Here is a 72,089-nt window from a genome sequence, read left to right as displayed (position 1 = left end):
TTATTATAACCCTAACCCTCTAACCCTGGCCCTAACCCTCTAACCCTAACCCGAACCCTAACCCTAACCCTAACCAAATAACTCTAAATTAAGTCTTTGTTACTTAGAATATGTTCCCCTAGTGTCCAAAAAACTCTAAATGAAGTATTTGTTACTTAGAATATGTTCCCCATACTAAAGTGTTAACCAAAAACATATAATAATAACTTTGTCTTGAATTTGGAAAAAAAGGAGGGTTCGGTGAATGCGCATATGAGAGCCCCCCTAAAATGTTCTTAAGCCCCCCTAAATAATTTGGTGTTAAAAAAAAATAAAAAAAATAAAATGTATTTATTTATTTATTTTTTTACAAATACATCCTGACATATTCATTATAAAGTGGCCCGAATATGAGTTTATATAAATAATCATATAACCTGTCATTATTCACTCAGTTTCCCCTCACTTCATAGCGTAAGGTAGAGAGCCCTTTTAGTGCGTCGGTATCCAATCCATTCCACTTGTTCATATAGAAAATGCCCACATCACTCAAAATCCAGTCCGCATTTTCTATGCGACCTTGCTTGCGGTCCTGCAGGTGTACGAATCACATTAGCACACAGCACTGCAGAACAAGAACCTTGTGTCTGCAATTGTAAATAATTTAGTTTTTAAGTAGTGTGTTTCTTGTAGAATCTATATAAAAGAATCTATGTAAAGTAATATACATTAGCCTGTTGTTAAAATAATGAAAAAAACATAATTAAATATATTTGTTTTATTGTATTGTTACATTAATAGCTGTTGTATTATTATAGGATGGCTTGTTAAACATTTCATAGGATTTTCAGAGGGTGGAAAAACATTTAATATAAAATGTAAAATGAATAAATACATAAAAAGAAAAAGAAAAAAAATGGTTAAAAGCCATCGTCCCGGGGAGCATTTCATTTCGTCCCGTGCATTTTTTTTTACCATCCCCGGGACGACGGGACTACGTTAATCTCAAGCCCTGGAAGTTACATTTTATTGTTTGCATTATTTGTTTCAGCATTGCACTTTGAAGATGGTCCCTCAGCTTTTTGACAGCTTTGGCTCTTTTTCAGATCAGGACTCTAAGTCGTTCTTATTTACAGTATATATAAAAGTTTCTCATTTCTATTCAGACTTCCATATATATTTAATTTCCTTAACAGCTTGCCATAATATATATATATATATATATATATATATATATATATATATATATATATATATATATATATATATATATATATATATATATATATAGACTACCGTTCAAAAGTTTGGGGTCACCCAAACAATTTTGTGGAATAGCCTTCATTTCTAAGAACAAGAATAGACTGTCGAGTTTCAGATGAAAGTTCTCTTTTTCTGGCCATTTTGAGCATTTAACTGACCCCACAAATGTGATGCTCCAGAAACTCAATCTGCTCAAAGGAAGGTCAGTTTTGTAGCTTCTGTAACGAGCTAAACTGTTTTCAGATGTGTGAACATGATTGCACAAGGGTTTTCTAATCATCAATTAGCCTTCTGAGCCAATGAGCAAACACATTGTACCATTAGAACACTGGAGTGATAGTTGCTGAAAATGGGCGTCTATACACCTATGTAGATATTGCACCAAAAACCAGACATTTGCAGCTAGAAAAGTCATTTACCACATTAGCAATGTATAGAGTGTATTTCTTTAAAGTTAAGACTAGTTTAAAGTTATCTTCATTGAAAAGTACAGTGCTTTTCCTTCAAAAATAAGGACATTTTAATGTGACCCCAAACTTTTGAACGGTAGTGTATATATATATATGTAAATATATATATATATATATATATACATATATATATATATATATAAATAAATATATTATATACAAGCCAAATTATCCCGATCCAGATATTACTTTAATTCAAGTAATTAAGTAATATTTCCAGGGCTTGAATTTACATCCATTTTAGTCACATATGTGCCCAGAATGTAATCTGTGCAACTTCAAAATATTTGGGAACAAACAATTATTGTATTGTGAGCTAAAGTGGTGGCAATAGCCTCTATGTTGTGAATTAATAATATAGAGGCCAATGCCATGACTTTCATTGTGTTTCAGTGTATCGTGCGGAGTTCCCCAGGGTTCGGTTCTTGGCCCTGCACTCTTTAGTATTTACATGCTGCCGCTGGGTGACATCATACGCAAGTACGGTGTTAGCTTTCACTGTTATGCTGATACATGCCCCTAAAGCTGACCAACACGCCGGATTGTAGTCAGCTGGAGGCGTGTCTTAATGAAATTAAACAATGGATGTCCGCTAACTTTTTGCAACTCAACGCTAAGAAAACGGAAATGCTGATTATCGGTCCTGCTAGACACCGACATCTATTTAATAATACCACCTTAACATTTGACAACCAAACAATTACACAAGGCAACTCGGTAAAGAATCTGGGTATTATCTTCGACCCAACTCTCTCGTTTGAGTCACACATTAAGAGTGTTACTAAAACGGCCTTCTTTCATCTCCGTAATATCGCTAAAATTCGTTCCATCTTGTCCACTAGCGACGCTGAGATCATTATTCATGCGTTCGTTACGTCTCGTCTCGATTACTGTAACGTATTATTTTCGGGTCTCCCTATGTCTAGCATTAAAAGATTACAGTCGGTACAAAATGCGGCTGCAAGACTTCTGATAAAAACAAGAAAGTTTGATCATTTTACGCCTATACTGGCTCACCTGCACTGGCTTCCTGTGCACTTAAGATGCGACTTTAAGGTTTTACTACTTACGTATAAAATACTACACGGTTTAGCTCCAGCCTATCTCGCCGATTGTATTGTACCATATGTCCTGACAAGAAATCTGCGTTCAAAGAACTCCGGCTTATTAGTGATTCCCAGAGCCAAAAAAAAGTCTGCGGGCTATAGAGCGTTTTCTATTCGGGCTCCAGTACTCTGGAATGCCCTCCCGGTAACAGTTAGAGATGCTACCTCAGTAGAAGCATTTAAGTCCCATCTTAAAACTCATTTGTATAATCTAGCCTTTCAATAGACCCCCCTTTTTTAGACCAGTTGATCTGCCGTTTCTTTTCTTCTCTCCTCTTCTCCCCTGTCCCTTGCGAGGGGGAGTTGCATAGGTCCGGTGGCCATGGATGAAGTGCTGGCTGTCCAGAGTCGGGACCCCGGGTGGACCACTAGCCTGTGCATCGGTTGGGGACATCTCTGCGCTGCTGACCCGTCTCCGCTCGGGATGGTTTCCTGCTGGCCCCACTATGGACTGGACTCTCGCTGATGTGTTGGATCCACTGTGGACTGGACTTTCACAATATTATGTCAGACCCACTCAACATCCATTGCTTTCGGTCTCCCCTAGAGGGGGGGGGTGGGGGGGGTGGGGGGGGGGGGTTACCCACATATGCGGTCCTCTCTAAGGTTTCTCATAGTCATTCACCGACGTCCCACTGGGGTGAGTTTTTCCTTGCCCGTATGTGGGCTCTGTACCGAGGATGTCGTTGTGGCTTGTGCAGCCCTTTGAGACACTTGTGATTTAGGGCTGTATAAATAAACATTGATTGATTGATTGATTGATCTTGAAGGATCATGCAAGTAATTGTTTCTTGTTGATGCTGTAAACAAAATGTCACTGTGCAAACCCATGTTTGTTGTTGTACTGAACACAGATTGAAAATAAACCCACTGAAATAATAATAATAACAATGATTAATTTCTAAGTCTTTGTTAGCCGTTTGTGAGGTTTTGTGCTCGTGCGCTACATTCGCTCGCATCCCGTGCATCTCCTGGGGGCTAAGCCCCCCCTGTCCTTAAAAGCTAGTGACGCCCCTGTTGGCCACCCTCCTCAGATGTTAGCTCCTATGAAAACTTTGATACATTTATGAAAATAATTACCAAAAATAAATAATGTAATAGGAGATTTTAACGATCTCAGTGCTATTAAAAAATTATAACTGATAAATATGATTTTGTGCAAGTAACTAAAAGACCAACTAGAATAACCGCCACAACCAGTATCCAAATCGATCTAATATTCACAAAGACAGGATCACTAAATCGAACAATATGATTACTGGGCTTTCTGACAACAACCTCAAACTGGTGGCCAGGAAGCTAAATAACAAAAGATTCCACCCTCATATTAGACATAGACTCATTTGGCATTCCAAAACACCTGTATGAGCACGTTAAAACTGCAGTTTAGGACATAGATTAATTGGGACCACATTCTTGTTTATGAAACAGACTGTGAAAAAAACAGTAACTTATTACCAGTGACGTGCAGTGAGGTTTGAGGTTGGGGAGGCACTGACCCACCAGTCAGATTTACAAACATACAGTATGATGTTAAGTCACTGACTCACAAGTCAGATTGACAAACATACAGAATGATGCTAAGTCACTGACCCACTAGTCAGATTTACAAACATACAGTATGATGCTAAGTCACTGACTCACAAGTCAGATTGACAAACATACAGAATGATGCTAAGTCACTGACTCACTAGTCAGATTTACAAACATACAGTATGATGTTAAGTCACTGACTCACAAGTCAGATTGACAAACATACAGAATGATGCTAAGTCACTGACCCACTAGTCAGATTTACAAACATACAGTATGATGCTAAGTCACTGACTCACAAGTCAGATTTACAAACATACAGTATGATGCTAAGTCACCCAACACTGCAGCGCGAGCGCAATGATGTCACGTTATCGATAATAATTAAACACTTTTAAACTTGGGACTTCCCGCGGGCCGTATTTTGAACGCTGGCGGGCCGTAGTTCGGGGACCCCTGCACTAGACAGTATGTCTTACCTTTACTTGTAAATGAAGTCCATTCGCCTTTCCTTCTGGATGAAGATCTCTATGACTTTGTTGTAGAAGTCCTCTTTTTTCTCTTTTTCTCTGAGTTTTAAAAGTCTCTCTTTCTCAATTGAGATAATTGCCACGGAATGTAGCACAGCCACAAAGCCATTCTTTTCCAGAATACCAATCCTTTTGAAATGAACAAGTTATTTTCTGTCCTCAAACCACACACGTTTGAATCAAATCTGGCAGCTCTGGTGTTGGTCTCCTACTAACTTCTTGCTTTTATTGAAAGTCCAGTCTTGAAAACTTCCTTATTTTAGAAATCAGATCCTCCATTTTTAGGGCGAAAAAGCATCACAGCTTGCAGGAAGCGTAGCAGTTGTCTGTTGTTTTCTTCTTCTACTTCTTAAGGGTTAACCGGTGTTGGCAGTTCATTAACTGCAAGTTGACAATATATCGCTCCCTACTGTGAAGCAGAGGTACTTGCTGCCTCATGGCCTGCCTTTTCCCCATGGCAACAAGCACGCTCCCCCTCACACGCACACGCTCAATACACTTTGTGTGTAGCCGTGGAGGCACCACCTGCCTTACTTCTCATCTGCCGCTTTATTTTCATCAAGAAACACGGAATTTCCGCGTTTTTGACCATGAAAATTATCAAAATATACAGGAACCACACCAAAATCACATAGAAAGCATAGACCAAAAGAGAAATATTAAAACGTATTTTATTTTATTACTTCTTTTTTGAACATACCAGGACAACAAAGGAATAATGATAAAGGACTTGAAAGTAAGATATATGGATAACTCATTGTTATTTAGCACACAGTTTCAATGAAAATGTCATCGAATCAGAAGCCGCTATTGCACAATGTTTCAAATCTGGCAAAACCATGAAAAGAGTCAAATACTGTCACTGAAATTATACAAGTTAAATCATCTAGAACCAATGATATTTTTGGAATGGACACTCTTATGCTAAAGGATCTCACTTCCTCAATTAACCAAAACCTTGAAAAAAATGTTAAAAATCTGTCATTCTGCCAAGGCATACTCTCAAAGAATTGGAAGTCAGCAGCAGTCATCCCAAATTTAAGAGTAGAGATCCACATATTATTAACAATTACAGACCCATATCATTCCAACACTATCAAAAGTAGCAGCAAACCGGATAATTTCACACCCTAACACAACTGAATCTGGCTTTCATCCAATGTACTTTGGATTAGACACCAATACTCCACCGAGACGGCCAACAGTTTTTTTTGTTGAGAACTTACAATTCTTATTAGATAGGGGATGAGTAATGGGGGCATATTTTCTTGACTTTAAAAAATATTTTGATACTGATACATAAACTACCTTCCAGAAGTCTCCTAACACCCACACTCAACTTTATGCAGACGATACGGTAATATACACACATGGCACCAGCCCTGCACAGGAGGCAAAAGTTCTCACACAGTCTATGTGGTTTATGTCTTAACTTGGTTGAATCAGTCATGCTTACAACTTAAAGGCGTTGTTTGCAAGTTGCTCACAGCAACATTTTTCCAAAGCAAAAAAATATAACGAGAATCCCACCTGCTAACTTATGTTACCATTAGTGGTTTAACAGAATACATTTGTTTGACAAATATATATTTTTTTCACAATTAAAAAGTTTATATAATAAAAAAATGTATTGGTCTGAATAAAATGCATTTTTTTCACCTTAGAAAACACTTGGTACCACACCAAGTACCACACTAATGACCAACATTTAATTACAACAGCATAGTAGGCCTAAATATTAATTAAAACAAGGCAGATTTTTTTACAGTATGTAACATGTATATTTAATATTGGCCACTGTATCATTACATACAGTTTGAACCGTAACACTGTGTTTGAATATTTAATTAGGTGATTCTTTGGGTTACCCCTAGATGGAGCTCGCGTACCACCAGTGGTCGGCGTACCACAGTTTGAGAATCACTGTTCTAGATCATTTGAGCGTACGCTTGCAGTTAGTACCAGCATCTCCTAGAGCACACCTTCAGCGTGCTAAAAGAGTGGGCTCCAATGTAAATACATAGCAGGACTGCTTATAAAACACACATGAATAAAATAACTGCATTATTCTGTCAGTTGCAAGGTTAAAAGTGTCACACATTTGAATTATGCTGCATGACATGCAATATTTGTGTGTAAGTAGTTTGCATGTGTATTGTCATACAGTCAGCAAAAACAACTCGTCACTCAGCTGACAGCCTTATTGTTGTTGCCATGACAACCTTAACAGAGGCCGTCTTCCTGTGCTATTTATTGATGTCATGACCATCGTCGTGGGAAAGAAGCTTACTGTAACGTCATTAATTGTCGTTACTACTTTCTGTCGGCCTGATCCATGCGCTTTACTTCACCCATTTTGTACAAGAAAGACATATAGGTGAATAAAGCAGGAAGTGTTGTACAAGGAGCTCTACACACCAAATGTTACCTTTGGTCAACACTAAATTCAAATCTCTTCACCTGATTTGTCTTGGGGACGTCTTAGCATCAAATTTGTCCTCATTTCCAAATGTTAGTTTGTGCCTCGGTTTAAATGTTCGCCACACATCAATTGTTTCATTGTAACATGCATCTCAGTTGTAGTTTTGAGTACAGAATTTGGAGATGTTAAAAATCGCCTAGTAAAATCGCTAATGCTAATCAGTAGATCATATTTTCCGGACTATAGAGATTCACCGGGATATAAGCCACGCCCACTATTTTTATTTTATTTGTTCCATATAATAACTGCAATGGACTATAAGTCACAGGTATATACGTTGTGAAATGAGTTATTTACACAGAACGATTCTGTAAATGTTTATTTACATACCTTAATTGTTTCCAAACGGTGTCTTCAAGACGGCAGTAAAACGGCTGATCAAACAAAACAGATGTCATGGATCTACTAGCTGCAGAAGCAAGCTCTACAATCAACTAAACAGACTCAATAAGTCCACGGTGATGTTTTGGTCAATTTACGAAACTGAAACAATACAAAAAGAATGACATTGTAAGTCAAAAATTCTAACAAAGACATTTGTAAATGTGATAGCATAGTAGCTAATACTAACGGCACTAGCTTGATTGCATTACGATAGCACATTCAAATATGCATGAAAACACTTTTACAGACATCACACATGGGACGGTATAGTAAGTATAAACAACTTTAGTTATACTGTAAAACTTACAAACGTTGTTTGATATGATAAATGAAGAATCCATTTGAGTACAAACGGCAATTGTACTTCCTGTTGAAAGAACTAGTCAAAACAGAAAGGCAATGCAGCGCTCCACTACCTGCAGTGAGTGAACTTGTCCAAAAGATGGCGCCATTGTACAAACTATAACACATTTAGTCAGTGTATTTGCTTTTTTTTGTTTGTTTACTTTTTGCATTATGGCTGTGAGTGAAGAAAAATACATAAATTAGCTGCACGGTTTTAAACACAGGAAAAAGTAGCAGCTTGAAGTCCAGAATTTACGGTAGCATCAATCTAGCACATTTGTTTTAATATACAGTGGTACTTCAACTTACAAGTCTTTTGAGATACAAGCTGTTTCTTGGCTTTTTGTTCTGCTTTAAATTGCGAGCATATTTTAAGTCACAAGCCTGCCAGGCCGCCGGTTGAAGTAGTGATTGTCCACTAGCCCAGAGGCAGAGATCCACACAATCATGTCCTTCAACCACTGAGAAATTTAGAGCGAGTTAGTGTTGGTTCCGATTGTTCCATGATGGAAAAGCCGTCCACTGGGGATGCCACATTAGTCCTGTCCCCACGGTAAATGCTGAACTATATTATTACATTATTTCATAACACCACTAAAATTGTTTGTAGTATATACTATTGTATTCATCCATCCCTCCATCCATTTTCTACTGCTTGTCCCTTTTTGGGGTCGCGGGGGGTGTTGAGCTGTGAGAACCACTAAATATTTTACACTTTGGTACGTGTACCAGTACTGGTACGCAGGCTCTATCTAGTGGTACGCCAGATAATCACTTGATTAAAGTACAGTGTTTTATTTTCCTATATTCAAACACAGTGTTACTGTTCAAACTGTGTGTAATGTTACAGTGGCCAAAAATATAACACATACTTGTTAAATAAAACCTCTGCCTTGTTTTTAATGAATAACTAGGCCTATTACACTACTGTATTTTATAATGTCGGTCTTTATGATGGTACTTGGTGAGCCAAGTTTTTTCTGAAGTCGTACTTGATGGAAAAAAGTTTGAGAACCACTGGTTTGCACCATTCTTTACCAGGAGGTAAAATCTAATTATCCGCAAAAGAGACTTGTTTTTTGCATTTCACAGCTGAATATTCCGTTTTACTACAGAAAGTGACGAGCGCCGCACTGCCTTTGCCGCACAAACAGACAAATCCATCAAAACAATCAGTACATTGAAATTTGATGACATCATCCAACATCAGTGCTCATGTTCGCTCGCTTAGTGTCTATTTTGCCGTGATTGTAAATAAATTAAAGCGTCAATAATGACGAACTTTGATGAAATCAGTGAGTGTGTGGTGCCCTCGCCTACTAAGAGCAAAAAGAGACGATGTCCTAAAAAATCTGAGTGGTCTGTGAGCAAGAAAGGTCAACACACCAGTCTATTGCCTGTGTACATAATGTACAAGATACATGTGCACTGCAAAAAGTCAGTGTTCAAAAACAAGAATAAAAAATACAAAAATGAGGGATATTTTACTTGAACTAAGCAAAATTATCTGCCAATAGAACAAGAAAATTTGGCTTGTCAAGACTTTTCAAAACAAGTAAAATTAGCTAACCTAAATGAACCCAAAAATACCTTAAAATAAGTATATTCTCACTGATAACAACTGTACTACTATATGAGTACGTATTTTCTATTGTTTCATTGAAAATAAAACAGAAAAGTCCATTTGGCTGTCATCTGTTTTAATATGAGACACAATTGTGTCAAAGTCATGATTTTTTATTTCATGCTTGAAATACGAAATTATTACTTTAAAAAAGTAGTTTTATACTTGTGAGTGTTGATGACACAGCTTTGCAACACTTGATATTCTAGTTTCAAGCATGTTTTACTCAATAAAGGTCATAAAATCTCAGCAACAAGCTGTAAATATCTTACTGAGATCATTTAGGACCAAAACCCTTAAAACAAGTAAAACACTAACATAAAATCTGCTTAGTGAGAAGAATTATCTTATCAGACAGAAAATAAGCAAATATCACCCTTATTTGAGATATTTCTAAGGCTGAAACGACGCGTCGACGTAGTCGACGTCATCGGTTACGTAAATACGTCGACGCCGTTTTTGTGCGTCGACGCGTCGCATATTTACGTCACACTACCGTCATGGCGGACCGCAAAGCAGACGATCAAAGCAGACGATGCGAGCGGTGCGAGCGAGGGGGGAAAAGCATGCCAAAAGTGGTCAAAAGTGTGGGAGTATTTCAATAAACGGCCTAATAATGTTGTTGTATGCACACTGTGTCGAGCGGAAATGGCCTATCATAGCAGCACAACGGCTATGAACGAACATTTGAAAAGAAAACCATCAACTAGTCAATCGTCCGCGCGAGCATACGTTGTCATCATTACACAAAAACATGAATGTGTCATTTGTATCTGCTAGGGGTGTAACGGTACGTGTTTTGTATTGAACCGTTTCGGTACGGGGCTTTCGGTTCGGCACGGGGGTGTACCGAACGAGTTTCTAAGCTAAAGCTAACTTTAGCTGCTAAAGTCTTAACAAGCTGCTTCGCTCCTTCTGCCTCTGTCTCAGCACGCAGCATTGTCCCACCCACACAACCATCTGATTGGTACACACGAAGCATTATCAGCCAATCAGCAGTGCGTATTCAGAGCGCATGTAGTCAGCGCTTCAGGGTGGAGCAGATAGGTGTTTAGCAGGTGAGCATCAGGCAGCGGACTCTCCCCAAATGATAATAAACACCTCCCAGTCAACTACTAGTAACATCACTATGAGCCCGTTGACCTTCTAGAAATATAAACTGCAGCTCAGCTCACTCGCAGTCCTGGCTTGAGGTGAAGGCTAATTACCTCTCAGTTCCAGCCACATCGACCCCTTCTGAGCGCCTATTTTCAGCTGCTGGGAATATTGTAAACAAGAAAAGAACCAAACATGTACACATGCTAACCTTTCTTCATTACAACTGTTAGTCACTCACTGGAATGAGTAGAATTGGTTATTGTGTACTGTGTTGGACTGGATGTTTATTTTGCACATTTTAAAAGCAATACTTAATGTTTACAGTGCTCCAGAATATTTAGATTGGCACTTTTTTGTATTGGATGTTTATCTTTATTTTTGCACATTTTAGCAAATAAGCAATACTTTCACTTTTGTTGAAATGTTTACACTGTTGTTACAGAATATTTTGTTTTGCACTTTTTTTGTACTGGATGTTTATCTTTATTTTTGCACATTTTAAAGTAAAATAAGCAATACTTTTACTTTTGAAATGCTTATACTATTGCAGAATATTAAGATTTGCACTGGATGTTGACTTTTATATTTGCACATTAAAAAGCAAATAAGCTACTTTTAATTTTGTTAAATGTTAAAAGTTTTAAATGTTTACATTGTTACAGAATATTTAGTCATGTTGTTGTCAATGTTGACTGAGTGGCCATACTTCTTTTTTTTGTAAATAAAAGCCATGCCTTTTGAAAAAACGGGCCTACATTTATTTTTTCATCTTCATTTTGAATAAAAAAATAATCGGTAAAAGGAAAAATAATCTATAGATTAATCGAAAAAATAATCTATAGATTAACCGATTAATCGAAAAAATAATCTATAGATTAATCGATAGAAAAATAATCGTTAGCTGCAGCCTTAGATATTTCATCTTACTTAGATTTCAGTTTTTGCAGTGTGTAGAAACTACTCTCTCCAATGACAAACTGAATTGTGTGTTTACTCTGCTGTTGTTGTCTTGTGATGAAGCTGTCAATGTAATCAATCAATCAATCAATGTTTATTTATATAGCCCTAAATCACAAGTGTCTCAAAGGGCTGTACAAGCCACAACGACATCCTCGGTACAGAGCCCACATACGGGCAAGGAAAAACTCACCCCAGTGGGACGTCGGTGAATGACTATGAGAAACCTTGGAGAGGACCGCATATGTGGGTAACCCCCCCCCTCTAGGGGAGACCGAAAGCAACGGATGTCGAGTGGGTCTGACATAACATTGTGAAAGTCCAGTCCACAGTGGATCCAACACATCAGCGGGAGTCCAGTCCACAGCGGGGCCAACAGGAAACCATCCCGAGCGGAGACGGGTCAGCAGCGCAGAGATGTCCCCAACCGATGCACAGGCTAGTGGTCCACCCGGGGTCCCGGCTCTGGACAGCCAGCACTTCATCCATGGCCACCGGACCTATGCGACTCCCCCTCGCAAGGGACAGGGGAGAAGAGGAGAGAAGAAAAGAAACGGCAGATCAACTGGTCTAAAAAAGGGGGGGTCTATTTAAAGGCTAGATTATACAAATGAGTTTTAAGATGGGACTTAAATGCTTCTACTGAGGTAGCATCTCTAACTGTTACCGGGAGGGCATTCCAGAGTACTGGAGCCCGAATAGAAAACGCTCTATAGCCCGCAGACTTTTTTTTGGCTCTGGGAATCACTAATAAGCCGGAGTTCTTTGAACGCAGATTTCTTGTCGGGACATATGGTACAATACAATCGGCGAGATAGGCTGGAGCTAAACCGTGTAGTATTTTATACGTAAGTAGTAAAACCTTAAAGTCGCATCTTAAGTGCACAGGAAGCCAGTGCAAGTGAGCCAGTATAGGCGTAATATGATCAAACTTTCTTGTTTTTGTCAAAAGCCTTGCAGCCGCATTTTGTACCAACTGTAATCTTTTAATGCTAGACATAGGGAGGCCCGAAAATAATACGTTACAGTAATCGAGACGAGACGTAATGATGTCATGATGCGGCGGTCAATGTAAACCCCAGGCCCACTGTCCAGGGATCACATAAAATAATGTTTTTTTGGATTCAATTAATTCATTACAGTGATTGAATAAGCATACCAAAGACTATAAAAATGGGACCCATTACCTCCCTGCTTGGCACTCAGCATCAAGGGATGGAATGGGAGGTAAAATCACCAAATGATTCTTGGGCGCGGCCACCGCTGCTGCTCACTGCTCCCCTGTGGGGATGGGTCAAATGCAGAGGATAATTTCACCGCACCTAGTGTGTGTGACAATGTGTGTGTGACAATCATTGGCACTTTAACTTTAACTTTATTCCTCTGAAAAAACTGACCTGTTTTCACTCATTGTTAGGGCCACCATATAGGATTAGTCTGTTTTTGCAAAGAAACATTGTCTGGAGTTAATTGCTTTTGCTGCTAAATGTGTAAAAATGTTTTCCAAAATTCCATGTTGTAATTAAAACTGCATTTTTTAAATTGAGAGTTTAATTCTGGTCGTTAGAAACACTGTTTTTGTGTCTGAACGTTACGAGCTTGGTCGTGGAACCAAATGAGTTTGTAAGTTGAGGTACTACTGTGTTTCTTTGATGTTGGAATGTCCCAGTGATGTTCATTTGTATCTCATCTAAGTTATATTGACATACTTTATTCCTGCATGTTCACTTTTACAGCATTTTGAATGAAAGACTCTTAAAAGGCTCTGAAATGGAGACAGCATGTGAACTGTATGCTAAGCTTGCAAGAAGAGACGTTGACAGACTGCTTTTATCGGAGTTCTTATATCGGAGATTTTAGATGCAGGCCAGTATAATCCTGGTTTATTTGCTGATGTTGTCTCGGGACATTTCTAACATTTCATTTTCTAACGACTAATCTTTGGACAAATTTTTCGAATAGTCAAATAATCTAAATGACTAATTTTTAAACCCGATCACATAATAATTTCAAAACAGGTTACTAAAGCTTTAACTTTGGCTGCTGACATATCCATAATGCGTGCTCAATTTTTGGATGTGGATGCTTAGTGCAGTTGCTTTGTGTAGTTGTTGTATGATTCTATATCTGGACTGTTATTAATTTACTTGATAATCTACTGTTTCATAACTGGTTTCTCTCTTCTTGAACGCGGTTATAGCTACACTGCTGTTAAAATATACTAAGCCACTGTTCTTCTGTTGTTTTCCTAATTAGAATTTTAGCTAGCTTAGCCGTCAGCATGACTTCTCGTCCTCTCCTGCTCTCTCTTGCTCGGTGTCTCGCATGTTTAACTATTCATTGCCCACCAGTGATAATGCTACTTGTAAGAAATGTACTTTATTTGCCGTTATGGAGGCAATGATTAGTAATTTAGAGGAGCGGCTACGTACTGCGGATGATCATTATTTAGATGCACCCGTGAGCCCTGTGTTACCCGGGAGAGTAAAAACAAATAGGCAGTCAACAGTGAAACAAAGCATCTACTAAAAATATTATGTCGACTAATATTCAGGGTTGAAAATGTCCACTATGACACTAGACAACTAATCATTCAAATGTACAATTCTCACCAGCGACGTTAAACGTGAATAGAGTGTTCTGTGGACGACTCAAACTCAGAGATGTCAAGGGTCGTTCGCCTGGACAACTGAGAGTCTTGGGGCACACACAGGGCGTGTGTCACATGCAGGCAGCGCGGTTGCTTTGCATAAAAATGAATGTCTCGCAACTGCAAATTGATTCTCATTATTCACTTAGAGGGGATATATAATCATTTTCTTCTTGTCGGACCTATACATATTAAATAATGCCGAAACGTCAAATCATAAGGTTCATGCATTTGGACGTGCACTTGCAAGCAACTTTGGATGCCTCTGAATGTTGTGTGTTTTAAAAAGGGGATCAGATTGATGTCAATACTTACAAAACTACAACCAGTGAAGTTGGCACGTTGTGTAAATGGTAAATAAAACAGAATACAATGATTTGCAAATCCTTTTCAACCTATATTCAATTGAATAGACTACAAAGACAAGATACTTAACGTTCAAACTGGTAAACGTTGTTATTTTTTTTGCAAATATTAGCTCATTTGGAATTTGATGCCTGCAACATTTTTCAAAAAAGCTGGCACAAGTGACAAAAAAGACTGAGAAAGTTGAGGAATGCTTATCAAACACTTATTTGGAACATGCCACAGGTGAACAGGCTAATTTGGAACAGGTGGGTGCCATGATTGGGTATAAAAGCAGCTTCCATGAAATGCTCAGTCATTCAAAAACAAGAATGGGGCGAGGGTCACAACTTTGTGAACAAATGCGTGAGCAAATTGTCGAACAGTGTAAGAACAACATTTCTGAACGAGCTATTGCAAGGAATTTAAAGATTTCACCATCTACGGTCCGTAATATCATCAAAAGGTTCAGAGAATCTGGAGAAATCACTGCACGGCCAAAAACCAACATTGAATGCCCGTGACCTTGGATCCCTCAGGCAGTACTGCATCAAAAACTGACATCAGTGTGTAAAGGATATCACCACATGGGCTCAGGAACACTTCAGAAAACCACTGTCAGTAGCTACAGTTTGTTGCTACATCTGTAAGTGCAAGTTAAAACTCTACTATGCAAAGCCAAAGCCATTTATCAACAACACGCCGCCGGCTTCCCTGGGTCCGAGCTCATCTAAGATGGACTGATGTAATGTCTAAAAGTGGTCTGACGAGTTCACATTTCAAATTGGTTTTGGAAACTGTGGACGTCGTGTCCTCCGGACCAAAGAGAAAAAGAACCAAAAGCCAGCATCTGTGATGGTATGGGGGTGTATTAGTGCCCAAGGCAAGGGTAACTTACACATCTGTGAAGGCACCGTTAATGCTGAAAGGTACATACAGGTTTTGGAGCAACATATGTTGCCATCCAAGCAACATCTTTTACATGGACACCCCTGCTTATTTCAGCAAGACAATGCCAAGCCACATTCTGAACGTGTTATAACAGCGTGGCTTCATAGTAAAAGAGTGCGGGTACTAGACTGGCCTGCCTGTAGTCCAGACCTGTATCCCATTGAAAATGTGTGGCGCATTTTTGAAGCGTAAAATACGACAACAGAGACTGTTGAACAACTTAAAGGCCTACTGAAACCCACTACTACCGACCACGCAGTCTGATAGTTTATATATCAATGATGAAATCTTAACATTGCAACACATGCCAATACGGCTGGGTTAACTTATAAAGTGCAATTTTAAATTTCCCGCTAAACTTCCGGTTGAAAACGCCTTTGGATGATGACGTATGCGCGTGACGTAGCCAGTGAAACAGGAGTATTGGTAGCCCATTGAAGCCAATACAAAATAGCTCTGTTTTCATTTCATAATTCCACAGTATTCTGGACATCTGTGTTGGTGAATCTTTTGCAATTTGTTTAATGAACAATGGAGACTGCAAAGAAGAAAGTTATAGGTGGGATCAGTGTATTTTTTTTTTTTTTTTAATTATTTTTTTTTTTTTTATAATGTCCTGCCCAGCTTCTCGGGCAAATCATATAGCAGATGTAGATGCCCATATCGGCTGTTCAGATTTACTTTACAAAAGAGAAGTGTGGGATACTTCTCTTGTTGCCTTACTTGTATTTTGACTTTATTAAATGTATTTATATTATCATTTGGTGCAGCCGGGCCGGAGCAGGAGGGGATAGAAAGAGAGAAAAAGGAAGACAGAGGGGGGAATTGTGGGGACAAGAGGGGGATTAGACAGAGAGACAAAAACAACAACAGCAAACACAACAACAACAACAACAACAACAGAGCAACATCAGCAAATACGACATGTACAAATATGATGGTAAAAGTAATAGCAAATAAGCAGTTAGCGAAAAAAAAATTAAAAAATACAGAAGTGACAATGAGCATTATTACACTAAAAATGGAGCAATATGAATACCAATAGAAATAGTGCTATTGATAATAAACAATACCAGTACTTTACCTTTATTATCAACAATACAATTGTTCAAATGGAACAATACATATACGTAATGATAACTTGAGATACGAAAGAATGCAGAAAAATGGAGGGGAAGAAAGAGAAGCAACCTACATTAACCTTGTAGATTGTTATAGTAACAATAGGTTAAGCTTTGTCAGTGTGCCATGTGTTATACCCAGTTTACCCTAGGGCAACAACGTTAATATATGTTTGATGAAACGTGATTATGTGCATGAGTGTATGTGTGCATATGTACTTGTATATGTACAGTATGTGTATGTGTGCTTGTACAGTGAATGTATATGTACAGTATGTGTATGTGTGTGTTTGTACAGTGAATGTATATGTACAGTATGTGTATATGTGTGTACAGCGAATGTATATGTACAGTATGTGTATACAGTATGTGTGTTTGAACAGTTAATGTATATGTACAGTATGTGTATACAGTATGTGTGTTTGAACAGTGAATGTATATGTACAGTATGTGTAAATGTGTGTTTGTACAGTGAATGTATATGTACAGTATATGTATGTGTGTGTTTGTACAGTGAATGTATGTGTAGTATGTGTATGTGTGTGTTTGTACAGTGAGTGTATATGTACAGTATGTGTATATGTATGTTTTTACAGTGAATGTATATGTACAGTATGTTTGTATAATGAATGTGCGTGTGGATGTACGAACTTTGAGTGTGTAAATATGTACTGTATTTATTTGTATATGTATGTGGGAGCGTAGGTACCTATGTATGTCTGTATGTGAGTATATGTGAATTTGCATGTACAATACATTTGACTCCCAGTGTGTGCGGGAGCCAGAGTACGGCCCCAGCCTCCCCGAGAACCCATCCCACAAACAGTAGGTGTGGTGCCCAGGGAACCAGGGGCCACCGCCCCCACGCAGCCAAGCCGGACAGCGACAGGAACCCCAGAGCCTGGCCCACCGTGCCGCCCACAAGGGCCAGCAGCAGGCCGCAGACAGACGCACCCGGCAGAGGACAAGGCACGAGAAAAACAGGGGGCAGCCAGACCCCAAGCCAGCGAGAGACCACACCCCACACGGACAGAAAGGCGGGACGCCCCGCCCGAGGGGCCCGGAGACCCCCCGCAACCGGACGGGAAGACCGCCCCCGCCCCACCGGCAACAGGGCCCCCATGAGCCCCCCCCACCCCCGGAGAGCGCGGCGAGGCCAGCCCACGGCCACCCCACCCAAGCCGGCCGCCACAGGACCACCCAGCACGGGGCCACAGGAACCACCCACCCCACCCGCAGGGACCCCAACGATGGAGATGGAACAACCAGCAACCGCCCCGCCGAGTCCCCCCCCCTGAGGTAGGGGTATAAATAAATAAAATAAATAAATACATAATAATAATAATAATAATATCAGTGTATTAGCGGCTGGCTGTAGCAACACAACAAGGAGGACTTACTTGGATAGCAGACGCGCTAGCAGACGCCAACCGCATCTGTGATCGGGTGAAGTCCTTCGTCGCGCCGTTGATCACTGGAACGCAGGTGAGCACGGGTGTTGATGAGCAGATGAGGGCTGGCGTAGGTGGAGCACTAATGTTTTTATCATAGCTCTGTGAGATCCGGTTGCTAAGTTGCTAAGTTAGCTTCAGCGTCGTTAGCAACAGCATTGTTAAGCTTTGCCAGGCTGAGAATTATTAACCGTGTAGTTACATGTCCATGGTTTAATAGTATTGTTGATCTTCTGTCTATCCTTCCAGTCAGAGATTTATTTATTTTGTTTCTATCTGCATTTGAGCCCGATGCTATCACGTTAGCTCAGTAGCTAAAGAGCTTCGCCGATGTATTGTCGTGGAGATAAAAGTCACTGTGAATGTCCATTCCGCGTTCTCGACTCTCATTTTCAAGAGGATATAGTATCCGAGGTGGTTTAAAATACAAATCCATGATCCACAATAGAAAAAGGAGAGAGTGTGGAATCCAATGAGCCAGCTTGTACCTAAGTTACGGTCAGAGCGAAAAAAGATATGTCTTGCTCTGCATTCTAGTCCGTCACTCTAACGTTCCTCATCCACGAATCTTTCATCCTCGCTCAAATTAATGGGGTAATCGTCGCTTTCTCGGTCCGAATCGCTCTAGCTGCGTTGAAAACAATAGGAAAATATGAGGAGGCGGACAACTGACTACGTCACGCTACTTCCGGTAGGGGCAAGGCTTTTTTTTATCAGAGACCAAAAGTTGCGAACTTTATCGTCGTTGTTCTATACTAAATCCGTTCAGCAAAAATATGGCAATATCGCAAAATGATCAAGTATGACACATAGAATGGATCGGCTATCCCCGTTTAAATAAAAAAAAAATCATTTCAGTAGGCCTTAAAGCTGTACATTAAGCAAGAATGGGAAATAATTCCACCTGAAAAGCTTAAAAAATTGGTCTCCTCAGTTCCCAAACGTTAACTGAGTGTTGTTAAAAGTAAAGGCCATGTAACGCAGTGGTAAAAATACCCTCGTGCCAACTTTTTTGCAATGTGCTGCTGCCATTAAATTCTAAGTTAATGATTATTTGCAAAAAAAAACACGTTTCTTAGTTCAAACATTAAATATCTTGTATTTGCAGTCTAATTAATTAAATATAGGTTAAAAAGGATTTGCAAATCATTGTATTCTGTTTTTATTTACGATTTACACAACCTGCCAACTTCACTGGTTTTATGGTTTGTACAGTATATGGGCAACCTTCTCCCCCTCTCTGCCTAAAGCTGTGCATTGCTCTGCAGCTTCAGCGCTATTGAGCAATAGTTCTAAGAAAATGTTTGTTCAGACATAAGGGGAAGTTAGCTTTGTTTAGCTTTCCTAAAAAATGCAAGTATCAGGCAGTGGTAGAGTTGCTTTTTCCCGATCAACAAAAGAACGTTTATTTTTCCACGACATTTCCCACTGGACTGTTTTGTCACCAAGAGCCAGTACGACATTACTATTTGGTCGTGTTAAAGATCCACAAAGAAGAGCAGCAAGGTCAGAAAAAGCTTGAGGGGGCGGGGCCTGAAGGGGTTAATTTGCATCTAAAAAGACCTTTTGTGCCAAATATTTACCCCAAAGCAAAACCAATATATACAGTCACGATCAAAATTTTACATACACTTGTAGAGAACATAATGTCATGGCTGTCTTGAGTTTTCAATATTTTCTACAACTTTTATTTTTTGTGATAGAGTGATTGGAGCACATACTTGTTGGTCACAAAATACATTCATGGAGTTTGGTTCTTTTATGAATTTATTATGGTTCTACTGAAAATGTGACCAAATCTGCTGGGTCAAAAGTATACATACATCAATGTTAATATTTGGTTACATGTCCCTTGGCAAGTTTCACTGCAATAAGGCGCTTTTGGTAGCCATCCACAAGCTTCTGGTTGAATTTTTGACCACTCCTCTTGACAAAATTGGTGCAGTTCAGCTGAATTTATTGGTTTTCTGACATGGTCCTTGTTTCTACAGCATTGTCCACACGTTTAAGTCAGGACTTTGGGAAGGCCATTCTAAAACCTTAATTCTAGCCTGATATAGCCATTCCTTTACCACTTTTGACGTGTGTTTGGGGTCATTGTCCTGTTGGAACACCCAACTGTGCCCAAGACCCAACCTCCGGGCTGATGATTTTAGGTTGTCCTGAAGAATTTGGAGGTAATCCTCCTTTTTCATTGTCCCATATACTCTCTGTAAAGCACCAGTTCCATTGGCATTAAAACAGGCCCAGAGCATAATACTACCACCACCATGCTTGACGGTTGGCTGGAGCGGGAGATGGTGGACGAGCTACCACCACCATGCTTGACGGTAGGAATGGTGTTCCTGGGATTGACGGCCTCAACTTTTCTCCTCCTAACATATTGCTGGGTATTGTGGCAAAACAGCTCATTTTTTTGTTTCATCTGACCACAGAACTTTCATCCAGAAAGTCTTATCTTCGTCCATGTGATATCAGATGAAACAAAAATTGAGCTGTTTGGCCACAATACCCAGCAATATGTTCGGAGGAGAAAAGGTGAGGCCTTTAATCCCAGGAACACCATCCCCACCGTCAAGCATGGTGGTGGCACTATTATGCTCTGGGCCTGTTTTGCTGCCAATGGAACTGGTGCTTTAAATGGGACAATGAAAAAGGAGGATTACTTCCAAATTCTTCAGGACAACCTAAAATCATCAGCCCGGAGGTTAGGTCTTGGGCACAGTTGGGCGTTCCAACAGGACAATGACCCCAAGCACCCGTCAAAAGTGGTAAAGGAATGGCTAAATCAGGCGAGAATTAAGGTTTTAAAATGGCCTTCCCAAAGTCCTGACTTAAATGTGTGGACAATGTTGAAGAAACAAGTCCATGTCAGAAAACCAACAAATTTAGCTTAACTGCAACAATTTTGTCAAGAGGAGTGGTCAAAAATTCAACCAGAAGCTTGCCAGAAGCTTGTGGATGGCTACCAAAAGCACATTATTGCAGTGAAACTTGCCAAGGGACATGTAACCAAATATTAACATTGCTGTATGTATACTTTTGACCCAGCAGATTTGGTCACATTTTCAGTAGACCCATAATGCATTCATAAAAGAACCAAACTCCATGAATGTTTTTGTGACAAACAAGTATGTGCTCCAATCACAAAAAAATAAGAGTTGTAGAAATGATTGGAAACTCAAGACAGCCATGATATTATGTTCTTTACAAGTGTATGTAAACTTTTGATAGTGACTGTATAATGTAGACCACAAGGAAGTGTGGGAACCGGTTCATCAACTCGACAGGACTTGTTGATACGTTGAAATGCACTGCGTAACACGAAGTTCAGACATTCTCTGTACTTTTTTATTGAGTACGACTGCAAAATAATCCAGCATGAGGCCAAAAAATGCCTACCCTCCTTAAATTTAAAAAATGACTCGATGTCGAAAAGGTGTCGTTCATGCACCTCTCCTCCCTCTCCTCCCTCCGTTCAACGTTATCTCTGTGATAAAGATGTGACATATACAGGTACATTTCATTCTTCATTTACATGTGCTTCATATAGCTTCCTGCATGTAAAACTATCAATGTTTTGTCGCCTTAAATGGGTTTACATGACTGCTTATGGGGAAAATGGTTTCGTTTTCGTCCTATTCAGTCTTTGTCAGCCCTTTTGGAACTTAGAACAAAAATTGAGGTACCGCTGTACGTTGAAAAAGATGTATTTACACAACATGTATACAGTTTGCTCATATACAGATGCGTGATATAAAAATAGGAAATGCCATGCTTTATCTCGACTGCACTGTAGCCAATGAGGATGTGTACGAGCACACATCCTTCAAGTACTTCCTAATTGTTGCCCTCATGCGTGTCGAAGGTTCCTTCTTGTATTCTTTGCATCTGCTTGATGTTACCCCCCTTTAGCGACCATGGTGTCCTTGGACAGGTAGACCACCCAGTAGACCATGTTAAACGCCCCAAAGGACACAGGGAAGAGGATCCGTGCATACTTGTCAATTTTGCTGGTCCCGCCCATGCCAGCAGTTGTGGGCTGTGAGCACGGCGTCTGCTTTGGCTCCGCTTTGTCCGCCATCATCTGGAGGCGTTCCAGCTTGGGCCCCAGCAGATGCTGCAAGGAAGCGGAGGAGGTGTTTTGCTCGCACGGCGTCCCCACTGTCACGTCGGGCGCGGAGGCCGCTGCCTGCGGCGTGCTTTTCACCAGCTCTTTCTCTTCAGAGGACGAGGCCCCGCTGAGCACGCTCTCGGTTTTGGGGCTGGAGCGGGAGATGGTGGACGAGCTACCGTTGGCTCCGCCGGTTAAAGGTCGCAACGGCCTGGCTCCTCCCGCTCCTGAAATGTTGGTTGTGGGCTGGGCTCGCTGGTGATTGGTGGATTCGTGGTGGGAAATATAGTTCACACGCTTTCTCAGGTTGCCGTTGCTGTCGGGGTTTTGCTGTGAAAACAAATATAATGTTGCAATGTGAGAAAATACATGAAGAAGAGTCACATAAATGTTTATGGTCCGTCTGTGGAAATTACAGCTACATTCATGAATAATGATAATCATAATAATAATAGATTACATTTATATAGCGCTTTTTTCTAGTGACTCAAAGCATATGAAACAGATCCACATTCACAGGTTGCTGGTGGTAAACTACAGCTGCCCTGGGGTGTACTGACGGAAACATGGCTGCCAATTTCTCCGACCAATTTCTCCGACCACCACCAAACATTTATTCACATTCAGGCCATGTCCACACAAACACGGAGAGTTTCAAAAACACATATTTGGGGTTAAAACAATCTCCATCCACACAAGTGTAGTTTCAAAATTGTCTTTGTCTACACACAAACACATACACCTGCTGCCATGCACATTTTGTCCAATCAGAAGCCTGAAAAAAGCAGCAATAGCTGACTTGGTGCAGCATTACACCTCATATTGTGTTTATTTTGATCTACTTTAGACGTACAATGACACGTACATTATCTTTAAACCAGCCTGCACGTACACAGAGGCCTGGGAACATTATTAAAGAGCTAATTCACGCCTTTGCTGCTGAAAGCCAACCCTCATAGAATTATAACATGTTCAGCAACATGGTGATGACATGTGCAGTGAAGTCTACATTATTTCTAAAATCAGCACGCACTAACGAGCCAAGGAAACTATTTTGCATGTTTAAGTACCTATATAAAGCACATGGACGTGTGTGTGCCGCTGCAAAACTCATGGAATTGTAAAGCATTTAATGATGGATATAGTGACATAGTACATGTGTAATGAAGTTTATATTGTCTTTAACATCAGTACACACTACAAGGAGGACGCTACATCATGTCTTTTTTTAAGTTGGACAAGTCGCCACCTCATCGCAGGGCCAACACAGACAGACAGACAACATTCACACTCACATTCACACACTAGGGTCAATTTAGTGTTGCCAATCAACCTATCCTGATATATCCATCCATCCATCCATCTATTTTCTACCGCTTGTCCCTTACGGGGTCGCGGGGGGTGCTGGAGCCTATCTCAGCTGCATTCGGGCGGAAGGCGGGGTACACTCTGGACAAGTCACCACCTACTACAGGGGACTACAGATGAAAACTAGCCTTCTGTCTTTGGAGGTGGGAGGAAGCCGGAGTACCCGGAGGGAACCCACACAGTCACGGGGAGAACATGCAAACTCCACACAGAAAGATCCCGAGCCAGGGATTAAACTCAGGACTACTCAGGACCTTTGTATTGTGAGGCACATGCACTAACCCCTGTTCCACCATGCTGCCGTGTGCTGATATCTTTTCGGATTATTATAGGTATCGGCCAATACTCAAGTCGCCAATATCGGAATCGTATCTGAAGTGAAAAAGTTGTATCAGTACACCCGTAATTTGAAGTGGCAGTCGCCATTTTATCTTATTTTGAAATTGTCTACACAAAGGTTTGTGCGTCCTTCATAGCGTGCCGGAGCAACTTAAACCTTCCCATATTGATGTGATTACAGAGGCCCTCACACAGATGGCCTTCATCATCGAGCAGACATCGGAGTCACTTATGGAGGATTTTACTCATTTCACACCAGCTTAAGACAGAAAGTAGGTAGCACTGCATCATGGTGGGAAATGCAGTATGGAGTCAAAGGAGCTTATCCTTTGGGAGTAGATGTTTTCAAGCAGGCACGAGTGTGATGCTGCCTGCCACTAAAGCATTTGCAGGAATAATCCACCCCCTCACCCTCGCCCGGAAACAGAAGAGCCTCAATGTTATTGTTATGTCCAATGCGTAACACAGTAGGTGTGTGTTTGTTGAAGGTGTGTCATGCTGACCACGTGGACCCATCACGCCCTGACCCTGATGTCAATTCTTCAGTCGGGGTCAGCAGAAGGAAAATACTATTTCCCTGGCGGCACAGCATCTCTGAGACCTATACAGATGCACTCAGGCTGTGTTGCCTTGGCAACCTGCTAATCCACTGAAGTGCTGTTGTCACTATACAGCATTCAGGCGTGATTATGCCATAGTGGGATTTGGACCGGCGGGGGCAACTTAAAGTAGTCAGTGAAAAAATGACATATGCATTGCTGGGTCCTGTCACTGCTCATTTAAGATCTTCGCAAGAAGAATATGCACTTGAATATTTCCAATGTGAACAAAGCTTTGAATATCTTATTGAAATAACTTCAGCCCAACTCTTTGATCACACTCACTTCTGACAGTAATTCAGAAATAGAAGTACGTTAAATAGAAGTATGTTATCAGACCACAATGGTCTGACTACGGTAATATATATCCATCCATTTTATATATATATATATATATATATATATATATATATATATATATATATATATATATATATACATATATGCACACACCTTACTTGCCAACCTTGAGACCTCCGAATTCGGGAGATAGGGGGGCGGCGGGGTTTGGGAGGGGCGGGGTTTGGTGGTAGCGGGGGTGTATATTGTAGCGTCCCGGAAGAGTTAGTGATGCAAAGGGTTCTGGGTATTTGTTCTGTTGTGTTTATGTTGTGTTACGGTGCGGATGTTCTCCCGAAATGTGTTTGTCATTGTTGTTTGGTGTGCGTTCACAGTGTGGCGCATATTTGTAACAGTGTTAAAGTTGTTTATACGGCTACCCTCAGTGTGACCTGTATGGCTGTTCATCAAGTATGCTTGCATTCACTTATGTATGTGTAAAAGCCACATAAATCATGTGACTTGGTCGGCTCGCTGTTTGTATGGAGAAAAAGCGGACGTGGCGACAGGTTGTAGAGGACGCTAAAGGCAGTGCCTTTAAGGCACGCCCTCAATATTGTTGTCCGGGTGGAAATTGGGAGAGATTCGGGAGAATGGTTGGTAAGGGATATTATCGGGAGGGGCACTGAAATTCGGGAGTCTCCCGGGAAAATCGGGAGGGTTGGTATGTATGGCACACACACACACACACTTATATATATATACACGTATACTCACCCTTTATAAACAAAGTCACGCACAGGCATCCTCCATAAAGGGACACCCCCCTACCAGGAGGATCGTCATACTCGTTTCAAGTGACCGCCGATGATGATGATGATGATAAACTGGTTGGTTTACTTGCGCGAGAAGCAGCTGGGAAAGCTGTTGTCATAATTTTATCTGTTTGCTAATTTACTATATTGTTAAATTTCAGTATTTTTGATTCAATACATAAAGGATTTGTATGTTCTCTACTTTGAGGCAGTTTGTTATGAATTCGCCTGTGAAGTGTTTTAGCCGGTTGATGAGAGGGCCACTGGACGTGACGTCACGTGCAACAAAGGTATCGAAATATGATACAGCTTATTTTATTTGAATCGGTACATGGTAGTACAGATGGAATTCATTCTGAACCTATAAAAGTAACCAGTGCGGACTGGGAATGATAGCATTACGCAATGTGCATAGAGAAGTCAGAAACATGGCGCCCGGGCGGAAGTAGCGCTCCAAAGTTTGGCTATATTTTACAAGAAAAGATCGTAACTGCGCTACTTGCAATAATTGCAAGGTTGCCATTTCATCAAAAGTGACATAGAATAGAATAGAATAGAATAGAAAGTACTTTATTGATCCCTGGGGGAAATTCAGCAATGCGAGCAATATGCTGAAACATTTGAACTCACACAGCATGCAATAACTATATACGAATATCGCATTTTAACCGCTCCGATCTCATCCCAGGCAGCAGCAGACATCTGGTGTAAATACAACAGGTCCTAACTAACGCGCCTGTAATATGCCGTCAAATTACTACCAAAACTCCACAACTCAAACAAATGTTTTACAAAGTCAAAAATGTTTTACAAACTCAAAAAAATGCTGCACAAACACTAAAGGATTCGCAAGTAGAAAAACAATTTTCTTCAAGTCGTTACTTTTGGTAGTGCTGCTGTGATTTGCGACACTGCCGTCAATAAGAAAATAACAGAAGAAGAAGAGACACTTTATGAAAAGCCCTCGAGGGAACGCCCACAGTGTGCTGACAACGCGAGCGTGGACACTTGAATGTAACGTGATTCAAAATGGCTGATGCAGCGTATGTAAATACTGTAATCTATATTTAGCTAATCCAAACTTTGACACAGTATGGTTAATTAACAGCTTATGGTTGTTATTATGGTTGTTGTTATTTCGGTTGTTGAATGTATTGCGTGTTCGGCTGAATAAAACAATACACAAAAAATGTTTTGTGTAAGTGAGAATTACAAATTTGTACCGGTCATTGCTTACCTATATAGCAACTACATATAAGACATGTATTAATGTATATTTTATAAACAAGTTGTTTATAAACCTGTATTTGTTGTTTTAAATGACTTAAGGCTCAGTTTAAAAGCAATGTAAATTAACTTCATGATGTGGTTTTATTTTGGCTGTATCTATCTGACAGGAAATATTATGGAAGTGTTTATTTCTCCAAGAGTGATGTTTTGTTGTTTGTTGTGTTTGGCTCAAGACAAACTTTAAACTTGTTCTGTCTAAATTGTCACCATTAAGCATAAATATTTAAACTGCATAGAGTTGGGCTGTGGAGGCTCAATATTTGACATTTATGGCATTTATTATTGTATTAGACATGCATAAATACATTTGCATTCATCAGATGAAGAAAAAAAAAGTAACCAAGGTGAATCCAAAATAACAAGGAGTCTTTGTTTGAATGTGAAGTGTGTTGTGTCTTCGAAAGGATGCCAGTGTTCTCTCTCTAGTTGTGGAAACCTGCACTTTTTAATATCTCAATAATTTGTTTAAATAGTATTTAATGTATTCATCTTGATTGTGTAGGGTGACAATTCAGTTAATTGTCGCTTGTTTGAGGAGTTAAACATTTTGAAATGCCAAACTTACACATTTTTCCTCGTACAGAACAAAACAACAAGGTTTTGGGATGGACAAAGCCAACAAGAGCCAAAAATAGATGTGGACATCTTCCAGTGTCCATATTGCCCATACAGGGACAGGCTTGATGGGCTCATAGCTCACTTGCAGGGCCACCAGAGGTCCCTTGTGAAATACGGAGGTGAGTACATCTACATGATCATGTTTTCTAATCAAAATTTACATTTTGATCGGTAATTAGCGATTAGTAATACCTCCCCTCTTATGAAATGACTTATTTCTCTACCTGAGAATATTTTTGAACTACTGTATGTAGTGGCTATTTCCACTGGTTACGTACTTCCTGCCTATGAAGCATAGTTCTAATCAACCACTTCAGAAGTAATGGCACAGGAATGGGTGTTTCTCGATCAGTCGGCTGGGTGTCAACTAACACAGTAGAACAACCATGTAGCTCTCCTGTCACCATCAACATTTTTATTGATGTCACAGAACACATTTACCTGTTCAGCTCACATACAGGCGAAAGTTGAAAATCTTCAAATTAAAGTACAGTGATAATTACAACATAATGTGTCACTTATACTGCACATATACGTATATTCCTTGGAATGAACTTAAAGGGGAACTGCACTTTTATGTTGCTAAACTGTAATATCGCCATATATGGTTTATGGGCATACAATTACAACGTGATACACCACGATTTCCAGTTTCTCTTTTCAGCACGTTCGAAAAGAAGTAGGAAGAAGCAGAGCTTATTTAACTGTACCCCTTTTCCATTGTGTAGCTAAATTATACAAATATTTCGCAAAAATCTAAATGCAAAACGCACAAAGTATGTCCCTGCTTACAATACACGGAACAACACTAGTGTGACAATCTGTAACACACATAATATAGGAAAATGGAACATTAGATTACTTGTCTAGAAGGAAAACAGCCACTTGCACGTCCAAAGTTAATACAAGACTGGCCCGCAATGCCCTTCATCTTGAACACGCCAAACCAATATTTGGCATATCTTTCTTTTTTTTAGACATACGGAGTCTTCCTTTTCTTCCTCTGATTTCCTCTTTTTGTGTTTTTTAGCAGTATATGCTGTAAAGGCAACCGCAGGTATTGCGATCTTTCCAGGTGAGTGTTTGGCAACCATACTTTACTGAAAACAAGTTTGCGCCATGCACGCTTCACTTTACATTGCGTCAGCCAATGAGGAGGCTCCTTTGTGGGCTCTGCTCACCCCTCCTTTCTCTAAATCCTGTGGTTGGATCTAGATGGGTTGACCGCCAGGAAGACAAATGAGTTTGTCTTTCAGGGTTTTATTTACTAAACACTTAATTATAAGGCACAGACAGCACGCAGACGTACAATGTTTTCAGAAATTATTACTGTTACGTTATACTGTATGATGCTAATATGATTTTTTTTTTTTTAGTTAAACAATATAACTTAGATACCCAACCTTTAAATCCCATTTCTTCATATTATACAACACATCACAATAACACAATATAAATAATGTATTTTGTAGCAAATGACGCTTACACCATAACACCCACACTTCAAATCAAGGGTGCCCATTATGTCGATCGCGAGCTACTAGGGATGATGTTTGATAAGAAATTATCGAGTTCGAGCCTATTATTGAATCCTATTATCGAACCGATTCCTTATCGATTCTCTTATCGAGTCCAGATAGGTTGTTGTATATGGAAAAAAACACAATATTTGGTTTAACAAATCACTTCACATTCTCTACTGCTCGCTACTATAGTATTACCATATCTGAGTTATTGTGCAGAAATGTGGGGAAATAACTACAAATGTGCGCTACATCCGTTAACCGTGTTACAAAAAAAGATCAATTAGACTGATACATAATGTTGGATATAGAGAACATACAAACACTTTATTTATTAAGTCAAAAATATTAAAGTTTGATGATTTGGTAAAATTGCAAACAGCTAAAATGATGTGGAATTAAATGATGGAATGGATTAAGTAAAGAAGTTAAACATTGTACTGATATGATCCAGTTTAAGAGGTTGTTCAAATTAATAGTGCTTACAAAGTACAAAGAAGAAGAATTATAAGAAATACTTTCAACCTTATTGAAAATAAGATATTCTTCATCTCAGTATATTAATAATGACTGAATTAATTAATTACATATTACAAAACTGTTGTATATACTACTTCACAGATATTTTATTATAAAAAGGTCAGCAAATGATTCTATATATTTGTCGGATCATGTTTTGTTTAGTTATGTTCTGTTAGTTTTGGACTTCCTTAGTTGTTTTGTGCACTTCGGGGGTTTGTTTTAGTCACCATGGTTACTTATGATTTTCACCTGCCTTGTACGCGCACCTGTTGCTCATCAGAGACTCTATTTAAGCCTGCCTTTTCCGGTCACTCGTCGTGGCTTCATTGTTTGCATTTGCAACAGTTACGTTGGCATTCTGGTTTTCGAGCTCATGATTCCTGTGCTAAAGTTACCTTAGCTTCTAGTATTCCTGTGCTAAGTACGTTTTTGCTTTAGCTTCTCGTGCGAACGGCACGCTTTCCTTTTGTTTCGTTCCTGTCTGTTGTGATGTGTATGATTTATGAGAAATAAATCATCTCCTACCTGCACGCTTTCGTGCGGAGCCGTCAGTTTTGCGTCCCGGGAGAACGAACCGCAGCACGCTGCACCCCACCGTGACAAATGACTGAGCTACGTGACGTCATTTCTTGTGATGTCCTACGGGGCATTTCTTGTCGGGACGGGATTCGTTCCAAGTGATTCGAATAAAGAACCAACTCTTTTTCTTTACTATAGTGATCTCGATAACGGGTACCGGTTCTCAAAAAGGGATTTGACTCAGAGGACTTGGTTCTTTTCTTATCGAACAACCGGGAAAACCGGGTTCGAGCATCATCCCTACAAGCTACCTGTTGATCTTGGAGGGGGTGTGGGTCGATTGTAGTCCGATGTTGTAGTCCAGTAGTTCTCAAACTATTTTCCCCAAGTGCCACCTCAGAAAATATTTGGCTCTCCAAGTACCTCCACAATGACCAACATTAAAATACAGTAACGTAGTAAACCTAAGTATTCATTAAAAACAAGTCAGAGGTTTTATTTAACAAGTATAGTTCATATTTTGACCACTGTAACATTACACGCCGTTTGAACAGTGACACTGTGCTTGAATTGTTAATATGGGGATTTTATTGGCCGTACAACTGCGTAACTGCCGGCTGGTGTGAGTTAAGTATTAAAAAAAAAAATCGACAGGCAGAAAACACTTTTTATTTGAAAGAGATACTTGCCGTCAAATGTATAAAGGCAAGTTCCTGTCTTCACAATAAAAGTGCTGCTCAATCCTGCCTGCATTAACAAAATAAAATTGGCCTGTGCACAAATGCTTATAAAGTATCCATTTAGGAAAGTGACTATTTTAGGAGATGGCTCAAGAAGCTAAACACCAAATAAATCTAACTAGTGCCTTGCTTTTAGATTTCTTGCCCAGGATAAAAGCTGAAATGTTGAAGTGAGTTTATAATAAATATCAAATTTACATTTTTAAACACAAGATAAATGATAGTGAACCATGTGTTCTTGCAGTAACTACCTTGACACACAACCTGCTATACTATTTTTGCAGGATGTCCTCACTGGACAAAAATCAATCTCCTTGGAAAAGCAAGGAGGACCGGGTCGTCCTCTTCTTTGACGATGATAACCAAGTTGACCAATTGTTGTCCTTCTATTCTTTGGTTATTAAAAATACACGACAGTCAGGAGGTTTGCAGATCAGGTGGCCTAAGTGATGGATGTGCTTCTGCTAGAGGTGAGATTTTACTGCCCTTTGTATTTATGAAGAACATCATGTTTTACATATGTCACGCTTGAAGCAATGCTCCATATGCAGAACAATTGTTTTATTTTCTCATGTCAAATAACTCTCATCACCTGCAACATGACATACGTTTACTTGTATTTACTTTGTATTTTTCATATAATAGTAGGAGTGTGTTGTTATCTTTTAATGACGCAGGCAACAGTCCAAGCTGTACACTTTGTTTCCCTCGAGAAAGCCAAGAAAATATACAAACCAGGACCAGAGTATGACTGGATGTGAGCTACTTTGTAACCTTAGAAAAACATACAATCTTATTTTATGTAATAAAAATTTATTTTACTTTATTGTTGAAACAGTGAGAAACAACTCTTTGCCCCACCGGCCCACCAAGAACCTGATTGAAGAAGACCAAGAAAGACTAAAACAGTTTGAGGACAATTAATTAATTAAAAAGGCTTTAAAGGATTTTTAAATAGGCTTTGATTTTTTAATAAAAATACATTTTGAGCTTGTATTGTTTGTTGTTTTACTACACAGCATATTTTTCACACACATGCACACACACACACACACCTGCATACACGCACACACTCGCACGCGGTCTATATAAGTGTTTTCTCTTTTTCATGACTGTTAACAACTTTAAGATTAGGGTAACAGGTTTATGAAAAGTTGACACATGATTCGAGTATCTTACCAACTTCATTCAAGAGTAGGGTTACAAAATTCCGGGAATATTCAAAGTTGGAAACTTTCCGTGGGAATTAACGGGAATATATGGGAATAAACATTGAATGCATCATGCTAGATCTTGCAGCATGATTATTAGCTAAAACAACCTAATTGCATGCAAATTCAGTAGAATTTCAACCCTGCACAGTGCATTCCTCCATCACATGTGCAGCGCATTCTTCCATCACATGCACAGATAATTCCCAGCATGCTACACACTTCAGCGGGGCTATTGAGGCCACACTAGTATTTGAGGCCAAGTACTTCATCCAGTCAGGTAAGTGTTGATGATATTACTGGGGTAAATATATTTGATATATGGTATTTAAATTTAATAGAGGTGTAATTGCTTGTTACTGTATGACTGTAGACTATTCCAGCAGGCTTCCACTCAAGCTAGCTAGCTGTTCCTGTACTTGTTAAATGATTTTGGGGCCAATATCTCTAGCTAGCTAGGTTTATGTACCACCACAGTCTCATAATGAATGAATACTTACGTTGCAATACTGTATATACAATAGATAGATATTATAGATATTCTGGTAATATCTTCTTCCCCTGTATATTTCCCCCCCCCCCTCATGCGACTGTTTAAATTGTTGTCTTTTTTATTCTTCTTTTACACTTTATATTTATAGACACCGTGGTTGTGAGAGGAACGTAATTTCGTCCACCTGTATGTCCTGTACAAACAGTTGTTTGACAATAAAGCTGACTTTGACTTTGACTTTGATAATGAACCGAAAATATTTCTCCGTTAGCCGTGATGCTAATTTTCTCTATGTTAAATCCCATTCATTTATACTAACAACGTTAGCGATCCGAATTTACCTTTTTTGTGATCTGTAAAGTTCAACTAGCAAATACTAAATCAAAATGTGTAGTTTCCTCTGCTTTCTGTTCTGCTAGCCATTCTGTTGTCATACAAGAATGTAGGTTATAGTTTGATTTAGCATGCTGATTGAGTGATCATTTATTCATCTAGCCTATTTCTATTCATTTGTCCATCAGAAAAATATTTTGAAAGACTACTCCAATTGTTTAGCTGACTATTTATATCTGTGTGTGGCATTGCATTAGTGTTTTACAAGAATAATTAAATACAAACAGAATAATGCCAAGTACACCATCTGATGTGTGGAGACATTTCACCCCAACCAATGTAGGCGGAAAGGCTGTGTACATTTGCAAATACTGTGCAAATAGCTACGTCAAAAATGCCACAAAGATGTAGCAGCTTATAGACGAGTGCCCAATAATATATAATTATTGTAATTCCCCATTAATTCCCATATATTCCCATTAATTCCCATGGACGGTGTCCAACTTTGAATAATCAAAAAATGGTCAATATTTCCAAACTTCCCGAGCTTAACTTCCCGTGGTAAATTTACCGGAAACTTTCCACCCCTTTGCAACCCTATTCAAGAGTAGCCTCCAAACTAGAGAGGGCTCCAATGCAACAGTTCTTAACAAAAATTCAAACTGAGGATCCTCTTCATGACTCCAAAGTATGTTTACAAATAAAGCAGTAATGGGAGATTGTAATGGACACATTACACCATATATTCATACATTCGTACTGAGGAACATTATATTCATCATGAAAATGGATCTTAAAAACACTGTTATAGTATTTGGTCAATAACGCACATGAAAAATAAATACTTCTGGACCTGCAATTGGCAGCTAATTAGCTAGTTTGATAGATCAAGGAAAAGTTGACAATGGCAGATAGTGAAATGTTTACTGCACACTAGATTAGTTGTTTGAAAGTTGAATTAGCAAATAAGTTTGAATCATTGGAGCCAGGATGTGAAATGTAAAACATTCATAGGGCATTAAGTAAAGTGAAAGTAACAAAATATATGATTTAGCGTATTAGTAGGTTCAGTGTGGTGCAAAAAATACACAATTAGAACCATGGTCGGGGTGTAATGACACCATCAATAGAAAATACACAAATATGATCATAGTTGAGATGCAATGACATTATCTATGAAAAATACTAAATTATAATCGTGGTTGAGGTGTAATGACACCATTAACAAAGTAAAATACATGTGAGATTTGGGCAAGAGACTGACATTTTTTCCAGGTGCAAACCCTGCATTAAAAGCATTTGATGATCCCATAATGTGATGTTTACAAAATATAAAATTATTTTCATTTTGAAACAAATTATACTTGGATGTTCTTAAATATCAGTACAATACAATCTACTATATCTGTACATCATTTTAACAATTAGGCAACCCAATCCATAGTTTATTCGAACTATTTTTGCTTAGTGATTACTAAAATAACAATTCATCTATGATCTACATACATGTTCTTTTTTTTACGCCACCCTTTGTTTGCATTCATTTATTGATTAGATCATATTATTTGCGCTGAAAATGGCTTTACTGCCATTGTCGAAACCACTGTGGGCGTTCCATTAGACAAATAATTGTCTTCTTCTTCTGTTATTTCTTATTGATGGGAGTGTCGCAAACCACTGGCTATGTCGGCCTTAAATTAAATCAGCAGCACCCACTGTCGTTGGAGACTGCGACCTACGGTTTCTTCAAGCGAGCAACAAAAAATTGCGCACGTGGGAGAAAAAGTAGAAAAAATGTGCCAAAAGTATTAACTTGAAGAAATTTGTTTTTCTACCTGCAAATCTTTTAGTGTGGTTGTGAAACTTTTTTTTTTGAGTTTGTGAAACTTTTTTTTAGTTTCCGAAACGTTTTTTCTTTTAAGTTTGTGAAACATTTTGGAGTTTGTGAAACATTTTTGGAGTTTTGGCAGTAATTTCACTCCATAATCGTGTAAAAGTCTATTCATGTCAGCAATTCAACTTCAAATGGGAAATTAATATGTGATATAAATTCATGCAAAGTGAGATAAGCCAAGCCTTTATTTGACACAATAATGATGATCGTATCTTACAGTATTTGAAGACTCCAAATTTTAAGAAATTTTATTTTCAAGGTTTTCATAAGCTTTAAGCCATAATCATCAACATTATATTAAAACAAAAAGGCTGTATGTAAAAGTTTGCATGTTTTGAGCCTGTGTCATATAATATGTTCACTTTGTACTGTAAATCTAAACAAAACTTTGCACGATATTCTATTATTTTTTATATTTCACCTGTATATGTTTTAGGGAGATGATAAAGATTGTAAAAAACAACAACAATGTCACCAAATGTTACATTCTTGTGCAATTTCCATATATGTTTTATTTTGTAAAATTTTACAAAATAATATTTATTTATTATATTTATTATCAAAAACATATTTATTTTCTTTATATTTTTTCTATGCTATGTACGTACCTCTCATGACCTCACTGTTGGCTTTGTAAGGTCATGTTAGCTCGAAACTAAACAAAGTTAAAGTTAATTCACCCTTTTGTTCTCTTTTTTCCAAATAAGAATGGACAAGAGAACTGATAAGGAACCAAATTGTAAAAAATATTATCCATTCCCATCCCTAGTGGTGGGTAACTATACTTTTGATCATTTAAAAAAAATATTGAATTAGTATGTGAGGCAGAGTTAGGCGCGTCAAAAACAGGCATTTTCAGGGATTATACCATTTTTTTTTTCACTACTTACAGGGGTTTTGGAACGTACCCCTCATGATTTACTGTACATGGACGTGTATTGAAGACGGCAAACCTTTTTCAGGTCAATCTGATGGGTAAAAAAAGTGCCTCTGTGGTTCTGACTGTCACGCCACCTCCAGGTCAATGAAGGTCCTGCACTAAGCTCATGATGCATGAGATCTGCTGTGTAAGCGCTGCTTCAAGCAAAGTGCTATCACATGATCAGCCGTGCTTATCTCTGACAGACACAACACTCACCTGCAGCACTTCTTCTGTGTCCTTGGCCTTGACTGGCGTGGTTTGGGGCACCGGGGGACATTTGGCCGGCTTCTTTTTGGCTCGCTCCATCTGCGCGTTGGTGAAATAGTTGACGGCAGCAAACTCGATGAGGGCGGAGAAGACAAAGGCAAAGCATACTGCGATGAACCAATCCATTGCAGTGGCGTACGACACCTTGGGCAGGGAGTGGCGAGCGCTGATGCTGAGCGTTGTCATGGTCAGCACCGTGGTGATGCCTTCAGGGTTAAACAAAATGACAGATGGTAAATGCACAAGTGAGAGAAATACTGATAGATGTTGGTTTCGGTTTACACCGGGAATAAAAGGAACTGAACCCTAAGGGCCTGATTTACTAAGATCAAAAAACACGTGCAAAATAGCATGTGCAAAGTAAAAAATAGAATATAGTATTAGCAGGTGTGGGAGCAACTAAGACTGAGTGTATAATTAAAAACAACTGCAAAAGTGGTGCAGACCGCCCTATTTAAATGAGGATTTTGCGTGTACTAAGCGGGTTCACCATGGAAACATGCATTTACTGCACATTTATGTTATTATGCTCTCCAACCTGTGTGTAATGTTGTTGAAAAAATAGCACACTTTTATTATTTGTAACATCTTTCTGCAATATACGTCAGCTCCTTAAGTCATCCATCATATTATAAAATTATATTGCTGAATAGACGACATGTCTATTATTTAATTAATAACAGTTCAAATATGTTGACACACACACGTAAGACAAAGGATTGTCTGTCCATCTGGGTTTGCACCGCAATCTCCTTTCTCACAGCTGTGGCAGTTTGCACGCAAATGTCAGACATACGAAATGAAGACACAAAATAGTGCCGAACAACGGTTTTAGCATTGATAAATCACATTGCACGTACAGAATATTTATGCTAGTATCTTCTCCTCCAAGTATTGTGAGCTTTCTGATAATCAGCATATATTCTGTATATTCATGAAGACAGACATGCTAAATCGATTGCGCTCACTAATTTTGCTCACTTGGGAGACGCAATCCTCTGTACACAAGTTTAGTAGATCAGTTTTGCGTGCGCTATCAATTTTGCACATGTTTTTGTACACGCAAACTTTTAGTAAATCATGCCCTCAGCGATACATTAGAGCGCACCACACTGTGTTGACAAATAAGTACCATAGGAAACCATCCTAAATTATTACCTTCATGTTATTGCCAGTTAAAAATTGACTGAAATCATTCACACGGTCTTTACCAGAACAGTTGATGTTGTCTTGCACTCATGTGTATATTTAATTTACTGAATACACTATCTACATCATTCACCTCATTAAATCTAATGTACATGATTACATAACTTCTGAGGTGCAGCACTGTCACATGACCACATTTTTATGACAACTATTGCCCAAGAGGTCTCTTGTCTATAGGCTCCCTGGAGCTCAAGCTCAACATTCGTCTCAAGTGTCTTTATTTGAACAATTTTGCAGTCTAAAATAGCAAATTTGTCAATACAAACAAGTATCAAATCATTATAGTTACATATTACTTACACATACAATGTATCCAAGGCTGAAGCGTATTCAAAAGTATCCAGTAACTAACATGTCCGCATCATTCAACTTACTGCGTTATGAGCTTAACTCAATGAATTACTTTATAGCCACTTGGTGTCGGCAAAAAAACTACTACCACTCCACTTCCACAGCTTTTCAGCCCATTCCAGATGGTTAACATGGTTTGTTTGAGTAATTTCACTTGATCAAACCTTTTCTAACATTGCACACTACAAAATAAAATGTGTACTGATATCGTATTGTGTCTGTATCAGCCAATGCTCAAGGCTCCGATATCAGTATCGAATTGGAAGTAAAAAAGTTGCATCGGGATACAGCTAGTTTTTAAGCCATATTAGTATTTTTCTTGAGTTGTTTGCTGCATACAACACTCCAGTTGAACGGCACAAAACCAAGACTATGGCACTTAGCTTTTTAAAATTAATTTATCATCATTATTGTGTTTTCAAAAGCAACTGTATTGTGTAACTCACTGTTCAGGTTCAATTTCAAATCTGTCTATACATTTATCCTGCAGTGTAGCGCATAAAGTCACACACTTGAGCTAAACAAAGGTGTGCGTGCATGACAGCGCTTAAGGACACAATGTAATGAATTAGATAGAATGTCACATTGTCGCTGTCACTGTGCCATGAAAAAACAGACAAGAGGGTATGCAAGAGAGTTTACAAGGACGAGTGTGTACAAAAATAGAACACACTTTATATATGCTCACAGTGCACCACTCACCCTCAATGTATTTAATTAAATTTAGGTAAATAAAAAAATAAAAAAATTCCTTCACATTGGCAATTTAGAACCTTCAGTGCCTGCCATAGAGTCCTTCCACAACGTAATGCATCCCCCATGTCCGGACGTGCCCCTTCTATAATTGCCTGTCATTCAAAGGCAACAGAAATACAGTGATACCGTAGGTGCAATGTAGCTGTAGGCCGCCAATGGAGAATGTTACCTTTTTATAGTAGCTATTATCAACATAAGGAACTGCGTTTTGCAGTGTTAAACCTTTCCATGACAGTATTGTCAAATACCGGCGGTTATTTTGTGCTACGATGTTTCATGTTACGATGTTTTGTGTTAGAGGTTTTTATGTTGTGTTACAGCATTTTATGTTGTTGCGTTTTGTGTAACAGCTTTTCGTGTTATGTGTTGCTGCATTTTGTTACAGGTTTCTATGTTGTAATGTGTTACAGCGTTTTGTGTTACTGCGTTTTGTGTTGTAGCTTTTCGTGTTACGACAGTTTGTTACGATGATTTATACGGCATTGGGTGTTACAGTTTGTGTTATCACCTTTCATGTTGCGCACTTTCATGTTACACCCTTTTATGTTACGGGGTTTTGTGTAATGACTTTTTATGTAACAAGGGTTTTTGTTTCCCCGTTTTGTGCTGCGATGTTACATGTTACAGTTTGTTACAACATTTCATGTTATGGCATTATGTGTTGCGGCGTTTTGAGGGACTGTCTTTCATTTTAGGATTTTTTTTTTACCACAGTTTGTTTCACGATGTGTTACAGCATTTAATGTTATGGAGTTTCGTGTTTCATATTTTTGTTATTGTGTTGAATTACGATGATTTATGTTATAACGTTTCGTGTTAAAATGTGTCACAGCGTTTGGTGTCATTACATTTCTTGTTATAGCATATCGTGTTATGGCATTTTATGTTACGGCGTTTCCTGTTACAATGTTTTACAGTATTTTGTGTTATGGCATTGTGGGTTATGGCGTTTTGTGTTGATGTGTTTCGTGTTTTGGTGTTCCTTCTTACATCGTTCTGTGTTACAGCATTTTGTGAATACGCTTGCTGGTAGAAAACACTGTATCGTCTTTTTTAGTTACTTTTGTACCCTTCATGATGTCTTCCAAGCTTACAGATTCTTCTGATGGCATTGTGTCAAAGGATAGAGATGGTATTGTATGGATTGTGTCATTTCTCTCTTGGCTCTTGGCAAAGACAGTCAAACTCCTTCCCCTCTCCGTGTCTGCCCTGCTTGCTTTTTTGTTTTGTCTTGTCCTAACCTTCTTGTTGCCTCTTTTTGCACTGCTCTCCAAATCTAAATAATGGAATTGATCAACTTTCCTCTCAACAAAATTGACAAGATCTCGGGTTCAGGATCTCTGTCTGTCTTTTCGGAACGGTTGTTGCTGGACGACACCCAACGGACTCTTGGGAGAAGCGAGTGCTGCGTGCCTGGCGACCCTTTCAGTCAAGGACACTGACGATTTCTACCTATATGGAATCATGATAACAGGACATCTCCTGATTGGAGTAAGTGTTGGCCTGTATCGACAAATTGGAAAAAGTGCTGATATCCTTTCAAGGCACCCCAAAGCTGCCACAAATGATTGGAAGATGCGGGCAGATCTGTGGACACTCACTTTTGTGATTTTGGATAACATAAATGATAAATGATAAATGGGTTATACTTGTATAGCGCTTTTCTACCTTCAAGGTACTCAAAGCGCTTTGACAGTATTTCCACATTCACCCATTCACACACACATTCACACACTGATGGCGGGAGCTGCTATGCAAGGCGCTAACCAGCAGCCATCAGGAGCAAGGGTGAAGTGTCTTGCCCAAGGACACAACGGACGTGACTAGGATGGTAGAAGGTGGGGATTGAACCCCAGTAACCAGCAACCCTCCGATTGCTGACACAGCCACTCTACCAACTTCGCCACGCCGTCCCCATCAGACTGTCTGCCCTGCAGGATGAATTTGAGGACCAAAAATAAACAATTAAGGGTAAAAAAGTTTTCAATTTGTTCTCACTCTCAAACACAACCATTCTAATCTTGTTTTCCCTGGCTGCAACTTGGCAAACGTGTGCTTCAAGATTACCCTCGAGGACAATGCAGCGAAGACGAAACAAACTCCATTCTGTCAACAACACCTGGAAAGATCAACTCTGTTCCCTTGACACCGCTTTCAGAACAACTCCAAGACCTACAGACTTCACACACACCTCATGGACCATGACTCCATATGCACACATACCCCCACCCCCACTCCATGCCTTTGCCACCGCTTCACCCCATGTGGTATTATGGACAACAGAGCAGCTCCCTAGTGGCTGGCAGCTTCAGTGACGCTCCCCAACTTGTCTACTTGCAAGAGGATCTCCTGCTGGCCCCACTATGGACTGGACTCTCACATTATTAACCGTATCCACTCGGCATCCATTGCATCTGTCACCCAAGGGGGGGACCCCTCATCTGCGGTCCCCTCCACGGTTTCACGTTATTTCCATTGGGTTGAGTTTTTTTCTTGCCCTGATGTGGGATCAGAGCCAAGGATGTCGTTGTAGCTTGTGCAGCCCTTTGAGACATACTGTATGTGATTAAGTGCTATATAAGTAAACTTTGATTGATTGATATTGTGCACATTTTGTTGTTTTTGATTAACATTCATATATGCAGTTAAGAGTGAGTAATTTTGTGCAGTCCCTTTAAGTGACTCAGAGTTTTACCCAGAGGTGGGGGTTTGTTGTGACTGCCATTTTGGAATCTCTGTATGTACAAGAGAACTACTGCTTGTGTGATTAAACGGCGCACACATTTGTGTGTTAAAGATAGCTCAAGTTGTCTTGCTTTCGCATTACAAGCGCAACACTCAGTATGTGTCCATGCACCAAATTAGTCCGATTTCTCAAATAGTTTGGCTCTAATTGAGCCTCCTCCAGCCCATGGAAACCCCTTAATCCGATCGTGTTCGGTTTTTGAAAAGTCGGACTAACACACCTAGATTATGCGATTGCATTTTAAAGTGCATCGATGATAGAAAAAAAGAAACAGGGTTTTATTTAAGAAGGTAACTAAGGAAAAGTTGAATGCCGGCTTAATGCGTACTCCCAAACGAGATATGAGAGAGACTGACGCACGTATTACAAATTACAAGGAGAATGCAAGATAGTCCAGAAAAATAGCAACCAAGTTCATCTAGAACAGTATGCAGTCGGGGCACGAACTGACTTTTTCTTCAAATTTAAAACTCCCTCCATCAATCCACAGAGAGCCTTTGCTGCCTTATGAATAAACTCAGAGACATTCAAAAGTTTTGTTTTCATGATTCTCGGTCCAAAAATTCCTTCGAAAAAACTCTCTGCCGTCTGTCTTTCTTGACTTCGGACCTGCCCCCGCTCCGATACATTCTTCGCATTAGCGTCATGTTCGTAGTGCAATCCAAGATCATTTCTTGATGCTGTCTACTATTTAACGTCATCATAGCCATTAGAGACATAATATTTCTAATCTGTGTCAATATTACAGCGGACATCACAACATAGCTAGGCTCTTAACTTGTCAGAAGCCACAGACGCCTAGTGTGACGTCATATAGGTCAACCGGGAAATAAATAAATTAACCTAAAAGGAAATAAGCGCCCCACAGTGTACGAGAGGCACACTGCGTATGACCAATAGTCGCAATAGAGAAAGTGCATGGACACTTGGACTTGACACGTAGGTGTGAAAATACAAAAAAACTAACTATTTGAGAAATCAGACTAATTTAGTGCATGGAAACGTTGTGACTGGTGACCCTGACGCCTCACTGGACGCATTCAGTGAATTCTATCGACCATGACGGTGAATGCTGTTTCTCTGAAGCTGCCTGAGTTCTAGGAATCTTCCTCGACTCCATGTGTAATGTCTGCTATTCCGATTATCTGTAATTACGCTGCAAGAGGAGGCACTCCAAACGGATGAACAGCGAGCAGAACGACCTGCACACAATGAGTGAGGTCTACATACCGAAAACTGTGCGTGCCGGGACAGACTCTTTATTTATCCAGAAGGACACTTGGGACAGGATGACTGTCATTATGCAGGGGATGTACGTCTGGATCATGAAGTATCCCATTTTCCGCTTCAAGTGGAAATAGACGGTCATGACCACATATTCACCTGCAGGATCAACACAGATAAGTTTGTTATCTTCACAAAACACTTTTCACCCAGGAAAAAAATTGGACAGTTGATGCTTTTAAAGCATTTCCCCTCAAGAGAATAGCTGCCACATCAATGTGATGCTGCTAAAATGTTATTTAGATTTTTTATTAGAGTATTGATGTGTGCTGAAAGCTTTTTTTATGCCACTGGTGTCATCTCTGAAATATTTGCTCATTTGGGAAAATATGTCAGAAAAGTTCCAGAACTAGTGTCGCCTAAGATATCTTTAAAAGTTTTCCAGTTCCATGTAATCCTCCTGGATTTCTACGCACTGAGCATTCTCTGCCACGCCTTAATGCACTCCTGAAAGGATTCTTCTGGCATTCCTCGCATCTTGATGTGGTCCACACACTTATACACAGACCTCGCACTGTGCGTAGGGCCCCTGTTTTGCGTGAAGCGCTCCGTATAAAATGTCAATTAATGAATAAAAGGGTGCCTCATATTAAATGCTACCCCAAACTTGTTCATAGCCCCTTCCTGCTCCGTCACTGATAAGAATATAATGTCAAGTTTTCTTAGACATTCACGCACAGCGTTAGTGCTGGTTTTGTAAGACAGTCTTACTGGGTTCCTAGTAAGGACACATGTTTCTCTGACGGGTTTGGTCTCTGGGACTTTTAGAGGCATTCTTTCACCACAAGTGGCCTCAAAGGGAGTGGGGCCTATTTACTGGTATTTGCGATAGTCCATGGACTTATGGAAAATACTTACATATCCAATTCACCCCAAAAAAGGACCCTCTTAACCCCTAAAGATCCAGAAGGACCCTAAAAGTGCAGACGCTCCAAAAAGTCTGAAAGATTCCAAGGGTGGGGACAGGGCTAGAGCTCTTTCAGATCCACTTTTTGGGCACTTTATTTATCAGTGGGAACATTTGGATTCAATTGGGACTTTCCCAGGCCCCTCCAGGACTGAAATAAGTACAATTGGGATTGCGTAGATACTTTGGGGAAAAAAAGCTAGGGTTACTGTTGGTAAAAAAAAATTAAAAAATTAAAACAAGTAAGTCATAGTACTTCCTAACCCTTCAGTTGTTGGGACTAATTTCAGGAAGGTTTGAAAATTAATGTTTTATTTATGTTTAATTTGTTATTTTGTACAAACAAAATTCACAATTTATCGGCCATTAATTTGTTTTACAACAAAACATGCATCACATAAAATTTAGGTTTGATTAAAAAATTATAGACATTGTTTCACATGAATAAAAAGTGTAAAAATAATTTTGAAATCAAGGGCCTCCAAATAAAATTTTGCTAAAGGCGCCAAATTAGCCAGGGGCAGCCCTGGATGCACAACTCCCCAACTCTTTGTGAGCACGCTTATTGACAATCTGCACTTGTGGCAAGAATTCGCAGTAAACGTCAACAAATGTCCTGGAACTTTTCTAACACACCTTTTGGATTGCCAGTGGGAAAAAAAAACAACTGAGGTTTAAATTTAATTCTGGCAGACAGCTGGACATACATAGTACATCCAAGAAAAGACAGCAGATGAGCACGACTGACTAAGTCTCACCTGTGATGGATTTAATGGTTTCACTGGAAACCGTCTGGCCGATGAGATCATACTGAACCAGGCTGGAGGATTCAGGAGGTACCTCTACGGAGTGCTCGGACCCTTTAGTCCAAGTATAGATCATCTCAGTTATGGGATAGGCATCTGTGGGCAGCAAAGGAACACCAGTTACTCATTTACAATACAGTCACTACATTCACACACACACACGCACATATTTATATACATACACATACATATACATATACACACACACACATTTATATATATATATATATATGTACACATACATACATACATATAACACTTATGCATATACATACAGTATGTATATATGTATGTGAAGTGAAGTGAAGTGAAGTGAATTCTATTTATATAGCGCTTTTCTCTAGTGACTCAAAGCGCTTTACATAGTGAAACCCCAATATCTAAGTTACATTTAAACCAGTGTGGGTGGCACTGAGAGCAGGTGGGTAAAGTGTCTTGCCCAAGGACACAACGGCAGTGACTAGGATGGCGGAAGCAGGGATCGAACCTGCAACCCTCAAGTTGATGGCACGGCCACTCTCGTCGTCGTCGTCGGCGGTCACTCGAAACGAGTATGACTGTCCTCCGTAGGGAGGACGCCTGTGCGTGGAATCTTTTAATGTGGGGAGACTGGTGCACGGTCAGCCACCACACAGTCCTTGGCATTGAGCGGGCCAGGGTCCAGTGGCATGGAGACCAAGACGACTGGGGACCCGTCTTTGCTGCAGCCTTCATCCGCCTTCCCAGCCGTTGTGGTGCATTCCGCTGCCGCCATCTTCCGCCTGGTCCACCGTTGAGGCGGTTTTCACTATTCGCCCATAGCTGGGGTTATTTACCCATAGCTGGGACAGGGGTTGACTGGGCACCAGGGCATGTCCACACACCGGTGGGCCTGCATGCCCCGTCTCTGGGGCCCCCTGCTGCTCCGAGATCCCGTACAACTTAGCCTGGAACCGCGAGGTTCCAGTTACCGTGTGTGGCCACGAGGAGGCATGTACGAGTCTTGACAATGGAGAGGCTATGTACCGGCTGAGGAGGCTTATGCACTCGGCTCCTCTTTTCGCCCTCTGAGACAGAGGGCTAGCCGGCGGCACTAGCTGAAAGCAATGAGTATCAGGCAGAAGCAGCATGCAGCATAGCAAGCAAAAGCGGCATGCAGCATGCACTAACTACAGGTACTACTACTCCAAGGCTACTGCACTAGACGCATCACATCGCCCTGTGCGATGTTTTCTGCACACACACACACGGCCACTCTACCAACCGAGCTATACCGCCCCTGTGTATAGGAATGTATATGTATATGGATATGTATCTGTGTATATGTATATACAGTATGTATGTGTACATATATGTATATGTGTATATATATGAACAGTATATGTATGTATATGTGTGTATATAGTTTATCTATACACAGATACATACACACATATATACACACACATAAATGTATATACATAAATATGTATATATGTACATATATATACATATATGTATATACACATGTGTATATATATACACATATACACATATATAAATATACAAATATGTATATACACATGTATATATACATATACATGTATATATACACATATACACGTATATATATATATATATATATATATATATATACATATGCATTAGGGGTGTGGGAAAAATCGATTCGAATTCGAATCGCGATTCTCACGTTGTGCGATTCAGAATCGATTCTCATTTTTTTTCATTTTTTAAAAATCGATTTAAAAAAAAAAAAATTATATATATATATATATATATATTTATTTATTTATTTTATTTTATTTTTTTAATTAATCAATCCAACAAAACAATACACAGCAATACCATAACAATGCAATCCAATTCCAAAACCAAACCCGACCCAGCAACACTCAGAACTGCAATAAACAGAGCAATTGAGAGGAGACACAAACACGACACAGAACAAACCAAAAGTAGTGAAACAAAAATGAATATTATCAACAACAGTATCAATATTAGTTACAATTTCAACATAGCAGTGATTAAAAATCCCTCATTGACATTATCATTAGACATTTATAAAAAAAAAAAAAAAAAAAGAACAATAGTGTCACAGTGGCTTACACTTGCATCGCATCTCATAAGCTTGACAACACACTGTGTCCAATATTTTCACAAAGATAAAATAAGTCATATTTTTGGTTCATTTAATAGTTAAAACAAATGTACATTATTGCAATCAGTTGATAAAACATTGTCCTTTACAATTATAAAAGCTTTTTACAAAAATCTACTACTCTGCTTGCATGTCAGCAGACTGGGGTAGATCCTGCTGAAATCCTATGTATTGAATTAATAGAAAATCCTTTTGAATCTTGGCAAAAATCTTACCCACACGATTATCAAATGTAATACGAAAATTAATTCATACTGACCAAACTGGCTTCATGGAAGGTCGACAATCTTCAGACAATACAAGGAAATTGTTTAATGCTATTTACTATGCTAGAAGTCCCCCTTATCCCACAGCAGTATGTATGTTGATGCGGAAAAGGCATTCGACCGCATAAACTGCTCATTTATGTTTTGCACATTACGTAAATTTGGATTTGGAGATAATTTTATACAATGGATTAAGATGCTTTATACAAGGCCCATGGCATCAGTCAAAACCAATAATCATATTTCAGAACCTTTTTCGTTAAAAAGAGGAGTAAAACAGGGATGTCCTGCATCTGTATTATTATTTAATTTGGTTATTGAACCCTTAGCTGCAAAAATAAGAAGTGAAAATAATATTCATGTTATAAAAATTGGCTCTCAGTATAATAAGCTATCGATGTATTGTGACGACATAATTCTCTACCGCTGTCACATGTTAACTCCTCTCTACACTATATCAATAATGTCATCACTGAATATGGCTGTTTATCAGGGTATAAAGTCAATTGGGACAAATGTGAAATATTACCACTTAACACTGCAAGAAATCAAAAGTTCAGAACTCCAAAATTGGGTTTTGTTTTGAAATTGTATTGCATTATTATGGTATTGTTGTGTATTGTTTTCATTTAAAAAAAAAAAAAAAATCGTGTTGAATTGAAAAAAAATCGATTTTGAATCGAATCGTGACCCCAAGAATCGATTCTGAATCGAATCGTGGGACACCCAAAGATTCCCAGCCCTAATATGCATGTATATACATATACATGTACATATGTATGTATGTATGTATATATATATACACATACATACATACACGTATACATATATATAAATACATATATATATATACATAAAAAATTTACATATACACATACACACAAATATACTGAATACATACACACACATACATATACACATATATACATTTTATATACACATTTATATATATATATATATATATATATATATATATATATATATATATATATTGAGCTTGAGCTTAATAGAACACGAAAACCTTTAGGCAGTGATGGGCAGTAACAATATACATGTAGCTAAGCTATGTAGCGTTACTACATTTTGCAGTAGCTTGGCGGTAGCTTAGTTACTTTTTTAATGAGTAGATATTCCAGTAGGTTAGTTCATGTTCGACCCATGTAGCGAGGTAGCTTACATCAAAGCTACAAACTACAAAGAGAGAAAATGGCCTGTGAATCCAGGCCGGAAAAAATATTGAAAATACAATGACCTGGATGAATGAGAACATCCATTTGTACGAAGAAAATCCATGATGAATGGTTGGTGTTTGTATGATGAGTCACAATTGGCTAAGTTTAGGGCGAAACATTACGGATTGGCCAATCAGAGGCAAGGTAAGGCGGGTCATCGAAAACTAGTAAGCAAAACCATAACAGTCATGCACTCATGTCACATGATGATGAGGGAGTCAGAGACAGAGGGACGCTTCAAGCTGACAACTCAGAGAAAAAAAAAAAAGAACAATAGTTGAACATGGCGGAGGGATTCTCTTCCTTTAGTGATGAAGATGACGTGCAGGAAACCCACAATAACGTGTGTCCTTGGCCATATTTAGACAAATGTATACGTTTAGAGAAAACAATGCCCAAAATCTTAGTTTGTAATTGTGAACCAAAATCACAACTGCTCTCTTCATCTCAGATGTGGAACACACTAAGAAACAGATATTAAGGTGAGTTGAGTTCATGAAAAGTTTTACTGCACATAACCATTACAAACTGTTCCCAAACAACATACAAGTCATTGTTTTTGTCAAGATATAGATAGATGCTGTTTTTACTGTAGATAGAAAAATTAATAACACTATAGAGGTGGGTCAAAGAAAAGGCAAACTAAATAAATACATACAGTGGGTTGCGGGGACCCCTAGAGGTAGTGGTAGGGTGTCCCCAGCTAAATGGCAGATAGTTAATAGTAATGGACCCTTATTGTGTCCATTTGTACACTCTCAGTTAGATTAACCTTGATATTATACATGTGGGTCTATAGATATAAATACCGTTAAATATAGTTTTGATGTAGCAAACTACTTTTGAAGTGTAGCTTGTAGTGTAGCTTGCTACAATTCTCTGGGGATAGCTTCCCCTGTAACTTAGCTACATTTAATCGAGAGTTACTTGTAGCTTAGCTTACTACAATCTGATGCCTGTTTTTGCTAATATCAAACTGATATCAATACAAAATAATATACAATTCAGACAATCTTAAGCTCAAACCCCCTCCTGGAGCTGTTCTTTGGGGGTCTATACAGTGTTACCTAAATTTGCTACAGTTTTTCTTCACTCAAGGTTGCAAATATCTCCTCCTAATGTTGATGAAAAAAACTTGGGAGAGGCTATTCTTGTCAAGGTGAAAAGCCAGTGCTGCAATATAATTGGATCCAACTTGCATTCTATGATTATCCATCCATCCATTTTCTACCGCTTGTCCCTTTTTGGGGTGCATTCTATGATTAAATGTATTCAAATGTGTTCTCTTGCAATAAATACAAGATTGTAATACTTTGGAATAACTTCAAGGTAAGTAACATATCTGACAAAGGCTGCCATTAAATCCTGCAGCAGTGTGACTGGCGGCGTTTAGGGACAAAAAGGATATTATTAAGATTGCGTTTTAATGTCCCAAAGTTTGCCACCAGAGTGCTTTGGCCACTCTGTAGATGCGCCACAAAATGACAGCTGTCTTTGCGTCGCACTCCCTATGGGACTCAGCACCAGCAGGACACCAACTGTGCTGCCAAAATGAAATGACTCTGGTGTGTCATGGAGTGTGCACACAAGTCCAGATGGAGAAGCAGAAAAGAGAGAGGGAGGAAGAGGGGGAAGTGAAGGCAGAGGAGAACGAGGGGAAAGTAAGCACACATACACACACACACACACACACACACACACACACACACACACACACACACACACACACACATGAACCATCTATGGAAAATAGCTGCATAGGTCTTTGCTATCCTCAGGCAAAGGAAGGGATTCTGACCTTTCCTTTGCTTGAGGCCACATCACATCAGGGGTCACTTTCTCCTGACTGGAGGTGAGCGCCAGGAAGAGCAGGACGACAATAACCTAAAATATGTCCTCTACAATGTCACCGTGCTGCGTAAATGACGGCAGATTGGCCAAGAGGAAAGGCAAGGCCTGATTTCCATGACTTGTCTCTCTCTCTCTCTCAGATATCCTCTCACAAATCTGCTGCCTTCGTCTGATAAGAACGAGCTTGTCTGTTTGGGTAGCTACTTGAATTGAGATAAGGCATTTCTGCTGACCAGTCAGCCAGCCACAAAACAATGGCGCTGAGTTGGGCTTTCATTGTTCACTGTGCTGAAATTGTGGTGATTTAGCACCGTACAAGTTTTGTGCTTTGCAGTAAAGACTCCATGATTGTGCAAGAATGGGAGAAGTAATGGGATTGAGACACACACACACTCGCACTACACTTACAGCTTCCGAACTTGAGGGGGCACGCATGTCCGTCCATGGGGAAGTCCACCAGCTTCATGGGACATTCTGCACTAATCGTCAATCTGTTGCCAGGCAGAAGAAAGGAAGACCAGTTAGTGATGGACTAGAAACGTGAACATAACACCCAAGACTTCTGCCACCTTGTTATGTTGAAAGCTAGTGTACTGGTGCGCATGTGTGTGTTTATATGCAGTTTGTCATAGAAGACCTTTCGCCTCTTATCCATGCGGGCGTCATCAGTTCCTCTTGTTGTGGGGCAGACTGGCCACCAAATTTGAGATAAAATAAATATGTTCACTTACATTAGCCGCATCGGACCATAAACCGCAGGTAAATACCGGTACAAAATAGTTAGTAAATGTTTATTTACGTACCTTTAATTGTTTCCAAATGGTGCCTGTAACATGCAGTAAAACGGCTTATCAAACAAAACAGAAGTCATCGCCATGGACCATCCCTGAACAGAGGTGGACTGCAACAGCAACTATCTCCCACATACAACACCGTCATTTCACTAATAAATAACAACAGGACATAGGCACTCTTTGGTTGATGGTAGAGGGCACTTTTCAAAATCTTTTTTTGATCGTTAAGCCACATAATACTTTAATGCTAAAAAGGGATGATTCCATTCTATTAGCTGCTGTTGGTTTTGGTGTTGTTGTTAAGCGATTGGTACTTCTGCACAGGACTCAGAAAGATTGTCTGCTTGAAGTCCTCCTCATAGACCGTAGCAATTTTGTAAAACATGCGGGAGTGCAGGTCAACAGCCGACATCGAGAGCAGCAAAGCTCAGTGGTTGCACACGACGTCGGGAAAGGGTTGCGTCCATCACACGCAAAGGAATGGCGGTCACACATGCGCAAAACCTACGTTGTTATCCTCACTCCATTTGCGAAGGCGCCGACCTTGCTTGTCGCCAGATGACCAGAAACCGCTGGTTCCTGAGGCTTAACGTCTCCTGGGTTTTAATCAGAGCCCTGTTAGCCGGGATGTGGCCCTAATACCGCTGGGTGCCCGACCTGTCCGCCACAGGTGGCCCTACCAGGAACCATAGTTCCAAACGGCATAGCTACGACACTACAACATTGCCACCACCCCTACGATGGTGAGGAAGGGTTAGACTTTAGGGGGGGCTCCTTTGCATCTTAAAAGGGTGTCTTTTTTTGTTCTACATTTAAAACATTTCCTTGTGTAATGGTAATGGTGGCTCTTAGGTCAGAATTTTGCATGATTTTGTTTTACAGACCATTTTCAAGACACTTTCTGACTGTCTCTTCAGAATGCGCCGTTTTAAGTTGTTTTGTGTTTTTTGTCTTATTTACGTGCAGAAACCCTCATCCAGTCCAAGCCCCCTTCAACTGCGTCTCCACCTCGTTGTCCATGTTGTAGTTTTTTGCGCTTTTATATGGAGTCTACTGACAGATATAAGTTAAAACTATACGCTACTTTTTATTAGAAATGGCAACAGTGGAGGATGAATGTGCTTGTACGAGCCAGTCTGAACCACAACAAGACGATAGTGTAAATAAGGAACTTATCAACTACAACTGGATAAAAATGGCACACTTGGGTAAACCTCTACCATATATGGAGATATCTGCTGACGTAACAAAGGTAAAATACATCACTAATGCCTCAAATTGGAGCATGTTTTGAAGAAACGCACGCTGAACAAAGCATACGTAGCAGGATATCCTTGTAAACATGCTGGTTTTAGGTCCGAAAATGCCATCAACATAAAGTCCTGGAGCTTTTCTGGCGCACTGGGTGTTTTTTTTGGTTTGAAATGTAAATTATTTTTAGTGGAATTGGGCAATTAACCAATTAGTTGATCAATAGGTGATAATTGTGACAAGTAGAGGTGGGAAAAAATATGGACAAGGCAATATTATCTATCTATCTAATCTATATGTCACAACAATTTTTAACAATTACTATTTTCATTTTTTTTTCGTTTAGTTAAATGTATCTCAAGGACAACCTCCGCACCTACACTTAGCAAAGTGTCACTGCACTTCTACCTCGCTAATGGGGTGGTGAGCAAGGCAGTACAAGAAGTGGACAGTTAGAGGGTATTTTTTTACATTTATGTGGCTAAAACCGGATTGCACAATTGCAATAAATGGATTGGATCAATTAAATGACATTGTTTTTTGTCCAATGAAATATTACTGAAGTCTAGTGTACATACAAACAACTTGTATTTTAAGCTGCCCTTTGAATGAGTCAGTCAATGATTTACAATATCGAATTATATGGCAACACTGTTTCGTATCGTGACTCAAGTGAAGTCCTTGCCAAACCCCAGACCTAATGACAATTGTCAGGAATTGTTCATTAATAGCTTCTTTAAAAATGTTTTGTTTGTGAAGTACTCTTACAGAGCTAGTGACCTGAATAACAAACTGTTTTTAATATGTTCATTAGTATGCTAGCATTAAAACAAGAGTTCAGAACATTCAGGGAAAGATTACAACACTTTGACTGCAACCTTACACACTGACGCCAACTCAGTGGCACTGCATTGCTTCATTGCTCTTCTTTTTGGGGTTTTTGACAGGATTAAAGTTCTAAGTGTTTGGACAACTGTTAAAAAGTTATATATGTGGAAAAACATCAACATTTTTACACTGCAATGGGGAAATTAGCTCATTTAAGTGAAGCCCAAATACTTAAAGAAAAAAATGCCGTTGACTCCTCATCCTTGAATTGCTAGTCCTGAAAACGTCATTCAGGACTTGTTTTTCGATCAATATTTAGCAGCTGCACTCAAATATATTTCATGGAAGTGTTTTTGACTGAATGTTGACTCAAAATAGTTTACACCAAGTACAGACTTGATCTCACAGGGAATTTGCCTGACCGCTCAGCTAAGTCTGTCTTGTGCTGTCATCTGAAATAAACGCAAACTCTGGCAGGCTATGAATTATGGATTCCCCTTCTGGAGATCTTGTTTAATACGAAACCCATTATCGAGTCCTGCCAATGTAATCGATTACGACGGCAATGGGCATAGCACCTCATGGTGTAGAGAATGGTGCCGTTCTTCATGATGCGGAACAGTTTGTTGGGCGCCGTCATGTTGTGGGCCACCGACTTCTTGCCGTTCCTGAAGAAAGTGTCTGGTGTCCAAACTTTGGTCACCATCAAGTTGTTGAGCCTTAAAATCTCAATGGGACCCTCGTACGTCAACCTTCGGTCCACCCACGTTTGCCGAAAGAAAACATCCATCGTATATTCCTAAAAAAAAAAAAAAACAAGGCAACTAAAAATCTACATTTCCAATGTGTTGTTGGTTGAGACTCACAATACACTGCTCAGAAATATGAAGGAAATATCTCAATTACGCACCCCGGATCTATTCCAGATCGTAGTTAAAAGTCTACTTTAGTTGCATATTCTCACATGTCATTTATTTGCCATAAGTTGTACATTATTACTTTTTTAATGGTAGCCTAAATAGAGAATGGTTTGAGTTTGCATGTTCTCCCCGTGACTGCGTGGGTTCCCTTCGGGTATTCCGGCTTCCTCCCACCTCCAAAGACATGCACCTGGGGATAGGTTGATTAGTATGCTAGAATTACTAAATTGGCCCTAGTGTGTGAATGTGGGTGTGAATGTCGTCTATCTGTGTTGGCCCTGCGATGAGGTGGCGACTTGTCCAGGGTGTACCCAAGTGCAGCTGGGATAGGCTCCAGCACCCCCCGCGACTCCGAGAGGGACAAGCGGTAGAAAATGGATGGATGGATAGATGGTTTGATGACGCAATCTGCAGGTGGAAAAAAAGAGTACTGCAGCTATGAATCCAGCAGAGAGTGCTGTCTCGAAAGTCAAACCAGCAGGAAGATGCTTTGACAAGACAAGATGTTGTGTAACTGCACGTTTTGTAAAACACTATATACTCTAATTGTTTCTTCATGTCTAAAACTCAATTTAAAATGTGTTTAATAACTGTGAGAGGCATATTAAAATCAAGGGTGTCCCGATTCGATATTGATATCGGATATCAATACGATAAACAAAAGCACAAGTATGGGATTATATTGGCTTGTATCTAAAATCTCCGATACAAGCAGTCATGCGGCACTTTTACTTATTTATTTAAATGTCCTCCAATAAGCACACAAGTGTGGTATTTTCTTGTACTTTAGTCCAGGGGTGTCAAACTCAAATACAGAGTGGGCCAAAATTTTAAACTGAACAAAGCCGCGGGCCAAGGTTGAACAAATTAACATTTTAATAGGGACCTAAACAAGTTTTGCATTGAATATTGAACAAGCAAGGCTTATATAACTTTATAGTGACATGCAAAATCGAGTTTCAAATAATAATAATAATAATTAAAAAATATCAATGGCATATCAAATACAATTTAAATAAAAATTTAATGCCTCTTTTCTATTTGCAGCCTTCTGAGGTAAATATCAACATTAACTTTTTCCACAGGCTAATAAATTTTAAAATAAAATAACAATGCATAAACCAACCATTCAGAACTTTAAACTGCTCAGTTTGCAACACACTGATCTAATCTGATGTGCCCAAGCCAGATACCTGCCATCTTTTCTTGGATGCTAGTTCATTAATGTCGGGGCTCAGGCTTTGAGCTGAGGCAACCTTCATTATCGAACGAAGGTGTTCATCAGTCATTATATCTCGTAGTCCACCCGGACCACAGTCTTGGGGGCGTGCCTTAAAGGCACTGCCTTTAACGTCCTCTATGAACTGTCGTCACATCCGCTTTTCATCCATTCTAACAAAGTGCCGGCCCAGTCACAAGATATGTGCGGCTTCTATACGCACACACACATGAATGCAACGCATACTTGATCAACAGCGATACAGGTTACACTGAGGGTGGCCATATAAACAACTTTAACACTGTTAGAAATATACGCCACACTGTGAATCCACACCAAACAAGAATGACAAACACATTTCGGAAGAACATCCGCACCGTAACACAACATAAACACAACAGAACAAATACCCAGAACCCTTTGCAGCACTAACGCCACTTCCTCTTCAATGCCAATCTAATTTTTGTATATTCCGGCATCGTATGCAGTGGACATTAGATTTTTGTCTATTTATTGTCAGAGTTACGAAATTCGAAGAAAAACAAATCACAGTCTGTAGGAACGCTTTGCTGTTTTTAGGACCTACTGCAAAAAAAGATCGGTTTATTTGTGGGGAATCACCGCTAGTTGCTCTTGATAGCATACATGCCAGCATACAAAAGAAAGGCTTTGCCCAAAACCTAACGACTATGTACCTTTTTAGTCCAGGACAACACCCTAGTGTACTTACTGAAGTGTACTGACAGAACTTTTCCATTTGGTGTTTCACTGTGAAGATCATGTGTACCCGTTACTTTTCTGAGCAGTGTAAAAGAGCAAAAACACAACCTTTCATGCGCTAATAACTGGAGTGCGTACCATTTCAACGTCGGAGACAGGCCCAAAACTTGTCACATAAATGTCTGTCTTGACCTCAGTCACGGGTCCTGATGAGACAACGAAACACAGTTCATCTTCAAATGAGACACCGGTCCTGAACACATCTTCCTTACATCTAATAGGTCAAGTAACAGCTCACCTCACCCGCACTCGGCAGCATATACATTATGACCATATTTTAAAAACATCATCCCATTTGATTAGTTTCCCCTCTAGTGAAGGAATGCAGACAGTAAGCATGTTCTTTCAAATAGCTTATGTTACTAAAAGTTCTGGAAGTCGGATGTGGCTGTGCAGAAAAACAGAGCAGTGACAACTGGGGTTTTTTTTGTTGTGCATGAGAAACAAATCCTCACTTTTAGCACTCAAACTGTGCATTAAGTGTTTGTCTGGTGATTATGTAACCACACTGACATTACGTGCCAGCTTAGGAGGCTCTTCTTCTGCGTGGCATAAAAAGCAGGATATACATTGGAGTGGGGCTATACTGCAAATGTCCCATGCTAGGCAATGTTATATGGAAGTATTATTGTAGCAAAATTATTTACAAACGTGTATCTCAATCTGTGTGTGTGTAATTAAATTGACGTGCATGTGTACTAATGTGTGTGTCTGTATATTAATCCGAGTGTGTGTAATCAGATCCGCATACGTGTGTTTTAAGTTGTCCATCTGTCCCAAATCAGAAAGAACCCTCGATAGGCTGTCTACTTACACGTGACTTTTGCGTCACTTCTGCCGTGTACAATTTGTGAGCGTATAATACAACGTGTGCATGTAATACAATTTGTGTGTGCGTATCTGAGGTATGCCTACATTTAACCAACTACGGAAGACACCGCGCAATTTAAACTAATCAGAAACAACGTACAGTTGAGGTGCGTAAAAGAGAGACGCCAAGACCCGCCTAATGTTGTATCTGATTGGTTTGAATTGCGTAGTGTCTTCCATGGTTGGTTAAATGTAGGCGCAGTGGATTGATGGCTTGGTCTGGGATTGGATATTTGGATCAATCAATCAGAGTTACTCGAACTACGGCAAGTTGCGGAAACCAAAGTTTATTATTATTATGAAAAAATATACAAGTATTGAATGGGAAATATAAGCGGGAAAAATGTCAAGTGCGGCATGTAGCGAGAAAGGGTTAAATTGAGTGTGAATTGCTCAGTGGCCTAGTGGTTAGAGTGTCCGCCATGAGATCGGTAGGTCGTGAGTTCAAACCCCGGACGAGTCATACCAAAGACTGTGCTTGTCAGAATTGGGGGTTAAATCACCAAATGATTCCTGAGCGTGGCGCACGCTGCTGCTCACTGCTCCCCAGGGGGTGGAACAAGGGGATGGGTCAAATGCAGAGGCTAATTTAACCACACCTCGTGTGTGTTGGACTTTAACTTTAAGCTTGGCAGCTTTTTTAGCAAGTGTTTGAGCATGGTCCATCGTTGTTGACTTCAACGCAGAATAACATGATCAGTGGCTGCAAGGCGCCAACTAGTGGAGAGTATAAGGAAAGGCAAGGGGGACTTACAGACAGAAAACTCTGTCACATATAAAAAAAAACGACAGCCAATAAAGGTTTCCTGCTTCTGACGGATCATAGATACATACGCGCAGATTGTATTACACGCATGCACTTCTGAATGTGCGTACACGTTGTATTATTACACGCTCACACATCTGGATGCGCTCACTCAAATCTTACACGACAGAGGTGTCGCAAAAGTCACGTGTAAGTAGTTTCTGATTAGGGACAGTCAGACAGACAATTTAAAACACACGTGCGCGAATCTGAATACACTCAGATTATTATGCAGACTCACACATTATTACACACGCACGCCAATTTAGTTACACACACACATGTTGAGATATACGTTTGCAAATAATTTTGCTACAATAAAACTTCCATAATGCATGTTAGGCCATGTTAGGCAAATACAGGTCCAGTATTGCCACTACTACGTAAAAAATATTTGGGCCAAATAGAGCATTTTCCTAAACAAAGTTATTTGTGAACAATATACACAAATACAACAATACAAGACAATATCTACAAATTAATATTGTTTCACCTTTTATTCCATACAATTGTTTGAGTCAATAGTGCATATTAAAACCAAACAGAAGTATAACATAAAATAGGCTTTCATTTAAATATTAGAATACTATCACGAACTTGAGTATAGATATTAGTGAAATAGATACAAATATAGTTTAGAACTAAAAAATATAAATCCCATGACGCTAGTTTCACAGTATGGATATTAGGGCTGTGAATCTTTGGGTGTCCCATGATTCGATTCAATATCGATTCTTGGGGTCACGATACTACGGAGCCCCTAAAAGGACATGGGATTTTTTTTTTTTTAGACATGTATCTCGTGGCCACGAGAAACTTTCTCGTGGCCACGAGAAACTTTTAATAAAAAAAAAAAAAAATTTAAATTCTTTTTTTTTTTTTTTTTTATAAAAAGTTTCTCGTGGCCACGAGAAAGCATTGGATGCGTGCTGATGGTTTGGTGTGTGTTAAAATGGCAGTTTAGGAGTTAATATGGCTGTATTTCCAATTAGGACTTTCCCCCGTGTGTGTTGTGGCAAAATGTGAATGCTTGATTAGTAGGTGTGAGACAAACACTTTATCTTCCTGGTTATTGTAACGCTACGTTTTTGACATTATTTAAGACTTTATCATGCCCGGGAAAGGACAGTTTTCCTCTTCTGTGGCAGTGGGGGGTGGGCGTGGCTTGCGGACCTGCAGCGAAGCGCAGTGTGTCAGTTAGTCCGATGTTGATGTGATCAAACTTCTTTCTTGTTTGGAAAATACACACACAATTGTAACTGTTATTTCTTCCTGCAAATAATAAATATGTACAACGTGTTTGGATGTATTCATTTATGTAAAATTGTCATTAAATGTAATATTGCCTGACAAAAAGTGATACGACGTACGTAATATTTTGATATTTACACATCGCATATTTACACACGCGCATCTGACTAGAATACCCTTATGTGCATTACATATATCAACATCAACTACCTACTGTACTGTTTACTTGTTGAAATACCCTTTTTAGAACAAATATCTACCCACATAATTTATATGTGTATATATATAATATATATATATGTGTATGTATGTATGTGTATATGAGATACATGTCTAAAAAAAAAAAAAATTCCCATGTCCCTTTAGGGGCTCCGTACGATTCGATTCAAAATCGATTTTTTTTTTCAATTCAACACGATTCTCGATTCAAAAACAATTTTTTTCCCGATTCAAAACGATTCTCTATTCATTCAATACATAGGATTTCAGCAGGATCTACCCCAGTCTGCTGACATGCAAGCAGAGTAGTAGATTTTTGTAAAAAGCTTTTATAATTGTAAAAGACAATGTTTTATCAACTGATTGCAATAATGTAAATTTGTTTTAACTATTAAATGAACCAAAAATATGACTTATTTTATCTTTGTGAAAATATTGGACACAGTGTGTTGTCAAGCTTATGAGATGCGATGCAAGTGTAAGCCACTGTGACACTATTGTTCATTTTTATTTTATTATATAAATGTGTAATGATAATGTCAATGAGGGATTTTTAATCACTGCTATGTTGAAATTGTAACTAATATTGATACTGTTGTTGATAATATTCATTTTTGTTTCACTACTTTTGGTTTGTTCTGTGTCGTGTTTGTGTCTCCTCTCAATTGCTCTGTTTATTGCAGTTCTGAGTGTTGCTGGGTCGGGTTTGGTTTTGGAATTGGATTGCATTGGTATGGTATTGCTGTGTATTGTTTTGTTGGATTGATTAATTTGAAAAAAAAAAAAAAAAAAGTAAATAAATAAAAAAATAAAAATAGAAAACTGGGAATCGATTCTGAATCGCACAACGTGAGAATTACGATCCGAATTCGAATCGATTTTTTCCCACACCCCTAATGGATATGTACAGTACATATACATCCTACATTGCGTGCATTTAATGGGGGTGAAATCCACGATGGGATTTCGTCACAAACTTCCAAACATATTAAATAAACAGCAGATTTATTTAAAATGGCATTCATGCCCACGAGTGTGCCAACGTCTAATAAAAACAATAAGTCTTTCCTCTGGATGTTGAGTTCAATGACGTGCGCAGTAGCTAAATGGTGCGTTTAAGTACTTAAATGACCAATGTTATATTTGTTGCTTTTATATGTGAACGAATTAGCTTACCTAACGAAGTTAAATATTTTTGAAATGTGAATTGGGGGTTATTCAAAAAAAAAAAAAAAAGAAAATGTATACATTTTCAAATATATTTGTAAATTAAGACAACGTACCTCCAAATCCCGGTCTTAGCCTGTTGTCGTAACCGTCAAGAAGTCTGTCTAAAATCCGCGTAAAATTCTCCGGATAGATCCTTTCATCCTTCCTTGTGTGCCCGCTGGTGTTTTTTACACTGGAGATGTAAAATCAGTACACTTTAGAGACTTAAAAAAAGAAGAAGTTTGGTCGCCACGGTCAATGTGGGACTCACCAAGTCGCCAAAGAGAAAAAGTAGACCAAAGCCAGAACGCAAGCGGGACGCATCGCTGCCACCATCTCCTTCTTGTTGGCAGGACGCATCTTTGCATGCCATACTTTAAGCCTCTTCACATCGCAACACTTCCAGGTGCCTCTTCGGAATGACGAGAGAGGAGACGCGAGTTCTCCCGCAGGCTCTCCTCCACCGCGCCAAATACGCGCGGAGCAGACCCTCACCTCCAAACCTCTTCCGGCTTGGATTTTCTCGCTCCAGTTGCAACATTCAATAGTCCTGATGCTGCTTCATCCACTTCGCATCCCCACCTGCTGTGGTCCTACACAGCGTTTAAACACCTCTGACAAGCACCTTGTGGAGAAGCATGATGTCATCCTCCTCATCCTCTCATCCTCCTCATCCTCCTCATCTTCTCAACTCTACTCAACATTTGCTGGCTCCTGACAGGGTGACCTCCCCTGCTGCCTTGCATATTTCACACAAGGCGCTTTCTTCCATCCAGCATTGTGCTGCTTTTTACTCCATATAGCTGGTGGGGAGAAAAGTAATCAACTTTTATATGATCAAACTAAATAATGACGACGATGCCCCCCCTATTGATGATGCAGGATGGAGGAAAAGAGGTGTGAGAAAGTGGAGAAGGAGACTTACCGTACACTGCTGTAACCACGGACGCAACCGTCATAGACGGTACGATTATAATCACGCTTTCACCATTATCACCATTATGCACACTAAAAAATGCTGGGTTATTGTGATAACCCAGTTTATGAGTTGTGAGTGTTGGGTTAAATTGTTGAGTTATTTTAATGAAGATTAATCCATTTTGTGGGTAATAAGGGTATTATTTTAACTAGAGATGTCCGATAATGGCTTTTTTGCCGATATCCGATATTCCGATATTGTCCAACTCTTAATTACCGATTCCGATACATACAGTCGTGGAATTAACACATTATTATGCCTAATTTTGTTGTGATGCCCCGCTGGATGCATTAAACAATGTAACAAGGTTTTCCAAAATAAATCAACTCAAGTTATGGGGAAAAAAAGCCAACATGGCACTGCCATATTTATTATTGAAGTCACAAACTGCATTATTTTTTTTAACATGCCTCAAAACAGCAGCTTGGAATTTGAGACATGCTCTCCCTGAGAGAGCATGAGGAGGTTGAGGTGGGCGGGGTTGAGGTGGGGGCGGTAGGGGGCAGCGGGGGGTGTATATTGTAGCGTCCCGGAAGAGTTAGTGCTGCAATGAGTTCTGGGTATTTGTTCTGTCGTGTTTATGTTGTGTTACGGTGCGGATGTTCTCCCGAAATGTGTTTGTCATTCTTGTTTGGTGTGGGTTCACAGTGTGGCACATATTTGTAACAGTGTTAAAGTTGTTTATACAGCCACCCTCAGTGGGACCTGTATGGCTGTTAAACAAGTATGCCTTGCATTCACTTGTGTGTGTGAAAAGCCGTAGATATTATGTGATTGGGCCGGCACGCAAAGGCAGTGCCTTTAAGGCACGCCCCCAATATTGTTGTCTGGGTGTAAATCCCCCGGGAGATTTTCGGGAGGGGCACTGAAATTCGGGAGTCTCCCGGGAAAATCGGTAGGGTTGGCAAGTATGACTGGGAGAGGCGACTGCTCTGTACTTCTCCCTATGTCCGTGTACCACTCCGTACAGCGGCGTTTTTTTAAAAAGTCATACATTTTACTTTTTGAAACCGATACCGATAATTTCCGATATTACATTTTAAAGCATTTATCGGCCGATATTATCAGACATCTCTAATTTTAACTCAATTTCTGGGTTTTCAAAACTATGAACCATTTTTGGGTTGTTTTTCAATGAGTAACGCATTTTTGGGTAAAAGCCTTTTTTTTATTAAAACGGTACTTTTTTCTTGAAGGGAATTTTATTAAGGATTAATCTCATTAACATTATTTACAATCACACATCTTATGTACATACACTGCTCAGTGGCCTTGTGGTTAGAGTGTCCGCCCTGAGACTGGGAGGTTGTGAGTTCAAACCCCGGTCGAGTCATACCTAAGACTACGAAAAATGGGATCCATTGCCTCCCTGCTTGGCACTCAGCATCAAGGGTTGGAATTGGGGGTTAAATCAACAAATGATTCCCGAGCGCAGCACACGCTGCTGCTCACTGCTCACCTCCCGGGGGGTGAACATGGGGATGGGTCAAATGCAGAGGACACATTTCACCACACCCAGTGTGTGTGTGTGACTATCATTGGAACTTTAACTTTAACTTGAACTTTACATGAAAATATTTGAGCATGCTGTATAGAACTACTATTGTCATGTTTGTGTAGTTTTTGACTCCCTAAGTTCCTGTTTTGAGCACCCCTGAGTTTGTGTTTTAGTTGCCATGACTGCAGATTGTTTTCACCTGGCCCTGATTAGTGTTCGGGACGCTCACCTGCTCCTGGGCACTAATCAGAGAGCTACTTATTCCCTGCTGTTCGCCACACTCAGTCTGGCTTTCTTATTTGCTTCCACGCATCAGTTACGACGCCTACTAATTTGATTCCTGAGCTAAGCTTTGCCTTTTTGTTTGCCTGTTTACATGCTAAGCTTTTCTTATTCGCTATTCCGTTAGCTTCCCGTGCTGTCGGCACGCTGGTGCTCTTTTGTTTGTATCCGGCATGATTTTTGAACAGTAAATAATTTCCTTATCTGCGCCTTGCCTCAGGAGTCCTGTCTGGATCCTGGGAGAACGATCCATGCAGTAAAATGCGACCCCGCCGTGACAACTATGACCATACATGGCAATTCTTGTAAAAAAAAATGTCACTCGTATCTTGCTTTTGAGTATATTTTAATGGAATAACAATAATTTTGATCAGCAGTTGGGAAGAAGTAGGACAAACCAGCAGTAAAATGTATATTTTTTAACCAACCATTGGGTCAAGGCGCGCTAAATTGCGCAACCCAATAGTTGGGTTTGGTATAACCCAACATTGTAGTGAGAATACCTCATCTTTTGTGTTAAATAAATTCAACACAATAGTTGGGTTATGAGTCAACCAACATTGAGTTAGCATAACTCAACTTGGGTTAAATAATTTAACCCTATATTTTGGTTGGCATTAATCCAAAACTAAGTTATCATACAGTACCTCAAATTTTTGGTTAAATAATTCAACGCAAAAGTTGGGTTGAAAAAATTAACCCAAAATGTTGAGTTAAAATAACTCAAATAAAGGGTTTGTCCTTTTCTGAACCAGCAGTTGGGTTAAAATTGGATTATTTTTTAACCCAACATTTTTAGTGTGATGCACTGATTATACCTTTCTTATTTACCATTTACCTATTTGATATTTATTTAGTTCCTCATTTATCTGTGGTGTGGCTCAAATGGTAGAGCGGCCGTGCCAGTATCTTGAGGGTTCCAGGTTCAATTTCAGCTTACGCTATCCAAGTCACGGCCGTTGTGTCCTTGGGCAAGACACTTCACCCACCATGCTCCCTGTCCCGCTCACTGGTGTATGAATGTCAATGAATGTTTGGTGGCGGTCGGAGAGGCCGTAGGCGCAAATTGGGAGGCATGTTTCTGTCAGTCTACCCCAGGGCAGCTGTGGCTACAAATGCAGCTTACAGTGTGTGAATGTGGAGTGAATGAAGTTAAAGTACCACTGATAGTCACACACACACTAGGTGTGGTGAAATTACCCTCTGCATTTGACCTATCCCCTTGTTCCACCTTCTGGGAGGGGAGGGTAGCAGTGAGCAGCAGCGGTGGCCGCACTCGGGAATCATTTTGTTGATTTAACCCCCAATTCCAACCCTTGATGCTGAGTGCCAAGCAGGGAGGTAATGGGTCCCATTTAGTCTTTGGTATGACTCGGCCGGGGTTTGAACTCACGACCTACCGATCTGAATGATGGGTTATTCGTTTTCTCTGTCAATAACTTTGAGTGTCTAGGAAAAAACGCCATACAAATCTAATTCAACATTATTAATATTAACTCACAATTTTTTGTATTTTTTATTATTCATTGTTGTGTTATAGCTTGAGTATACACAAAAATGTGCTAGAAATTGCTATGAAACGAAAAGGGGTAGAATTAAATAAACTCTGCATCTTCTTACCCTTTTCAGACATGATGTATAATGAGAAACGGTATCATATTGTAATTGTATGAATGTTCAAAATAAATTACACTATAACCATAACCATGATTGACTTCACATCAAAAATGTATACAATCACAGATAGTCCTTGGAGATGTTGATGTAATAAATAGAAAGTAATAGTATGTATAATAACAATACAAAATAATAAACACAAAATAGTATGAATATTGAATAAATTCATAATTTTTTTGATAAAAGACTAACATTAACTTGATTAATCCACCAAGGGAAAATATTATTGATGTGGGTAGTAATAAGCTCAGCTGTCATTCATGCCTATTGAATAATTTTAATAATCCATGTTATGCTTTGTAAACACAATTCAACTTAGTTATCACATCTTACCTTTACTATACGGTTGGGAGAGCGGCCGTGCCAGTAACACGAGGGTTCCTGGTTTATATTACCGTGACTGGATATTTAGTTTGCCTTAATTAAATGTTTTTTAAACATTATGCTTTTTTGAACACCCTAACACAAAAAGGGTGTTAACATGTTTTTAAAGAGAGTTTTAAAAATACCTGCAGTGTGTTGGTGTTTTGCCAGATTTTGTATAATACAGAATTAGAATTTCTGCTGTAGGAGCACTTGCATTAAGAGGAGGAGCTACACCATGTTTTGGTACCAGTTTTACGCAATAATAACACACAATTTAGATTGCTATGTTTATAGTTTGATTGTCAAAGATGTTTGGTAATGTAAAATGTGATATTTGTACCTGAATAAATTATTCTGATATTCTGTATATTACATGTATGTATAAGTTAATGGTATTCGTATCTCTGCATGACAATGTCTTAACCTTCTCATTTTTCGGTGGTTAGACCGGGTGTGACGCATAGCGCTATTATTGGTAAGCTGGAAGTGTGTGATTGGTATGAGAATAGATGTCTTGATATGTTTTGACAAAAGTCTCAGATTAAAGTGACTCTAGCCTTCATCTCGACCCTCTTTTTTACTGCTGAGCTTTTATTCCATTTTACTAAAAGAGTTCGAATAACATCCATCCAGCCATTTTCTACTGCTTGTCTCTTTTCGAATGAATGTTTGTGTGTAATCTTTCCTTTTGTTATCACATTATCCTCTTTGCCTTCATGCAAAAAACTATTGTGATGAGAACGTGGAGGCAGGACTTTTGACCCCCATCCATCCATCCATTTTCTACCGCTTGTCCCTTTTTGGGGTTGCGGCGGGTGCTGGAGCCTGTTGAGTATAAATTCACCATTGCAGCCTCCGACACCAAAATTTAACTGGTTTCAAGATGGAGTTGCATACAGTGTGACAATTCAAATGGGTCATTTTTGTCGCAATAAGTAACCACACACACACACACACACACACACACACACACACACACACACACACACACACACACACACACACACACACACTCATGTACACTGCTGGAGGAAGTGGGACAAGCCACATGCTGCGTCACACATTTCTCTGCACATGAATGTGTGTGCTTCTGTTCAATTCTGCAGTACAAAACACACACAAACACAGTTTAAGTTGAAAAAACATCTAGTAAATTCCTTACATGTGAAGAACATACACTCTTCCCAATTCCCTGCACTGCCACCCACCCTAGCCCACCCACAACACACACAACCAAGGCAGAACTGTGGGGGATGACAAGTGCAGCCTTTCTTCCAAGTGTGTGTTTTTGAAACATATCATTACTATTCTCTTACTTGACAAACTTCGAATAGCATTTAATAGAAATTCAATTGTAGTTCAAAATGTATTCAATTACGAGGATAGATAGATAGATAGATAGATAGATAGATAGATAGATAGATAGATAGATAGATAGATAGATAGATAGATAGATAGATAGATAGATAGATAGATAGATAGATAGATAGATAGATAGATAGATAGATAGATAGATAGATAGATAGATAGATAGATAGATAGATAGATTCCTTGAAACTGTCCCTTCATGCTTTGTAAGCCGCACACCCTGCAGCAGAGATAACTGCTAAGATAACCTACTTTTGTCCGTGTCCGTGTGTGTGTGTGTGTGTGTGTGTGTGTGTGTGTGTGTGTGTGTGTGTGTGTGTGTGTGTGTGTGTGTGTGTGTGTGTGTGTGTGTGTGTGTGTGTCTGTGTGTGTGTGTGTGTGTGTGTGTGGTGTGTGTGAGCGAGGATGGTAGAAAAAGGTAAAGCATGACCATGTGATCTAAGGAGTTAAAGGGGGCGTGGCCGAGAAGGGTCATTACATTACCTTTTAGATACATGCTGAGCTTGGTGACACAGACACACACGTGCGCACAAACGCACACAAACACACACTAGCCGCCGCATCAGGAACACAGTATGATCCGGTGTTCTTACTGTAATTGTACAGGCAATGTTGCATGTAAGATGTTTGACTTTACTAACTCATACCAGTGTAAAAATAAGTCAAGCACTGTATTATTAGAACACTTAACCAAATAAAAACAAATATTTAAATGCATACATTTCATTTAGACTTCTTCATCTGTCTTCCTGTGCATATTTGATTCTCACACTGGTGTGCATCACTGCGTTCACTTCATGAATCTTTGCTGCATAAACTGACATAAGTCTGGTGGAAAATGATGATATATCATGGGATGTCGCATATGAATGAGGTGTATTTGCATTTTGCTCGAATTCAGAGCATTGAAACAACATATTGTAAAGGCCTACTGAAATGAAATGTTTTTATTTAAACGGGGATAGCAGATCCATTCTATGTGTCATACTTGATCATTTCGCGATATTGCCATATTTTTGCTGAAAGGATTTAGTAGAGAACAATGACGATAAAGTTCGCAACTTTTGGGTCGCTGATAAAAAAAAGCCTTTCCCCTACCGGAAGTAGCGTGACGTCACAAGCTGGAGTGCTGCTCACATTTCCCTATTGTTTACACCAGCAGCGAAAGAGATTCGGACCGAGAAAGCGACGATTACCCCATTAATTTGAGCGAGGATGAAAGATTTGTGGATGAGGAAAGTGAGAGTGAAGGACTATAGTGCAGTGTAGGGCGTATCTTTTTTCACTCTGACCGTAACTTAGGTACAAGCTGGCTCATTGGATTCCACACGTTCTCCTTTTTCTATGGTGGATCACGGATTTGTATTTTAAACCACCTCGGATACTATATCCTCTTGAAAATAAGAGTCGAGAACGCGAAATGGACATTCACAGTGACTTTTATCTCCACGACAATACATCGGCGAAACACTTTAGCTACAGAGCTAACGTGATAGCATCGGGCTCAAATGCAGATAGAAACAAAAGAAATAAACCCCTGACTGGAAGGATAGACAGAAAATCAACAATACTATTAAACCCTGGACATGTAACTACACGGTTAATGCTTTCCAGCTTGGCGAATATTGACAATGCTGTTGCTATCGACGCCAATGAAGCTAACTTAGCAACGGGACCTCACAGAGCTATGATAAAAACATTAGCGCTCCACCTACGCCAGTCAGCCCTCATCTGCTCATCAACACCCGTGCTCACCTGCGTTCCAGCGATCGACGGAAGAATGAAGGACTTCACCTGATCATCCGTGCGGTCGGCGACTAGCGTCGACTAGCGCGTCTGCTATCCAAGTCAAAGTCCTCCTGGTTGTGTTGCTACAGCCAGCCGCTAATACACTGATCCCACCTACAACTTTCTTCTTTGCAGTCTTCATTGTTCATTAAACAAATTGCAAAAGATTCACCAACACAGATGTCCAGAATACTGTGGAATTTCAAGATGAAAACAGAGCTTTTTTGTATTGGATTCAAAGGTGTACCAATACTTCCGTTTATCTAGTGACGTCACTCGCATACGTCATCATACAAAGACGTTTTCAACCCGAAGTTTAGCGGGAAATTTAAAATTGCACTTTATAAGTTAACCCGGCCGTATTGGTATGTCTTGCAATGTTAAGATTTCATCATTGATATATAAACTATCAGACTGCATGGTCGGTAGTAGTGGGTTTCAGTAGGCCTTTAACTCAGTGTACGTTGGTGGTCCTCTGTGTGCTATTATTATTGATGTGTTTTATTGATCCTTTTTTGTTTATTTATTGATATTTCTTAGGAAGCAAAGAATACTGTGTGTGTGTGTGTGTGTGTGTGTGTGTGTGTGTGTGTGTGTGTGTGTGTGTGTGTGTGTGTGTGTGTGTGTGTGTGTGTGTGTGTGTGTGTGTGTGTGTGTGTGTGTGTGTGTGTGTGTGTGAGTGTGTGTGTGTGTGTGTGTGCTTGCGCATGCATGTGATATGTGTGTATGTGTGTGTTGATTTAGATATGCTTCTTTGTGTCCTGTCCAACCACTTAGGCAAATCATATTGTTGATGTAGATGCCCACATCTGCTGTACAGAATTACTTTACAAAAGAGAAGTGTGGGATACTTCTCTTGTTGCTTTATTTATATTTGACTTTATTATTTTATTTTTGCATTTTAAATAAGACTTCGGTACAAGGTTTCATTATCATATATGGTACTACAAATTATAGTTACGCATTAGTAGTTACTTTCCCAAAGAAGAATTGAATTCCAAACAGAATTACTTTTTAATACATGTAATTAATTTCTAGGTAAAGTAATTATTTTGTTTTGTATATATAAAAAAAAATCTTCAAATGCAATAGAGATGTTTCCTGAGATCAGAGTTCGTGTTTGCCTTTAAAATGTGGTTACTGATGAAAATTACATTGACATATAATTATGTGTGCAGTGCCAAAACAAATACATTGTAATTCAATAAATATTACATAATAGATATGTTTATTAAATACAAATAAATTAAATTAAATACAAATACAGCTTTATCACGTTTGTCATCATTTTTACGCTTTAGAAAAAAATGTTCCAGACTTTTTCCGTTTGTTTGAGCTTTTGATGCATTACATAGCAAATTGACCTAGAGACGTGTACATTATAGACAGAATATGATTGGTCAAAAGCCAAGGCGCCATGTTAAGTACCAGTTTGAAGCCGCAGCCAAGCGACACTGCACTTCCTCATCATACATTTATTTTAATTGAAGAGTTTTTGCCGTGCAAAGATGCCCTGTTGTGCGACATGAGGATGCACCAATCACAGAAAATGTGGAAAAGATCACATACGTTTCCCGCAACCCAGAAAGACGAAAAATATGGGAAGTGAATGTTTGCCGGAAAGGTTGGGGAGTCAATAACGGTTTCTTGTGCGAGGGAAGCAAGCATACAGTACATGCAGATGGGAAACGATGTGTATCTCACTCTGAGTAACAGTGAAACAATATACTTTGTCTGACAAAACTTTGCTTCAAAATTGCACATTTTCTGCATGTCACCAATTTTTCAAATTAAATTAATAAATAATGCAGTAAAAAGCAGCATTAGTCAGTATGGTGATAATGAAATCAGGAATCCATGACTCTCCACAGCAAAACCTTTGAAAAATATTTTAAAAAAGCTAAAGACAAAGTACAGACATACTGTATATAGCGCCGTGATTACAAACAATACATTAGAAGCAGACACCAAAGCTGACATCGTCAAACAAAAGTCATAATTTCTCTGTAATTGTTGGTCAAAAGCGAATGAGGATTTTGGCAAACAGAGGGTCATATGTTTATTTCTGGTCGTAGTGTATTTTCTGACGTACCTTTCGTCGGCGGGAGCGTGTTAGAGAGCCACAGGTCACTTCCATACATCCATTTTCTACCGCTTGTCCATATTGGGGTCGCGGGGAGTGCTGGAGCCTATCCCAGCTGCATTCGGGCGGAAGGCGGGGTACACCCTGGACAAGTCGCCACCTCATCACAGGGCCAACACAGATAGACAGACAACATTCACACTCACATTCACACACTAGGGACCATTTAGTGTTGCCAATCAACCTATCCCCAGGTGCATGTCTTTGGAGGTGGGAGGAAGCCGGAGTACCCGGAGGGAACCCACGCAGTCACGGGGAGAACATGCAAACTCCACACAGAAAGACATAGATCGAACCCAGGACCTTTGTATTGTGAGGCACATGCACTAACCCCTGTGACACCGTGCTGCCCCTCTGGTCACTTAACACTGCATAAATGCAGCAGAGGAATGCATCAAATACGGCTGAAAAAAAGTGCCCCATAGTTATACTTCACCGAGATAAAAGCATGTTTTATTGTAAGTTTATGAGTTAGAGCAGTGGTCCCCAACCTTTTTGTAACTGCGGACCGATCAACGCTTGAAAATTTGTTCCAAGGACTGATGGGGATTAAAAAAAAATTTAAAAATTTAAAAAAATATATATATATTTTTTGTCATTAAGAAATACAATCATGCGTGCTTACAGACTGTATCCCTGCAGACTGTGTTGATCTATATTGATATATAATGTAGGAACCAGAAATATTAATAACAGAAAGAAACAACCCTTTTGTGCGAATGAGTGTGAATGGGTGTAAATGGGGAGGGAGGTTTTTTGGGTTTGTGCACTAATTGTAAGTGTATCTTGTGTTTTTGATGTTGGTTTAATAAAAATCTATATATTTTTTTTTTATTTGTATTTTTTATTTTTTTAAATTAATTTCTTGTGCGGCCGGGTACCAATCGATCCACGGACCGGTAACGGGCCGCGGCTCGGTGGTTGGGGACCACTGAGTTAGAGTATATTGAGAATTATCATTTTCAAAACTAAACTTCAGAACGACTCAATTGCATGCTTCCAGACACAGCCGCACACATTCTAGGTACCAAACATGGCGCCTCTCGTTTAGTTGTCCATACTCTCACTATACAAGGCTTTGAACTGACCCCGAGTCGTGTATAAGGAGAGTATGTCCAACTCTGTTTCAGACGATCTCCTCAATGATTGGTCAAAAGCACTCACATGACTACAGGGCGCCATGACTGTTACCAACAGCTGATGCTATGTGTTTGCGGCGCTTCCTCGTTAAGTTTTTCTATGTGTAAAAATACCCTTTTGTGCAGCCAGTGCCGGCCCAAGCCTCCATGGGGCCCTAAGCAAAATTTGATTTTGGGGCCCTCTATTTCTGCCAATAATATTGATTGTTGATCATTCACACACTTACTATAAACTCATTGTGGCTCTGACAGTGTTGTTTATATTATCCTATTGTCAGCCTGGTATGTCTTTACAAATGACATGTCATTTATAAAGATATGGGGGTGGCCCAGTTAAGAACATAAATAATACCAATGAATGAACGAATGATGTCCAGAGTGCCACATCCATCCATTTTCTACCGCTTGTCCCTTTTTGGGATCGCAGGGGGTGCTGGAGCCTATCTCAGCTGCATTCGGGCGGAAGGCGGGGTACACCCTGGACAAGTCGCCACCTCATCGCAGGGCCAACACAGATAGACAGACAACATTCACACTCACATTCACACACTAGGGCCAATTTAGTGTTGCCAATCAACCTATCCCCAGGTGCATGTTTTTGGAGGTGGGAGAAAGCCGGAGTACCCGGAGGGAACCCACGCAGTCACGGGGAGAACATGCAAACTCCACACAGAAAGATCCCGAGCCTGGGATTGAACTCACGACCTTCGTATTGTGAGGCACATGCACTAACCCCTGTACCACCGTGCTGCCCATATGCCACATATGGTTCCTAATCTTAAAATGTAGAAAACATTCAGCTTCAAGAGTGGCCTGGGGTTGAACAGTCCAAGTGATAAAGCTTTGTATTTACAGTGAAAGTGTCATCTTGTCTCATCAGTCTTGTACATATTAGTCTTTAATTACTAGTTTATATTTTTAGTTAATTGTTCATATTTAATGTTTACTTTGTACAAAGAGAGCGCAGTCTACTGAAGTTAAATTCCATGTGTGTTAAACATAACTGGACAATAAAGCTGATTC

At 39.5% G+C, this 72,089-nt stretch overlaps 1 protein-coding gene across 2 annotated transcripts; it reads right to left on the bottom strand.

Annotated features, from left to right (window-relative positions):
• Positions 1-21,753: 21,753 nt before the first annotated feature.
• On the bottom strand, positions 21,754-60,490 carry LOC133648824 (gamma-aminobutyric acid receptor subunit alpha-6-like). 2 transcript variants are annotated; one of them, XM_062045288.1, is made up of 9 exons: positions 60,098-60,490; positions 59,901-60,019; positions 55,551-55,618; positions 53,132-53,352; positions 50,089-50,171; positions 44,147-44,290; positions 42,428-42,580; positions 36,085-36,341; positions 21,754-22,733 (listed from the first exon to the last, which is right to left on the bottom strand). In XM_062045288.1, exons 1-9 carry the CDS (start codon positions 60,184-60,186, stop codon positions 22,191-22,193), a joined length of 1,677 nt encoding a protein of 558 aa, XP_061901272.1. In that variant the 5' UTR covers positions 60,187-60,490; the 3' UTR covers positions 21,754-22,190. The 2 variants fall into 2 exon arrangements, with proteins under 2 accessions (XP_061901272.1, XP_061901273.1); XM_062045289.1 differs by lacking the exon at positions 55,551-55,618 and having other exon boundaries at positions 60,098-60,124.
• Positions 60,491-72,089: the final 11,599 nt, after the last annotated feature.

The sequence above is a fragment of the Entelurus aequoreus genome, linkage group LG04, assembly GCF_033978785.1.
Source record: "Entelurus aequoreus isolate RoL-2023_Sb linkage group LG04, RoL_Eaeq_v1.1, whole genome shotgun sequence".
Lineage (NCBI taxonomy): Eukaryota > Metazoa > Chordata > Actinopteri > Syngnathiformes > Syngnathidae > Entelurus > Entelurus aequoreus.
The sequence above is the reverse complement of the archived record's forward strand: the minus strand, read 5'-3'. Positions and strand labels throughout refer to the sequence as shown.

Excerpts from the sequence above, each read along its gene's own strand:
- LOC133648824 (XM_062045288.1), bottom strand. The coding sequence starts at position 60,186 with ATGCGTCCTGCCAACAAGAAGGAGATGGTGGCAGCGATGCGTCCCGCT. Across the intron at positions 55,619-59,900 it reads GCTAAGACCGGGATTTGGAG|GACCCGTGACTGAGGTCAAG; the intron begins GTACGTTGTCTT and ends TTGTCTCATCAG. Across the intron at positions 36,342-42,427 it reads CCCGGCACGCACAGTTTTCG|GCATCACCACGGTGCTGACC; the intron begins GTATGTAGACCT and ends TTAACCCTGAAG.